The following is a 72,089-nucleotide window of genomic DNA, read 5'->3' as shown; positions in this document are numbered from 1 at the left end:
CAATCTGATTTCAGTATTGACCAACTGGTGATGTCCATGTGTAGGGTCTTCTCTTGTGTTGTTGAAAGAGGGTGTTTGCTGTGACCAGCGTGTCCTCTTGGCAAAGCTCTATTAGTCTTTGCCCTGCTTCATTCTGTACTCCAAGGCCAAATTTGCCTGTTACTCCAGGTATCTCTTGACTTCCTACTTTTGCATTCCAGTCGCCTACAATGAAAAGGACATTTTTGGGGGTGTTAGTTCTAGAAGGTCTTGTAGGTCTTCATAGAACTGTTCAACTTCAGCTTCTTCAGCACTACTGGTCAGGGCATAGACTTGGATTGCTGTGCTATTGAATGGTTTGCCTTGGAAATGAACAGAGATCATTCTGTCATTTTTGAGATTGCATCCAAGTACTGCATTTCAGACTCTTGTTGACTATGATGGCTACTCCATTTCTTCTAAGGGATTCTTGCCCATAGTAGTAGATATAATGATCATCTGAGTTAAATTCGCCCATTCCAGTCCATTTTAGTTCACTGGTTCCTAAAATGTTGATGTTCACTCTTGCCATCTCCTCTTTGACCACTTCCAATTTGCCTTGATTCATGGACCTAACATTCCAGGTTTCTATGCAATATTGCTCTTTACAGCAGCGGACATTACTTCCATCACCTGTCACATCTACAACTGATGCTAAACTCCTTAACTTGATACTTGATCTTTGATATTCAGACTGCCTGCTCCCTTTGTTGCAAACTTGTATAAAGCCTGAGTGCCCCTCCTGCCTCTTTGGAGCACTTTTCTCAGAGCTACTGAGATGCTGTCTCCCAGACTTGGAGTCCTAAATATTCCCATCAAATAAAATAACTCTACTTTCAGGTTGTGACTATATTTTTTAGTCAACAGATCCCTGGAGAAGGGAATGGCAATCCACTCCAATATTTTTGCTTGAAGAATTCCACGAACAGAGGAGCCTGATAGGCTACAGACCATGAGGCCACAAAGCGTTGGACAAGACTGAGCAAATAACTTACTTTAGTAACTAAAGCTAGTAACTAACTTTAGAGAAGTAAACTGTTGAGAGAAATCCTGGATAAGTCTCTTACGTTTCCCCATGTCCTAAAAGCAAAGACATTAATTATCCTTTGTGGTAGAGTGTATTTTCAAGGATGCTTGTGCATTAAGCAGCCTTGAAAGAGAGAGACAGTGTTTTCCTCCAAAGTAGAGGACAGGTTTACTTACTGTTCTTTATAAATGGTTCCTGGTTCCAAATTCCTTATTCTTCTGTAGCTCAGCCAACTATATGTGTGTGTATAGGGGAGGTGGGGTTGGTGGCCTCTCTGCATCATCCTGTGGGAATTGGCACTCAGGGACCATCACAAAAAACGCTGGTTACCTGGCCACAGGTATTGGCTGTGATAATAAACTGTGTGAGGTCTCTAACCCAGGGCACCTTATGCCTACCATCTATGAAACTAGGGGGTTAATGTGTTATGTTGCAACAAAGGTAGTCTCAAAACTTTCACAGTTTTTGACAAGCCCTTATATTTAGTCTAACCATATAGACACTTTAAGATAATGATTTGTGTGGGTTTCATGCCAAGTGAGGGCTCTGTCTCTTTTAAAAAAGAAAGAGATTTTGTTGACTATTTCTAAATGTTTATATCAGTTCTCACTCTAGGACATAAATTCAAACTTTTAAAAAGATACAATATATTTTTACCTTAATGGTATGAATTTCAGAGATATGAATTTTAGAGATTGTTTCATCATTGAGAAGTAATACATCAGTTTTACACACTGAGGCATTTCTATGAAGTTGAGGAAGAGTCACCCCCATTCCTAAATCACACACACACACAGAGGTACACAGATGCATGCACACACATATACACAAATGTATGCATCACATAAGCACATGTAGTCTATACAACTAGAATATATCCTGGGTTTAGTTATCCAAAGATATACAATCTGCTTAAAAAACAAGGTAGCCTGGAAGGGTAGCAGTAGATGTGGCATACCTCAGCAAAATTCCCTTACTGTGAGAAATCATAATAGGAAACACAAGCCAAGAGTCATAGTCATGCAAAGAATGATCTCATTGGATCCAGAAGACTTAATTCTTAATCTGCTACCACTCTAGCTTTTCTAACTCACATCACCGTTTTAGGAGCACTAGCAACAAAAACCGACGTTCTGAACTATGAAGGAAGTACTAACAAGCACAGGGCTTATGTGGGTCTTGAACCACCATGGAACTGAGCATCCTGACTTGAGGGTAGTGGGTCAGGAGGGTGTGGCAAGGAAGGGGGCCTGCCCAGCTTTAACTTTCCAGATAAACACATCCCCCCACAGTCAACCTTGAGTGTGGGAAATTAACCAAAAGACAACGGAGCGTTTCAGGCAAGTCCCCAATTCTCCTAAAACCTGAACCAAAAGTGGAAATGCTGTAATTTGTGACTCATTCATTTGTAGTAAGTATCGCCTGCTGCCTATGTTTTTATAAAATTGCCATAAATGTTTCCGTCTCCAAGAAAAATAGTCCAATAACTTTATACATGGGAGGTCTAGAGCAGCATGAGAGAACTGGATACCTGTGGTAGAAGGGAGGAAGATTAAAAATGCATGAATATAAAATGAAGAAAAGTAAGCACAGTGTACTGGAGACATTAGCTATCTATGAAATCAAAATTTCTCACGCCTTGCCTTTTCATTTGGTTTATTGTTTCCTTTGGTGACATTTGCAGAGATGTGGCTAGACCTAGAGAATGTCATACAGAGAGAAGTAAGTCAGAAAAACAAATATCATCTATCACTTATATGTGTAATCTAGAAAAATGGTACAGATGAACATTTTGCAAAGCAGGAACAGAGACACAAATGTTAAGAACAAACATGGATGTCAAAGTATGGAGGAGGGGACGGGATGATTTGGGAGAATGGGATTGACATATATACACAGTGTATAAAATAGATAACTAATGGGAACCTACTATATAGCTTAGGGAACTCTACTCAGGCCTCTGTGGCAACCTAAATGGGAAGAAAATCTTTTCAAAAGCAGTTGCATGTATACATATAACTGCTTCACTTTGCTCTACAGTAGAAACCAACACAAAATTGCAAGGCAACTATGTTCTTATTCAGTCTCTAAGTCGTGTCTGAGTCTGTGCAACCCCATCAACTGCAGCATGCCAGGCTTCCTTGTCCTTCACTGTCTCCCAGAATCTGCTCAAACTCATGTCCATTAAGTCAGTAAAACTAACACAACATTTTAAAGCAACTATACTCCCATAAAATTTTTTTAAAAAATGGCTCATGCTTCCTTCTTGTGCTTCAGGAGAGTCTAGTCAAGAAAGCAGCATGATGTAATGAAAATAGCAAAGGTTTTGGATCTAACGTTAGCAACATAGGATTTCAATCCTAGTTTCCTTCTTCTTAGCTATGTGACCTTAACAAAGATACTTAATGTATCTGAGCTTAAGTTTCTTGATCCACACACAAAAAAACCATCTTTTAAAAATACTTGCCGTAAAAGATTATTGAAAACATAGAAAGATAGAATATATCAGCAAGTGGAACTTGTTAACATTCTCTAAATGTCAGCTGATGTTATTAATTTTTAATTAGCATCATTAATCACTACACTGTATTGTCCAGAACATAATTAATAGACGTCAGTTTACCCAAGTTAAATCAGATTTTAGTGATGTGCTTGACTGCATAAACAGACAAATTCTTTACACTTGGATCTTGATTCTCAAATAATCAGAGTCAAGTAATAGTGAAGAAAGTTCCTGAGAGAAAAAGAATGTATATATTTTTACAAAAAGTATGATTAATATACCTACTGTTTCTACAACATAAATGATAGAAATTAGCGTATGACAAATTGTCTTGTAGGTCAACAGTCTGAAGAAGATAAAGGGACTGCAGAAATACAATAGCATGGGCTAAAAATGTGGCTTAGAGAACAAATATGAGCCTTGGAACTGGAAACCAGAGGCCCCTCATTCCCACCAACTTGATAAAGAAATGCAATTTCTTATTTTTTTTTCCTGTGCCAAATTTCCTTGTTTAACACAAACAATTAGTTCAGGTTATCCACTTATCAAACTTCAAGGATCTAATTTATTAGATCCAAGATAGTGTAAAATTTCCAGGTGGAAAGGTCACCTCCAGGCCCAACCCAATCAGAAAATTCTGGCTCACGTCTACCCACATGGATCCACTTTCCAGCCTACTTCATGGAAATTATCTGGACCAAAGGATTGCAATTTCTCTCTTGCCACAAATAAGCTTGACAGACTCTACAGGTTAATGAAAGACCAATGCTATAGATGTGAGGAATGGTGGTTGGCTTTTAAGCCAGGCTCTTCTAGCTGATTCACAAGTTGTAGCCCATTAAGTGTCTCAGCAAGGGGCTTCTTGGGAGAGGAGTATCTGTTTGTTCTTCTTTATGGAGTCTAAATGTTAGTATTCATAAAACAGATGTCTTCAAAGCAGTGCCAGTCAGCTTAAACACAAATATGATATTAGTCATTTGTAAAGCAGATACACATATTTCTCTAATGGGTTGCAAGACTCTGATTTTGAGTACTAATTCACGATTTAATATATTGCTAGTTGCTCTTGAGTTAAGCATTTCAGCCAAGCATTAGGGTCTATTTTGGGCTCACTGGACTATTAATTCTAAGCACCAAACAAAATCTTATGAGAGATGGGATTTTTTTTTTTAAATTGTCCTTTAAGTTACACAAAGAAGCAAAAATTCCCTCCAAGATATTAATACTCTAATTATAAACTTTCTGGTTGAGAAAGTCTTGAAAAGCTTTGTCTCTTCTACGAAGTCAAAAGTCTTTGGCTTGGCTTCACTTAATTTTTCCCATTCAGAACATATGGGAATATTCCCAAAACATCAGAGCAGCTGGTCCTTTTGAAATCAGAAAAAACTTTTCTTTCTAATGCTACTTACATTATAGAAAAAGGAATCCACACTGCTGGCAAAACAGCTGTTCTTATTTCTGAAGGATATTGCAATGGCTAAGGCAACATGTTTTCCTGCTTAAATTACAGTTTTGAAAATGAGAAAGATCAATCATTGTTTATAAATTGAGTTGTAATAATATCAGTTCCCTTCTTTCAACTTATTTAGAATGTTTCCAAATATGGGGCAGATTATCACACAGCCCAAATGGTCACATTTTTGACTGACTTTCTCAGTTTACATTGAACAGTTGATAGTTTATAGGAGGTACAGCTTTTCTGAAAGTTATGACATGGAATTTTTTTCTCCTAATATTTACAGTTGTACATGCAAGACATCAAGAAATTATTTGAAGGGAAAAGAGGCAATTGAACAAATCAAAAAAATATCTTCAGAAGTTTAAATAATATCCTAAGTTACAGATGCCCTCAGTAACAAAATAGACTTCTGCTCTCCTGGTCCAGTGGACACAAGACTATACCAAACCTCAAATGTTGTTTTGATAACTCTCATCTTTCTTACACAAAGGTGGCAAACTTACTTTGTAAACTGTTCACAGTTCAAAACTGAATCTATAGAAGTATTCACTCTTTATTGTTTGGATAGAAATTTATACTTCTTAGCAGAAATGAGTAAAGGTTGAAAGAAAAATTGTTTCCCTGGATTTAAAAAGAACAGCTTAAAAAATACTTGATTTAAAATTTTATTCAAGACCAGAGAAATCCCTTAACTAATATGATCTGCAGGGTAAAATAGTACTTGGTGCTGCTGCTAAGTCGCTTCAGTCCTGTCCGACTCTGTGCGACCCCATAGACGGCAGCCAACCAGGCTCATCCGTCCATGGGATTTTCCAGACAAGCGTACTGGAGTGGGGTGCCATTGCCTTCTCCATAGTGCTTGCTACCGATCAGCAAATTCTTAGGCCAGATTTCCTAGTTATTGCTTTAGCAACAAAATGGAAGCTATTTTCTTCATAAAACCACTTAATTCATGTTATCTTACAGGCAAAATAACAAACTACTTTTAAGTTCCAACTATATGCCAGAAATGGAGCTCAATGCTTTACAGACATGATTTACTTTAATCTTTGAATTATGCACGTGGTGTTGGTGAAATTAATCCATTTTATAGTAGGGCAAGTCAACTTAGGGAGTTTTATATTATCTCTCATTTATCTTAAAATTCTTTGGATTGGACAATGTGATATATATATATACATATACATATATATAGCTTTGATATATAGTCTTGTTTTATTCCCTACAGTGATTAGTGAACATCTGAAGTACCTAATTGGGAAGACACTGCAGGGTTACTTGGCACATCGCAAGACTAATTGAAAGCCATAATCTATAGACTGACACTCTAATTTTTTCATCTATCTTTGAAAAAACTTAACAGAGCTTTTGTTAATTGGCAATATGGAGGATATTAACATTTACCAAAGAACTGCAAGTAATCAAATTGGTTTAAATCAGTTCACAAGACTGGTTACACAATTTGCTCAGAATGGTATAGGTTGAGATTTGAACACAAGTCCTCCTCATTCAAAAATGAACCCTTGCTTTGAACCACAATGCGGAGTACCCTCCAATCTTACCTTCTGTCAACACAGGACAGAATATTAGTCTGGCTGAACTCTTGATTGGTAATTGAAGATACACAAGAAAATTAAGGACAGAAGGGGAAAGGCAAGAGTCCTCCTCCCAAGACTGGCACATAATTCTTATCTTGGTGAATCAAGATCGTAGGCCCTTTTTCTACTTTCCCATATTGGGCATCTGTTTTAGGTTGATAGGGCGTCCATGACAATATACCACAGACTGGATGGATTAAACAACAGAAATTTATTTTCTCACAGTTCTGGAAACTGAAAGTGCAAGATCAAGGTGTCAGCAAAGTTGGCTTCCCCTGAGACCCTTCTCCTTGGTTTGCAGATGGCCACCTTCTCTTTCTGTGCTCACGTGGCATTTTCTCTGTGTCTCTGGCATCTCTCATGTGTTCTAATCTCCTCTTCTTCTTGGGACACCACTCAGATTGGGTTAGGACCCACCATAATGGCTCTCATTTTAACTTGTCTCTTCAAAGATCTGATCTCTATATAGAGTCACATTCTGAGGTATCTGGGTTAGGGTTTCAACATAGTAAATTTTGAGAGGAACACAATTCAATCCATAATAGAGAAATAGTAGTTTCTTTCCAATGCATCTCATCAAATGGAGCATAATCTCACAGTATTATTATTTTAAAATGACACAGCAAGCCAAAACAAAAGCTTTAGGTTCTCAATGAATCCTACCTACATCAGATACGACTGCCCCACTATGTGGTTGATTTTCTAGGCTGCACTGATCAAGCTTAAAACCACCACCCAGCTTAAAACCCTGGATGTCTACCCATTGCCTGTGGTTCAAATTGAACTTTATGACAGGAGCATGCAAACTCTGTGTGCTTGTTCTCACCTCCCCTACCTACCCACTTACACTTGGGGTTTACCCAGCGCATGCAAGTCCCTGCATATGACCCGAAAGACATCCTTCCATATCTCTGCTCATGTCCTTCCACTGAACTTCTCTTCTTTTTCCCTTTCCAGACTCAAGTTTTTCTATTTAAAACTTAGAGCAGATATTGCTTGCTCTAGCCTCATTGCTTGACCTTTGCCTGCCTACCTCTCTTCAACAAAGTGGGATTTGCTTCCATTCCAAAGTGGTTCTCCATACATCCTTCTTTACTGGTGGTTTAGTCACTAAGTCATGGCCAACTCTTGTGACCCCATAGACAGAGGAGCCTGGCAGGCTACAGCCCACAGGATTCTCCAGGAAGAAATACTGGAGTGGGTTGCCATTTCCTTCTTGAGGGTATCTTCCCAACCCAGGAATTGAACCCAGGTCTCCTGCATTGTAGGTGGATTCTTTACCAACTGAGCTACAAGGGAAGCTCCCTTCTTTAATAGCAGCTGTCATTTTTTAATTAATTTTTATTGGAGTATATTTGCTTTACAATGCTGTGTTAACTTCTACCACATAGCAAAGTGAGTCAGCTATACATATACACATATCCCCTGACTTTTGGATTCCAACCCCATTTAGGTCCCCACAGTGCATTGAGTTCCCTGTGCTATACACTATGTTCCCATCAGTTCTCACCAGTCCCAATCTTCCCATTCCTCCTCTTTGCTCCTTGGTATCAATAGATTTGTTTTCTTTGTCAATAGCAGTTGTCACATAATTATGACTTCATTTATCTACCTTCCCCTCCAGATTGTGAATTCCCGGCAGCAGGATTTATCTTTGTTAATTGTCATATCCTGAGGGTCACATACAGAATCCAGCTCTAATAGGACCTTAAGAGATAACTATTAACTGAATGAAAGTTACCTATCAAGGGATAAAATATGAACCATAATAATTTATCCTATATTACAGCTTCTATAAAATTGTTCAGCTTCCACCACAAAGATAGGCAGTATGGATTTGAGACATGTTTGTTTGTTTTTTGTCATCTTATCATTTTTCAAGAAACTGAATAAACTATTAATTTTTGTGGATCTCAATACATGGATGATGGTTGCTCTGAGTCTGGGCTGACAGAATTTGATACCTGAAATATACCAAAGAATTTTTCATATGGTCTAGAAGATCCAATAAACCAGTTCCTGAACTTTTAAATCTAGCCATGTTACATATAAGTAAGTAACCTCACAAGGATTTTTACTTTGGTCTTTTAGTTATTTTTTTAAACTCCTGAGTGGAAAAAAAATAAGACTCCCTTTGGCACTGAATTGTCAGTGCCTTTGAAGACAAGTTTTACCCAGCAAGATCGTGTTAAGGACAGAGGCTTGTTTTGAGACATACTGCCTGTGGGATGGTTTATTTTAAGCCATGATACTGTGATATTAGCAAGTTGTTATTCATGGAGGCATTGATTAATATGCTTTTCCTCCTGACAGCATCAAAGCACCAGCCCATTCATTTCTCCCCACTGAGTCCTTGGCACATAATATATTACAAAGACCTAATGAAGGGTTCTTTCAGTCTCTGTAAGATTGTACTGAGCACAGGTCTTTTTACTCAGTGAAAGGACGACATATCACTACAAAATGTTTGTAAATTGTCTTAGTAGTTTATCCAGAGTGAAAAGAAGCTCTGAAGGCTATCAGTGTTAAAATTGAAAAGTAAAGCAAATTCTATTAGCAAACAGTTGATAAAGTCCAATGTCGCATCGGGGAAAAGGGCAGATTGGAGTGATGATCTCTTGAAAGATAGAGGGTCTGGTGTATTTCCCATAGAAACCACATTTCTCTGTTCATCAACCAAATACTCATCAACCTAACTGGCAACATTCAAAAATTAATAAATTTCACACAATCTTACTACCATATGAATAACAGAAAGCAAATATAATGATTTTATGAAATGAGCTACATTTTTAGTTAACTGTAAAGCCTAATCATCGAGGTACAATGAGAGGATTCCTTTAAAACAAGCTGCTCAGCACTATTTACAATAGCCAAGACATGGAAGCAACCTAAATATCCACTGACAGAGGAATGGATAAAGAAGATGTGGTACACATATACAATGGAATACTACTCGGCCATCAAAAGAAGGAAATAACGATGTTTGCAACAACATGGATGGACCCAGAGACTGTCATACTGAGCAAGTCAGAGAAGCAGAAATTTTGAATGGTATCCCTTATAGGTGAAATCTAAAAAGACATGATACACATGAACTTACTCACAAAACAGAAACAGACTCACAGGCTTAGAGAATGAACTTATGGCTGCTGGAGGGAAGGATGGGGAGAAGGGATAGTCAGGGAGTTTTGGATGGACAGGGACACACTGAGATACTTAAAACAGATAACTAACAAGGACCTACTGTATAGCACAGGGAAATCTGCTCAATGTTATTTGGCAGCCTGGATGGGAAGGGAGTTTGAGGGAGAATGGATACATATATAAATGTGACTGAGTCCCTGTGCTGTCCACTTGAAACTCTTACACCATTGTTAATCAGCTACACTCCAAAACAAAATGAAAAATTTAATTTAAAAAATGGAAAAAAATAGCTGCTCAAAGTAGGAATTTTTAAACATTAAGCATTCAGAGACAATAATATTGACATTCTCCAACCCAAGAACTGCACATAGAGGGTCTAAAGAATAGAAAACTTTTAGATAAGCTAAGTTACATACATAGACTATAATATCCAGTTACTAATGTTTTGAAGAGTGGTGGCTCAGATGGTAAAGAATCTTCCTGTAATGCAGGAGACCCAGTTTCAATCCCTGGATTGGGAAGATTCCCTTGGAGAAGAGAATGGCTACCCACTCCAGTGTTCTTGCCTGTAGAATCCCTTGAATAGAGGAGCCTGGCGGGTCACCGTTGATGGAGTCGCAAAGAGTCAGACATGACTAGCAACTAACACTAACCCAAAATGATCTCATCTCTAGATCCTTGTTTCAGTAACATCTACAAATACCCTATTCTGAAGTTCTGGATGGATGCACATTTTGCAGGGCCACCACCGAAACTACTCTATGACCCCAAAGTGTCACCTTGCTTTCAAAGCAAAAAAGCACCTTTCAGTATTCATTTGCATGGCTAGGTGGATGTATATATTACATTATCTAGCTTTAAACAAGTTAATCTTCACAAAGTGGCAAGTGGATCAAACTTTCAGTTTTAAAAAAACCAACAGACTGAGAATTATGCAAGCCCATTGAAAAAATCAAGAATATAGAAAGACATTTCTTCCATCCCTTGTATGAGTTCTTTATCAGCCACAGAAAACTACAGTAACATAATCATACCTAATACAACCAAAGTAGACCAAAATTTTTAAAATCACCAGGAAGTTAATGGATTGACATCTGCTACCATCAACAATAAATCTTTGAGACTTTCTTTAATTTTGGTATGATGTCATGACAATTAGTAATTTGTTTTAAAATTAAACACTCAACATAGAGACACAACTCCATAATTTTTTCAGTCATGTTTAAAAGTCATCTTAATTTTACATTACTCAGTCACACAATAGACATAAAATCACCTTTGGAAGTTTCTCACAATGAGAAAAAAATTTTAAAGCCATATATTATCTAAGAAATCTTGGTTCTTTTTCATGGTAAAAATTAGCAGAACATACACACACACACCACACAAAATGGAAACAAAATAATAAGCCTTTTCATGAGTAAATCATTTTGGAAGATGTATAGAACATGTTGGTGACCCAGATAGTAAAGAATCTGCCTGCAATTCAGGAGACCTGTGTTTGATCCCAGGACCAGGAAGATTCCCTGGAGAGGGAATGGCTACCCACTCCAGTATTCTTGCCTGGAGAATTCCATGGACAGAGGAGCCTGGTGGACTACAGTCCATGGGGTGGCAAAAAGTCGGACACAACAGAGCGTCTAATACTTTCACTTTTCACTTTTCATAGAACAGGCAACTGAAGACTAGAAGAAACAAGGAGTGGAATGACAATCTGCACATGATGATATGTTTTCCCTAAAGTTGGAAGAAAATATTGATATTTATCAATTAGAAATATCTATATTTCTAATATAACTCATTCTGCTTGCTAGATTCTGTTTCAAAAATAAGATATATCAAAACTAACTTTTTGTGCACGATGAAATTGAAGATGTATCATAAAAGACATACTGTTGGCAATGAGCTCTTTAATTTTTAAAAAATAGTGTCTTTTCCCGACAATATCTACATTAAAACATTAATGGAGCAATTATTTTGCCTAAAGACTAAAGAGAAGATTATAAGGAGAAATCACTGGGATGCGGCCACACTTTGAATTCTTTCACTTCATCGTTCATCAGCAAACTACAGCAGCAAAATAAATGACAGAAGTACACAGAGTACTTCAGGAAGTATGGATGCAATTCATTTTTTAAAAGACCTTGAAAATACAATAGCGTTCTTACAGAGCCTCAGGGTAATGAGGTGGGGAATAAGCAAGGGAAGCTGCTCCACAGGCCAGACATGTATTTGTTGTTGTTGTTGTCTGGTCATTAAGTCGTATCCAACTCATGGACTGTACTTCTTATCTTGCATCTAAATCTTTAGAAAGTTGTTTTACTGAAGATGAGCTGTACATTTTTCTGTTAAAAGAAGACAGATGTTCTATTTTTAATTTGTTAAGGAACTGCCACTGGAGAAGGAAATGGCAACCCACTCCGGTATTCTTGCCTGGGAAATCCCATGGAAATCCCGGTGGGCTACAGTCCATAGGGTCACGAGTCAGACGCGCCTTAGTGAGTAAACCACCACCACTGCCAAGGAACTTCCGTGCTGTTCTCCACAGTGGCTGTATCAATTTACCCTCCCATCAACAGTGCATGAAGCTTCCCTTCTCTCCACATTCTCTCCAGCATTTATTGCTTGTAGATTTTTTGATGATGGCCATTTGATCAATGTGAGATGATACCTCATTGTCATTTTGATTTGCATTTCTGCAAAGCAGAAACAGACACAGATGTAGCGAACACATGGATGGATACCAAGGCGGGAAGGAAGGGATTGGAGGAATTGGGAGTTTGTGATTTACAAATATACACTATTAATTGTTGTTTAGTCACTAAGTCATGTCCAACTCTTGTGTGACCTTATGGACTGTAGGCTGCCAGGTTCCTCTGTTCATGGGATTTCCCAGACAAGAATACTGGAGTAGGTTACCATTTCCTCCTTCAGGGGATCGTCCCAGCCCAGGGATAAGGCTTGGATCTCCTGCTCAGCAGGGAGATTCTTTAACACTGAGCCACCAGGGAAGCAGATATACTATTGGTACTGTGTATAAAATAGATAACTAATAACAACATACTGTATACCACAGGGAACTCTACTTCATGCACTGTGGTGATATGAATGGAAAGGAAATCCAGGAGGAAGAGGAGATACATATACAGATATAGATATATTGCTATTTCACTTTGCTTTACAGTAGAAACACATCACTGTAAGGCAACTGTACTCCAATAAAAATTAATTTTAAAAAAGTGTTTAAATGTGCCGACCTGGTCCATGGAACATGTAGCTCTTAGTAGTATAACCTCTAGCAGAAAATTTCAAAAAATAGTAATAACTGTGTATAACCTATTCATTCCACTTAAAGGTGACATTTCAATAATAAAAAATAAAAAGGTGTTTTTTAAGAGTGGTGAAGAGGGAGTTGTTAAAATCACTGTTCTTAAATATTTCTACATCTATATGTATTTGTTACCAAAAAAAAATATGATTTGTACCATCTAGAAAAACTCATATCTGCACACTTTTAAAATTGGGAACATTCTGTCAAATAACTGACCAGTCTTCCTCAAATCTGTCAAAGTCATCAAAAATGAGGAAGGTCTGAGAAAACAAGGAAAGTTAACTGTCACAGTCTGGAGAGCCTGAGGAGTCACATCCTATTCTGAAATAGAAAAAGGACATTCGGTAAAGACAAAGGAAATCAGAAAAAAGTCTGGATTATAGTTAATAGTAATGTATTAACATTGGTCCATTGGTTGTGACTAACGTACCTGGTACTGTAAGATGATAACAGTTAGGAAACCAGGGTTATGCTACAGAAGAACTCAATGTACTCTGCATCACTTCTGTAACTCAAAATATTCTAAAGTTAAAGTTTATTTTTAAAAAACATGTAATCAGAATTTTTTAACCCATTTATAAATCTTTCAAATGAAATATGGCAGTGGACTCATATACTAAATGTACAAGCTGCATCATCCTCCAAGTATTTAAAAGAAAACTTAATAATGAATATCAGGGAATTTACTAGCCAGAGACTTTAATAAAAACCTTTGCATGATTAGCATCTGGGACGAAAATGAAAGTCATGGTTTAGGAGGTATAGCTAACACTGTACTCCCTGCATTTGCATCTGGTTATCTTGGTGAGGTATCTCTAACCTGTGAAACAAGTTAAAAACAAATATTCAAATAAAGGGAACCAGATCTTCAAATCTCTGTATGAAAAACTGCGAGCCCAAAGTTTTCAAATAATACAATATTCAGTCACACTGTTAGTCACTCAGTCGTGTCCAACTCATTGTGACCCCATGGACTGTAGCCCACAAGGCTCCTCTGTCCATGGACTTCTCCAGGCAAGAACACTGGAGTGGATGGCCATTTCCTTCTCCAGTGGATCTTCCCCACCCAGGGATCGAACCCAGGTCTCCCACATTGCAGGCAGATTCTTTACCATCTGAGCCAGCAGGGAAGCTAAAGAAGGCCTGCAGGATGGTGATAATTCTCACCCCATTGCTATTAAGCTTAGTCAGATGACTTCCTTTGACCAATGAAATGGAAGTGGGAGTGGAATGCACCACTGTAGAAGAGAAGTTTTAAGAAAATCAAATGTTTCTAGAATGTCTTCTTCTGTCATGAGTGCAGTAATGCCCCCACCCCCAGGAAGAAGCAGTTCCAAATTAGCCCAGTACCCAGAGTAAGGAGTCAAAGGTGACCCACAGCATACATTTAAGTCAGAAACAAACTTTTATTGCATTCCCTACTGAGACTTTGAAACTGTTTGGTGTTATAGCACAACTAGGCAAAACTGGCTGCCATGGGCAATATTAAGGGCCCACTTAAAGGTACTTAAAGGTACCATCATGAATGTACAGTAAGACTTCTTGGCATGGCTATGGGTTTATTCCCAACCACATTCATCTGCATGGAGGCAGGCATGGCATGTGTGTAGAGCGAGATTTAAACAGGATTGTGAAGCATTAAACTGTGTATAAAGAAGAAATTAGCAAGTGCTTTTGAATGTTACAAAGAAGTACTTATCATAATTAATCATGACATCGAAGTAAGAAATAAGGTATTGAGGGCACCAAGGAAGAGTGAAAAAGTGTTAGGGAAACAGATTGAAAGTCTTGGTTGGGAGTCAAAGATTTTTGGAGTTGAATTGCTGGAGAGAGTGAAATGAAAAAATAAGAGGCTGTGGCCAGAGCATGGATGCTCCCTCTATGCAAGAATGGCTGTTTCTGGTGACAAGATCTACAGCAGAGCCCCTCAAAATGATATCAAAGTCAATCTGTGAGCTTCATATGAGTCCACAATAAGATAATTGCAGAAACCGGAAATAAAAAGTAGAAAATTTGACAACTTGACAGTGTCTTGACACCTTTGCATGACATTTGACTGTGGGTTTGCATCCTTTGCATCTACATACTTTTTAACAGTTTTTAAATTTCCCAAAAGCATCAGTTCATGATAAGTTAGACATTACAAAATAACAAAAACGAACTTTATATAGAATGAGGGTTTCAACTTCCTAGATAGTTTCACACAATACTTCTCAACTTTTTTATTTCTGGACCCCTTTACACTCTTACAAATTATTGATGGCCAAAGCATTTTATGTAGTTTATTTCAGTTACTACTCATTGTATTAAAAATTAAAATAGGAATTTTAAAAATATTTAATTCCATTAAGATATAATAAACCCATTAAATGTTAACATGTCTATTTTTTATAAAAAATAACTATGTTTTCCAAAACAAAAAATGGAAAGAGTGGTGTTGTTTTACATTTATGCAAGTCTCTCTAGTATCTCCCCAAATAGAAGACAGCTGGATTCTTGAATCTGCTTCTACATTTAACCTATTTTTACATTATAGGTCATGTAGCCTCTGGAAAACATACTATATTCATGACAGAATGAGAGAGAGTAACATCTTAGCAATATTATGAAAATAGTTCTTAACCCTTGGGCCCCCAGAAAGTGTCTTGGGCACCTCAGGGTACATTGGACCACACTTGGAGAACTCTGGTTTAGAGCGTAGACAATGGAATCTCCGAGGCAGGATGTAAGACAAAATGGTTGGAGGAAAGAAGCTGAAAAAGCTGAGAGGCCAAGAGTATTGGAAATCACTGATAATTATAGTAGGAATTGTGTTAAAGAGAATGGTTGTGTGTGGAAGAGCTAAAAATATACAAGGCCGGGGCGAGTGAAACAGAGAAGAGATAAGTTTCCTGGAGGACAGAACATATGAGTAGGGACTTGTAGAGTCTTCCTTTAGAAGTTACAAAATTTGAACAAAGTTGTTAAGAGAAAGTGTTCAGTTTAATAAAAATCAGGCAAGTTAGTTATTTCAGCTCTTCACAGAGCATTAAATATGATGAGGCCGTAAGAGATGTAGGGATTAAAATGCTTTTGTTCCTTTCCCTGGTGTGATTTCTGGTCATTTATATTTAATTGGTAGTTATTAATTGCAATGACTTTATTACCAGCAGGTCTGAATGATGCTAGCCAGCCACAGTTGTTATGTTTTGGCACTCTATAAATCTCCTCCTATGATACACCAGGCCAATAAAATAAGCATCACAATCCTTCAAGAAACAGTCAATAGTTTATAATATCTAGGCAATGATTGACATGTCTGGTCTTATTCTCTGCCAGCTATTAGTAGCAAAGGTCAAAACAGAACAATAAGTCAACTGAAACTTCAAATGAGCTTACATCTCTCTTTTTCAGACAAATGAGACCCATACCCCCAGGAATGTGCAGCTCAGAAATCAAAACGACATCTTTGGCTGAGCTACAGGAGAAAAGAATTGGGAATTTCAAGTAGACTTAAATGCCACATTTAGGAAGGTTTTAAAACAAATCACATCTAAATCCCAGACCCCAATTAAAAGGCTATTACTCTTGTTGAGTTTTGGCATTTCTAAAAAGATCTTAGGGCAGAGGAAGGAGGAATGAATAGAGGACTAGGACAAGAAAACACAGTCCAGGGACCTCCTAGGCTCACCAATGAAAACATTATTTAACAGAATAGGAATGATTTGTCACGGCGACATTCACATTCCCAGCGTAATTAATTTTCATTCCCATCATTGAGCATGAAGAATTAGAAAGTACATGAGGCAGAGAATTATAAATGTTCCCAGGTGAAAAATAAGAAGTACTTGACAGTATTGTTATTATTTAACGCTCCCTGAGCACCAGAAAGAGGCCAGCCTGGCATGGTCGTGAACAAGGCAGTAACATGCCATAAAGTCCGAGAATGGCTGTGATAAGCCAAAGCCCTTATGTTTCATCAGTGCTACTATCTGTCAATCTGGATTCAGTAGCAATTTAAATCCTGGCCATTGTTTGCGAATGCTTTGTTATACTCTTTTTTAGAACTACACCACTGTCATAAAGCCAACTCAGCAACTGCTTGACTAATTATGTTCCTATTTAAGATATCTTCACTTTGATTCATGATATCTGTATTCTGTGTACCCAGGAGGAGATGGGCTGAAGTCACAATTAGCAAATTTACAAGCAGTTTACCGCTTCTTCTCATCTGCCCAACCTACGGTACTCTGAAGAAGTGTAAAGCGTGTTTACTAAAAAAAAGTGGCAAAAAGAAAAGCAGATTCATAAATGTTTGTGGGGAAGAACTCAAAAGACGTTTACCTTTTTTGTACATATACCTCAAATGTTACTCTATTTTTTAATTTTTTATTGAAGTATTATTGATTTGGGGCTTCGCAGGTAGCTCAGCTGGTAAAGAATCTGCCTGCAATGCAGGAGACCCCAGTTCAATTCCTGGGTCAGAAAGTTCACCTGGAGAAGGGACAGGCTATCCACTCCAGTATTCTTGGGCTTCCCTGATGGCTCAGATGGTAAAGACTCTGCCTGCAATATGGGAGACCTGGGTTCGATCCAATCCCTAGGTGGGAAGATCCCCTGGAGGAGGGCATGGCAACCCATTCCAGTAATCTTGCCTGGAGAATCCGCATGGACAGAGGAGCCTGGCAGGCCCCAGTCTATGGGGTTGCAAAGAGCTGGACATGACTGAGCAGCTAAGCACACACATTACTGATTTACAATGCAGTGTGAGTTTCAGGTATATGGCAGCAAAATGATTCAGAAATATATTTTCTTCAGATTCTTTTCCATTATAGGCTATTGTAAGACACTGAATATAGTTCCCTGTGCTATATAATAGGGCCTTGTTGTTTATCTATTTTATACATAGGGGTATGTACCTGTTAATCCCAACTCCTAAATTATCCCACTTCTACCTTTTCCCCTTTGGTAACCATGTTTATTTTCTATGAAAAGACATTAACCTCTATCCAACACCCATTCCTTACATACTCATCTGTACACCAGATATGCCCTGCAATGTTGAGTCTTCTTCCCTGGCAAAATCAAGAAGAGCATGTAAGGCATGGCATGCTCTTTGTTTCTCCACGCAACATGAGTGTGTGCTAGCTAAATCACTTCAGTCATGTCTGACTCTTTGAAACCCTATAGACCACAGCCTGCCAGGCTCCTCTCTCCATGGGATTCTCCAGGCAAGAATACTGGAGTGGGTTGCCATTCTCTTCTCCAGGGGATCTTCCCAACCCAGGGATCGAACTTGAGTCTCCTGCACTGCAGGTGGATTCTTTACCACTAGGGCCACCTCAGAACTCAGCAAATGTGAGAGTGCTAATGCTAAGTCGCTTCAGTCATGTTAGACTCGGTGCAAACCTGTGAACTGTGTAGTCCACCAGGCTCCTCTGTCCATGGGATTCTCCAGGCAGGAATACTGGAGTGGATTGCCATTCCCTTCTCTGGGGATCTTCCATACCCACGGATCCAACTGGCATGTCCAACGTCTAACCTGCATTGGCAGGTGGGTTCTTTACCACGAGCACCTCCTGAGAGTAGCAACACATGATTTAGAGAACTTAGTACCAAAATGATCAAATGTTAGAGTACTAAGACCTTAAAGGAAATCATGGATTTAAGCATAACCGTAGCTAGTATCACAACTTTAAAGAAGGAAAAGAGTCATGATAACATGCTTGAGATTCCTTTCCAGAATTCCAGATAAACACAGAGAAGCCAGTTGTGTCACGTCTGTGTGAGCATGAAATCATCAAAAAGAATTTGGGAAGTATTCTTTCACTTGTACTACCTCTTTCCTCAGGACTAACATGTTGCTTCTACAACATAACTTATATCACTCTGGCCCGATCTAAACAGGCATGCCCCTTTTAAACAGTGTTTCAAAGGGAGCAAACTAAAAGCCTTTTATCCATTCTGCTCTTCTCAGCCTGTAATATTTTTTATTTTAATGTAGAATCCTAACAGCATTTCCAGTTTATCCCTCTTAACTCTTAAAATGAAGTTTTGCAACTGGATTGCTGACTAGAGATTCACTCTAAGAAGGTACCAAGCTGTTTTGGTAAATGGCCAACTATTGATAATAAGATTACATTATGTCCCTTTCATGTTACCTTTAGCATTGCTTTGGCAGGGATCTAACTATGGAAGCATTTTCATAGGTACATAGGTTTTCTGTAACATTTCATCCCATTTAATGCATTTGTATCTGTTAATGATTGTGCATGCCCAAAGTCACTGTGTTTATTTCATTTATGTCATGTTCAAAATGATACAGATTTAGTTCAGACTCTGATCATAAATTTTAGGTGATGCCACTAACTTAGGTGTTTCAGTGATACTACTAATTACAAGCCAGTCCAACTTTAATTTCTTCACAGATGTAGATAATATTCTATGCAAACTGGGTCAAAAAAAATGACAAGGGAACTAATCGAGTGTAAGAAAAGATTAACACCAAAGACAATAACATCAAGCAAATTTTCTCATCTAGATAACCTATCCTATATTTAAACAAGTGACATATTTCTAAACTGAGTTACTTGATGTTACAGTTACACAAAGGGATAAAGCAGGGAGTAATTCAGCTCCATAGTCAGCCAGAATGCTTTTGTGTCTAGAACTCTCTCAACATAGCAAAATAATGAGTTTTGTGGCTTTTTGAAAATTTTTTCAAAGAACATTCATTTCTATTATTTCATTCTCATCACCACCCTACAAAGACAGTACAACAGATACTTTCATTACATTTGACAGAAGACATTGAAGCAAAGATTTGCCCAGAGTCGAAGTTAAGTAAAAAGTCAAACATAAGAACTTAATTCTCCTGGTCCCTGGATGTGAGGAGTTGGGGTACAGTCATTTCCTTACCTTTGGCTTTGTGAGTAGATAAGATGCTCAGGAGTGTTCCAGGACAGGATCTGTCAACCTCAATACTAATCCTATTTTGGACAGGATTATTCTTTGTCTTGGGCTTCCCAGGTTGTTCAGTGGTAAAGAATCAGCCTTCCAATGTAGAAGATGCAGGTTTAATCCCTGGGTTGGGAAGATCCCCTGGAGAAGGAAATGGCAACCCACTCTATTATTCTTGCCTGGAGAATTCCATGGACAGAGGAGCCTGGGGGGCTATAGTCCAGGGGTTGCAAAAGAGTTGAACACGTACATTCTTTGTTGTGGGGAATGTTCTCTACATTGGAGGATGTTTAGAAACTCCATGTCCTCTACCTGGGCTTCCTGGTGGCTCAGATGGTAAAGATTCTGCCTGCATTGTGGGAGACCTGTGCTCGATCCGATCCCTGGGTTGGGAAGATCCACTTGAGGAGGGCATGGTGACCCACTCCAGTATTCTTGCCTAGAGAATCCCCATGGACAGAAGAGCCTGGCAGACCCCAGTCCATGGGGTTGCAAAGAGTCGGACACGGCTGAACGACTAAGCACACAGATGCCCTCTACCCACTAAATAGTAGTAACACCTCCTTTCTAGTTGTGACACCAAAAATGTTTCTAGACATGACCAAACGTTCCCTGAGGGGCAAAATTTCCCAATTTGAGAACCACTGGCCTAAAGATGACTTCAACGAAGTCATGTGACTCCCCTGCTCTCAGTAGCCAAGGGAAATAACTGATGTGGAGAGTTTCACCATTCAGAGCCACAAGAGAGGGTCTGCAAGAGATTGCTTTCAGCATAGCGCAGGGTTTTGGGAGCAGCAATCTTTCCTCCACCCTTTTTCCCTCATGTCAGAAGCAAGGAATTCAACATCACTTACTATAAGGTGGTTGGTACACTGATATGCTCGTGTGTCCAACTCTTTGCAACCCCATGGACTGTAGCCCACCAAGCTCCTCTGTCTATGGAATTTTCCAGGCAAGAATACTGGAGCCAGTTTCCTCCTCTAGGGTATCTTCCCAACCCAGGATTGAACATGTGTCTCCTGCATTGGCAGGTGGATTCTTCATAACTACCCCACCTGGGAAGCTCACTAACAGCCTTCACCTATAGTGACCTTGCTGGTGAGGGAAACCAGCTTGTATCTTGAGAGTGCTGAGCCACAGGGCTTGGGAGATGAACAACAGATCTCAGGACTTCCATGTGTGAGCATCAAGGCTGTGCCCTGCATAAGAACACCTAGTTAAGGTAGCAAACAAAACTGAAACACAAGCTGCAGGCCAAGGTCAAGCTGTGAGATTTGGTCTGGCACAGAGATACATCTCTCAAAGAAAGAGAAGCATAGTTTTATTTTTTCCAATTTAGTTGGAAAATTTTTTTTCCAACTCAGGTTTTTTTTTTCCCAATTCAGTTGGATTTTTTTTCCTAATTTAATTTTTTTATTTTGTTTACAATTCATTTAAAGGCACCATTTGAGTTAGTGGTTCTACTGGGACGTGGTCAAAGATGAGGAAAGAGAGAGAAAAATGAGGAATCCAGGAAGATGTCAATACTACCTCCAGTTGGCCATGAATCATGCCATGGATTCAATGGTCGCCTGGAGAAGTCAAGTTCAGACATAACCCTTATATGGGTCACAAGCTAGGCGCTGGGACTCCCACAGTAAGAGGCTATGTAATGAACTGATTGGGCCAAGGCACATAAATGAAAGTGGGCTATTATTCATTGAAGAGAATTATGAAGAGTGAACCCATCACCTTGGACCACTTGAAGAACTAACATACATTAGACAGAGATGCAATGTCTAAAAGACAGACATGAGAGAGAACCTTACCATCACTGACAGCCAACTCACCAGACCATCTTCTAGGAAATATTCTCTTCTATCTCCTGTGTGCCCCTAAGCTAAGGATCACACACAGAATAAGGAGAGGGTGTGAAAAGGCCCCACTATTCCAAGATGCTAGAACTAGAAGTCTACCTGTGCATGGACCAACAAGCACTGTGAATTAAATTTGAGATAGGAATTTGGAAATAAGCAGGACTATATTTCAAAACAAGCACAAGACTGGTGTAATAGTTAAGTGTAACCCATAGTTCAGTTGGTAAAGAATCTGCCTGCAGTGCAGAAGACCCTGGTTCGATTCCTTGCATGGATGTGAGAGTTGGACTATAAAGAAAGCTGAGCACTGAAGAATTAATGCTTTTGAACTGTGATGTTGGAGAAGACTCTTGAGAGTCCCTTGGACGGCAAGGAGATCCAACCAGTCCATCCTAAAGGAGATCAGTTCTGAATATTCATTGGAAGGACTGATGCTGAAGCTGAAACTCCAATACTTTGAACACCTAATAGGAAGAACTGACTCATTGGAAAAGACCCTGATGTTGGGAAAGATTGAAGGCAGGAGAAGGTGACAACAGAGGATGAGGTGGTTGGATGGCATCATCGCCTTGATGGACATGAGTTTGAGTAAGCTCCAGGAGTTGGTGATGGAGAGGGAAGCCTGGTGTGCTGCAGTCCATGGGGTTGCAAATAGTCGGACACGACTGAGTGGCTGAATTGAACTGAACTGAACTGAACTGAACTGAACAGCCAGCCAGTTTTGTAATTCTCAGGATTTTACTCTCCCTGCCTCTCCCTGCTGTCCCCACCCAGGCTGGTATTTTCCATACAGATATTAAGGTTTTTCTAATTTCAACAAAATCTTGACACATTTCCAAAAATTTTAGGAAATATAGAAATTAAGAATTTGTATATTCTTCTACCTCTTAGCTTATTTACCTATGTATCCAGAGACAAAGGTGTTTACTAAACTGAATGGAAGAAAACAGACAGGAGGAGCTTAGGGGTCTTATCAAAGGCTCAAAGACTGTGTGCTCAGTCATGTGTAACTCTTTGTGAACCCATGGACTGTAGCCCACCAGGCTCCTCTGTTTATGAGATTTCTCAGGCAAGAATATTGGAGGGGGCTGCCATTTCCTTCTCCAGGGGATCTTCTGGACCCAGGAATCTAATCCATGTCTCTTGTATCTCCTGCATTAGCAGGCAGATTCTTTTAACACTGTGACATCTGGGAAGTCCCAGTCAAAGGCTCTGAAAATATAAATAAAACAGTGGTCTCTGCAGTGGCACCAGAAACACAGTCTGCAAATTTCTCCCTCCTCATTCAGGGCTCCCAGATTGGAGTTTCTCTATAACCCAACCTCCTTCCAGTGTTCTTTCCCTTGCAAAAGCCCAGCTCTAGACAAATCTAAATATTCAGCTTTTCTATTCCATGTCCATGTTCTTAAGCACTAGTGAGGCCATAATTCTATGATGAGTCAACCTTTGAATCAGTTGTTGCTGCCTGGATGCCTAAGCACATATATTTTGTTTACTCACTCATTCCAACTCTATTGTTTTTGTTGTCCAACTCTGGTCATTATTAAGTTGATCTGATGTCCCTACCAGGACTGCCCTTGCACATTTAATCTCCATCTAGTCTTCCCAGTCTTAGGAGTCAGTGTAGTCCCCTCACCTTTGAGAAATTTTGCTGGGCTTCTTCAGCCATGATAGGTTATCTGCCTCTAGGTTTGCATGCAGACATTTAATGTAGTTATCACAACATTTTCCCTACTGTTCTATAATTGATGATTTACATTTCTGACTTCCACAATAGAAAGTGAAACCCTTAAAGGAAATGATCTTGTATTGCTAATACCTAGCATTATGTCTCGGAGAAGGCAATGGCACCCCACTCCAGTATTCTTGCCTGGAAAATCCCATGGACAAAGAAGCCTGGTAGGCTGCAGTCATGGGGTCACTAAGAGTTGGTCACGACTGAGCGGCTTCACTTCACTTTTCACTTTCATGCGCTGGAGAAGGAAATGGCAACCCACTCCAGTGTTCTTGCCTGGAGAATCCCAGGGACGGGGGAGCCTAGTGGGCTGCCGTCTATGGGGTCACACAGTTGGACACGACTGAAGTGACTTAGCAGCAGCAGCATTATGTCTAGCATATATATATTCAATAAGTGGCATTTTAAAAAGAGATGAAGAGAGGAAAGGAAGGAATAAGGGAAGAAGGAAGGCAAGGAGGGAGGGAGAAAAGGAGGAAAGAAAGAAGGAAGAAAGGGAGAAGGGAGAGATGGTGAAAGACATTATGAAGGCACCGGGAATTTTCTCAGAAGACAGATTCAGGCATCCATTTTTTTAAGCCTTCCCAAACACAACCCTCTACTTCTCAATTTGCTGCTGACCTTTCTATCCACACAAGCTCTGCCTGTCACGTTGCTGAAGTACATTCCTGTCACATTGTCAAGTTTCTCCTTTGCTATTCTCTAAAGAACAATTGTGGAAGGATGTGAATGTGAATGAAATATATAAAACCTAAGGCCTAGAAGCTTGTGTTCCATTTCTAACACACCTATCATGATACACCCCTTTCATTTGACCCTTCAATGTGCCCCACCATTCCACTAGGAATGTGCCTCTAGGAATCTGTCACGGATTCCCTGGGACAGAGCCAGAGGTTAATTTCAGTGATGCTCCATTGCTATGTCTAAAATCCTCTCTCCTCATTGATCCCCAGCTAGAATAGTCCCCTAAGCTTGACTGAGTTGACTCTTTCCTGTCAACATGCTCATCACACTGTTAGATTAAGGGCAGCTCTTAAAAAAAAAAAAAAAAGGGGGGGAAGCTCTTGTGATCTGATCACTTAGGGGTCTCAGTGTAGGGTCATGGAGGCAGCAACCGTTGGGCTCCAACATGTCCAGTCTTCTCTTTTCACACAATCAAAATGAAATCTTAATAACTAGGTCATCAGCTCCTCCGTAAGCTAGGACACAAGTGTTTTCAAGTTTACACTCTTGCCTTGTTGCTCTCATTCAATCAAGAACTTGGATGAGGCTGAAGTAGACAAACACTTCTATAAAGTTTTCCCTCATGAAGAGGTGCTTGAATATTTTTTATGTCGGAATAAAAAGGTGAAGGCTAAAACCTTCAAATTGTTATTGCTACAACTCTTCTCAGGGTATACAGTTCATTGTAATTTATATGAAAGAGACACAGAAACAAACTGAATTTGACTAACACTCAGTTGGCATGCACTTTGCATTTCCTTTTAGGAAAAAAAATTATTGATAGAAACAATATAAGCTAACGATTAGAATTAGTTTAGTAGCTATTCAATTAATAGTTGTCTTACTATGGAAAACTTGACTTTAATCATAATTCAAGCTCCATTTTGTTATGCTATTAACCATAACTTTATATTGACTTCTAGTTGAGTTTAAAATTATGGTGGACAAATGAAAATGTCCTATAAATAATGGAAAAGAAAAACTAGAATATAGTTAGGAGGCCATGATCAGAGAAATGGATTAAGAGGTTATTCATAGAGGTGATAACTGAGTAAAAGTATTGATTATAGGGGCTTCCCAGGTGGCGTTAATGGTAAAGAACCCACCTGCCAATGCAGGAGATATAAGAGACAAGGGTTTGATTCTTGGGTCAGGAAGATTCCCTGGAGGAGGGCATGGAAACCTACTCTCGTATTCTTGCCTTGAGACTCTCATGGACAGAGTAGCCTGGCAGACTACATTCCATAGGGTTGGAAAGAGTCAGACACCACTGAAGCAACTTGGCATGCATGCATGCATTGATTATTGAGAATAAGAGAACAGGGCCTTGAAAAAAGATTGCTATTCATAAACAAATCAAAAGAACGAAAAGCCATGAAAAGACAAATCTACCATGAGGAAGATTTTTGGCCTCACTATAGTTAAGGTAAAAAACTATCTGTCTTCTTTTTCAAGTATTCGGAGTGCCTGACACTGAGTTCTCTGTAAGTATTATAAGTGTGTGTATATGTACGTATGTGTGTACTAACATCTGTGTAAATATTTGATGACTAAATAAGTAACAGGGTGCTAAATCAGATACTAAAGCTGAAGTATATTCTACATTTAGGTGCTAACTACAGATAAAATTAAAAGTTAAAATGTTCCATCTTAAAAGGATTTTAAGATGAAATTGTATACACATGAAAAATTTGTGAAAGAATAATTTGGTCACTTTGAAGAAAAACTAGATGAAGAACTAGAGATCAGTGGTGACTGATGCTAAATTCATTGTGGCATATCATTTCACAATAGATACCTATTTGGGATGGACAGGTACACACTGCTATATATAAAATGAATAACTGACAGGGACCTACTGTATAGCACAAGGAACTCTGTTCAACGTTACACAGCAGCCTGGATGGGAGGGGAGTCTGGGGGAGAATGGATACATGTATATGTCCAGCTGAGTTCCTTTGCCGTCCGCCTGAAACTGCCACAACATTGTTAATCGGCAATGTGTGTATGTGTGCGTGTTCGGTCACTTTGGTCGTGTCCGACTCTGCCATCCTTTGGGCTGTAGCCCTCCAGGCTCCTCTGTCCATGAGATTCTCCAGGCAAGAATAATACTGGAGTAGGTGGTCAAGCCCTCCTCCAGGAAATCAGTACTCCAGTATAAAATCAAAAGGTTAAAAAAAAGTTATAATGTTCAAATTCAATAGAAGTTGACCTCTCTTTCATTTAAAATGCCAATTATGTATTCCTGGTCAGTTTTTTTCTTCCAAGTGCTGACTCAAGAATTCAGACTCACTGTGCCTCGTGGCTCTGCCATCTTCATAACCTGGCTTCCAATATGGGGAACACCTGACTATGCTCATCTACAGAAAGCTGCCTAAAGAAGAATTTGGCAGATTTCATTCCCCCTCATATTCCATTGGCAAGAACAAACGTTATGGACCTGCTTAGATGTAAGAGGACCGAGAAATATACCCTTAACTGGGCATGTCTCTCAGACAACTACAGCATAAGAGAAAGTACAACTTTTTCGCAGGATGATTAATCACCTCTGAAATGAATCAGGAGATTTGTTTTGCTTTGTTTGTACGATCATTACGTTTAGAAGAATTAACTTGATTTAAAGTGTCATCAGAGGAGACAAAAGGAGAGACACTATGGATTCAAATGAAGACTTAAATGATAACTACATTCTGGGACGAGCCATACCAATTAAATGGCATAAAATCAAATAAATTTTTAGTCTCATCTTGAGTGGAGTTAAAACTTCTGTCTCTTGACCCTAATACTACTAATAAAAATGAAATAAATGTTCATCTTTTGAAGTAGAGTTAGCAATTTCAGTTCATTGTAGCTATAAAGCTGCTAAAACTTGTTTTTCTCTTCCAGTTGGGTGGAGAGGTTTGCCCTGAGTGGAGGAGGGTAGGATAAGGAAGAGGCAGTTACAGGCCTATAATTAAAATGCTTTGTTATTCAGGCAGAAAGAAGTTGTGAGTGATAAATGGAGTACTACAGTGTAAATGCCTGACATTAAACTGTTGATTGCCAAGGCTTTCAATTCAAAAGACTCTCATATGAATAAACACATTGCCAGTTATAAAGACACAGCTACTAGAAAACTAAGTGGGTAAAGAACTAGGCTACTCACACCCACAAAGTTGCCCATTCAGAAAACCCTGGGCAACCTAGATAGTTTTTTTGAGTGACCCTGCCTCCACTCTCCTGCACCAAATAGCCAATAAGGAGATCAGTTCAGTTCAATCACTCAGTCGTGTCCGACTCTTTGCGACCCCATGGACTGTAGCATGCCAGGCTTCCCTGTCCATCACCAACTCCTGGAGCTTACTCAAACTCAATTCCATCAAGTCGGTGATGCCATCCAACCATCTCATCCTCTGTCATCTCCTTCTCCTCCCGCCTTCAATCTTTCCCAGCATCAGGGTCTTTTCCAGTGAGAGAGTTCTTCGCATCAGGTGGCCAAAGTCTTGGAGTTTAAGCTTCAGCATCAGTCCTTCCAGTGAATATTCAGGACTGATTTCCTTTAGTATTGACTGGTTGGATCTCCTTACAGCCCAAGGGACTCTCAAGAGTCTTCTCCAACACCACAGTTCAAAAGCCAATAAGGAATGACCCTGCAAAACCCTAGACACCCAACTCAGACCCTGATAAGAGCAGAGCATGAAGTCCTTTCTCTTATATACCTGTGACCATATTGCATGGCCCTCCAGCATGCCCCATACCCTCCAGGATATGAATATTTAATGTTCTTCAAAGTTCCCTGATGGCTTCTTGCTGAAGTGTGCCCTGAGGTCATAATTATTAGAAACACAAGCCCTGACTCAGCCACAACACTGGCCCCAGTGTTATGGGGCCCGTGGAGTCCATGGAGCTCAGTGGGAACAGCGCAGCCCAGGCAGTGCCTTAGGCATTTCTAGCTTCGAGCGCTGCTGTCAATCAGCAGGGACCAACGCAAGTACTGTGATGGAGACAGTACTGAACTACTTTTTTTCTAATAATAAAATAAACTTTGTATAACATGAACAAATAAAACGTGGGTTTCTTCCCCCTCTGTTTGGATTAAATTCAGCTGTGTGTGTTTGTGTTCAGTTGTGTCTGACTCTATGTGACCCTATGGACCACAGTCTACCAGGCTCCTTTGTCCATGGGATTTCCCAGGCAAGAATAATGGAATGGGTTGCCATTTCCTTCTCTAGGAGCACTTCCAGATCCAGGGATTGAACCCAGGTCTTCTGCATCTCCTGCACTGGCAGGTAGATTCTTTACCACTGAACCACCTGGAAAGCCCACATTTAGCTATAACATCTATCAAAGATTACTGATCAATCAAAAAAAATTGAGTAATTATATATTAATAAGGTGTCTATCCCAAAATCAAGGGAGAATAAACTTTTGGAACATTAGGCACTTTGTTCTGGGGACCAATATGATAAACTAATGAAAAAAAAGACAATTCTTCAACTAAATAAAAGAGATTTTTTTTAATAAAATGAGAAGCAGGGTACTTTAATAGCAGCTGTTTTTGGTTTTAATGATTTTATTGAAATTTAGTGAAAATTTGAAAATAAAATTTAGAAATTTGATACATTCAGAAATTAAATTCAGAAAAATTAAATAAAATACAGAGTTGAGTGTTCCTTGTCATCCAATGCCAAGTAACAAATTTCTATTTAAAAGAAAATTTGGTGGAACAGTATACATAGGAAGATGAAAGTAGTCTTTAGTCAATAATGCAGTGTTTACTCTGGGGAGAAAATTTTCCACTTGGTTATCGAAACCATGTGGTGGTGATGATGATAATGATGGTGGCAGTGATGATGAAATACTAGTGGAGGGACACATATGCCAAACTCATTTATGCAGTCCAGAAGTTTTGTATCTTTCAGTCTACTATTTTCCTCTTTTCAAACTAGGTCCTTCCCTAGACATTGTCACACTGAGTGAAGTCAGATAAAGACAAATAACATATGATATTGCTTATATGAAGAATTGAAAACAAAGGTTGCAAATGAACTTATTTACAAAACAGAAATAGAGTCACAGGTGTAGAAAACATATTTATGGTTGCTGGGGAAAGGGCAGGGAGGGATAAATTAAGAGATTGGGTTTGACATATACACACTACTATATAAAATAGATAACTAATCAGAGCCTACTGTATAGCGCAGGAAGCTCTACTCAGCACTCTGTAACGACCTATATGGGAAAGGAATCTAAGAAAGAGTGGATGTATGTATATGTGTACTATGTGTAACTGATTCACTTTATTGTACACCTGAAACTAACACAATGTATTAAATCAACTACACTCCAATAAATTGTTTTTAGAAAAATTAGGTCCTTTCAAACACTTCTAAAGAAACTCTACATTTAAAGTAATGTCCTCCAACAGATCACACAGGGATTAGCAGAGACAAAAAGCAATAGAAACGGCAAGCAAATTAATAACAAATAAAATTTTATTCTTTGTTTTATTGTGTCTTAGAAAGGTAATGACAACCACAAATCTGCCCTTTTATATGATGGTTGGACAAGGAAGCCTGGAGTGCTGCAGTCCATGGGGGTGCAAAGAATCAGACATGACTGAGCAACTGAACCGAACTGATATGATGGTTGTATGACTTGCATCAATAGCCAACTCAACAAGTTCAGTATTTTCAATCAGCAAAGAACTTGGCTCCACCACTCACTGACATTCTTGACAATTATTTAACCTCTTCTATGCCTCAGTTTATACATATGTATAATAGTAGTAGAGATGGCTACTACTATTACTATTATCCCCATTTTACAGTTCTTGCCTGGAAAATCCAGTGGACGGAGGAGCCTGATAGGCTACAGTCCATGGGGTCACAAAGAGTTGGACGCAACTGAGAGACTTCATTTCACTTCACTTCAGTAGCCATCTCAGAGAGTTTATAAAATATTTACATAAAATGAAATATATTATGCAATTAGTATCTTGCAAATACAGTAGTACAGAATAAATGGAGTATTATTTGCCCTTACTGCTACATTCATTGAGACCTGGGCACTGTGCTTCATAAATCTCAGGTTACCTAAAAGAATCACCTGACATTAGTCATTATAAGAACAAAAAAATATAAAGCCAAATAATTACTTACTTAGCATTGAGGGATATTTCCTGCCTGAGATGCGGCTTGATCTAGGGTGATACCATTACTAAACTCACTCAACTAAGGAGCCTTAACTGAACAATATATTGCTGAGTGATTTATCAGTAATAAGTTGCTTTACTTAGGAAGGTCTTGAAACTAAGTGACTGTTATCTGGATATGTAGGATAGCCTATAACAAGCACAAAAACAAGCAAACAAAAAAACAAGTAAAGAACTTTTACTTGGGACTTTGAAGTTCAGAATCACAGGCCCATACCAAATAAAAACCATAGATTCTTTAGCTCTTAGTTATGTCTAGTGGGTATATTCAGGTCTGTCACACAGGTTAATGCATAATGGAGTAAGTGAATCAAAAGCAATATAAAGACGACAGAATTCTCAGTAAAAGGTATACCCCCAATACATGCTGACTGATGAGCCAATGGTGACAGAGACAATACATGAGAATCTATTAATTGATTACTGTGAGGAGAGTGACTGTCAGCATCATGGTGATTTAGGTCGTTCCTTTTGTCTCTCGTCTTTGATCTACAACTAATCAAACATCCACAACTAGGGGGTCGGGGGTAAAGGGGAAAGAAACAGCCCTGTATACCAGGATGCCCAAGATATTCATTCCTCTGTCCAAAAGTAGGTAGATTGGCCCACACAGCAAATGGAGCCTGCAGCAAGAGAGGCTGCCAGAGGAGAGAAGGAGGTAGATTGCTACGCTAGCCAGCACAACCCTTCTGGCAGAGGAAGCTAAAGGTGAAGGCGGTGAGGAGGGGGCTGGCCACAAGTGCAATAGCCGGAGAGAGGGGACCAGTTACTCTCTCAAAAGGAGAACTGGAGTGACTGGGGGAAGGGAAAGGAAAGGGAAGAAGGCAGACACAGAGGGCTGATAGAAAGTGTCTCCTGCTGTCTGTCCTCTGGAGGCAACACGACTGCCCACAGTCCTCTGGGACCCCCTCACTTGAAGACCCCCCTATCAGGCCATGGGTACATCGAAAGTCCTAAGTGCTAAGTACACACCTCCCCACACCCCTCGCCCCACTCTGCTGTCACCCTTAGTTTCAGGTTCCCGACCTGTGTCAGCACCTACAAGAGAAACCAAAAATCTGTGCTATAGCGCCACCTTCTGGAAGACAGAAGGTTCCTAACTACTAACCTATTCAATTACTAGAATCGTAGTAAATAAAACCTTGTCTAAATAAGTATTCACTACTTCAAATGTGATGGTAGAGGCACTTTTCACTAAATTCCATGAAAAACCACAATAATAAGCTATCAGAGAAAGAAAAATGACAATTTTCTAGCAATAGAATCCAAAGACATGGAATATTGTGATCTAACTGATAAAGAATTTTAAGTGGCTATTATGAAGAAATTAAAAGAGCTATGAGAAAACTCAGGAAGGGAATGCAATACTCTTAGGGATGAAATTAATGAACAGAAGGAGTACTTTACTATAGAAATGAAATCCTAAAAAAGAACCAAATAGAAATTCTGCAGCTGGAACTCACAAAATGAGATGAAGAATGCATTAGAAGTAAAGCAGGTCACATGGAGAGGATATTATATATGTATTTATGGCTGATTCGCCTTGTTGCACAGTGGACACCAGTATAACATTGTACAGTAATTATCCTCCAATTAAAAATAAAAAATAATTTAAAAAAGAATAACTGAGAATTTTGAAACCTGTGGAGGCAACTGGATATTCAAGTCCATGAAGATAATAGAACACCCTATTATCTTAATGCAAAAAGACCTTCTCCAAGATATATTAAAACTGCCAAAAGTAAGTAATAAAGAAAGAATTTTAAAAGCAGTCAGAGGAAAAAAAAACAGTAACCTGCAAAGATAACCCTATTAGGTTATCAGAGATTTCTCAGCAAAAATTCTACAGGCCAGGAGAGAATAAAATGACATTCAAAGTATTGAAAGATAAAAACTGACCTCTAAGAATACTCTAAAGAGCCCAGAAATAAACTCTTCCATATATAGTCAACTAATCTTCAACAAGGGAACCAAGAACATTTCACTGGGAAAAGACAGTCTCAGCATATGATGCTGGGGAAACTGGACAAACACGTGCAGAACAATTAAATTGGATTCTGATCTCATACCACTCACAAAAATTAACTTAAAATGGATCAAAGATTTAAACATAAAACCTGAAACTATAAAACTCCTAGAAAAAAATTAATGAGGAATAACCTCATTCATATCCATCTCAGCAATAATTTTAGGTGCATGACACCAAAAGCAGAAACAATAAGAGGAAAAAAATCAACAAATGAGATTATACCAAACTCAAAAGCTTAAAAAGCAAAAGAAACAATTAGAAAAATGCTCATAATGGTAAAATTTTAATGGTATTGAAAGACTCTTGAGGGTCCCTTGGACACCAAGGATATTGAACCAGTCAATCCTAAAGGAAATCAGTCCTGAATATTTATTGGAAAGACTGATGCTGAAGCTGAAGCTCCAATACTTTGGACACCTAATGTGAAGAGCCAGCTCACTGGAGAAGACTCTGATGCTGGAAAACATTGGGAGCAGGAGGAGAAGGAGACAACAAAGGATAAGATGGTTGGATAGCATCACCAACTCAATGGACAGGAGTTTGAGCATACTCTGGGAGATGGTGAATGACAGGGAAACCTCGTGTGCTGCAGTCCATGGGGTCACAAAGAGTTGGACACAACTTAGTGACTGAACAGCTACAACAAACAATCCTTTAAACAGAAGCATGTAGATTACTTCTGTCAATAATGAGATGTAAACTTAAGTAGAAAAGAGCAGGGAGTTGGCAAGAATTCAGCCTCTTACCCAACCCTAGCAGGATCCCAAAAGTCCAGGAATGTCAGAAGCATTAAGAATCTAGAGTCAAGAGAAAAATCTTACTAAAAATAATGCCCTCATTTTTGCTCTGTGTAGCTATCTCATTTCATTTAGGTTCCATATCATTGGTAGGAATTAGAGACACAGAAAGAGATAGGGAGATAGATAGAAACACAGACAGATAGATATTGAGCAAGAAGTTCTGTCCTTGTCAATCTCCAGCCCAATCTGTACATAACACCTGAACTTCTTGGCAAGTCACTGAAGTCTAAACACATAGGAAGCATATTTTACCATTTAAGGATACAGGCATTCAGAACACAGGTGGACCCTTATTTCCAGCAGAAAATTTGATAATGTATAATTACATCATCTAATTAATAATAATCAGATCTGTGAACATTTGTTAATGCCACAGGTGCATAACTCTTCTACTTTAGCCTGAGGTCTAGAAAGACATAAAGCAAACACTGCAACATCTGTGTTCTGGTTTCTCTGCCCTGACAGTGAAATAAGAGCTATGTGGCTAAATGACCATGTATCTAGACCCCATATGTCCATTTTGAACTGAAAATAGTAGACAAAATATGATAACCATATTCAAATATGATGAGCAAATGTAATGTTCTTAGCACAAAGTCTCATGCAACCATTTTAACTATTCTTCTCAAGAGGAGGCAAACTGTATTTGGAGTTTAAGGTAGAGCTTGTGAAATGTGAAGTTTTTTAAATCTGCAGCAGTTTAAGACTTTGGTTTTGCAGTTCCTTTAGGGAACATTTATTTTAATGGCCCTTTCTAAATTTTTACCATAATAGGAATTGGAAGGGTATCATACAAAGAAGGGCTTCCCTTGTGGCTCAACTGGTAAAGAATCTGCCCGCACTGTGGGAGACCTGGGTTCGACCTCTAGGTTGGCAAGATCCCCTGGAGAAGGGGAAGGCTACCCACTCCAGTATTTGGGCCTGGAGAATTCCATGGGCTCTATAGTCCATGGGATCACAAAGAGTCAGACATGACTGAGTGACTTTCACTTCACATCCCTTCATACAAAGAAAAAATGAAATATGAAGACTCTATGTGGAACAAAATCGTTCATAAGAAAAACTTTTTGAGTCAAAGGAGATGAAAGGCAATGATGAACAGGAAGGAAATAGAGTTAAATCATGTTGCTGAGCTATGTACCAGATACTGAACTCAGTGCCTTATAAGGTATTTCATTTAATCCTCAAAAATACTAGTATTTGAGAGATACAGATACAGACACAAACATATGGACACCAAGGGGGGGAGGGGGGTGGGATGAGCTGGGAGATTGGGATTGACATATATACACTGTTATGTATAAAAATAGGTAACTACCGAGAACTTATTGTGCTACTGTATAGCACAGGGGAAAAGAAAAAGAAGGTACAATCTGTTTGATGTATTAAATTAACCCTAAAAATGCAGTCCAATATATATTAGGTGTAGAAAAATACTGTTTGATTCCACTTATACGAGGTACCTAGATTAGTCAAATTCATAGAGTCAGAAAGTACATTGGTGGATGTCAGGGGGTGGGGCTTGGGGAGGGGAGAGGGAATGGGGAGTTCATGTTTAATGGGGACAGAGTTTCAGTTTAGGAAGGTGAAAATTTTGGGAGATGGATGATTGTGAGAGTTGCACAATAATGTGAATGTACTTAGTACCACTGAGCTGTAGAGTTAAATATGGTTAAAATAGTATATTTCATATTACATGATTTTTACCACAATAAAAAACACATTTAAAAATGCTAAATAAGATGAAAAGGCAGCTTTCAGAGTGGGAGAAAATAATAGCAAATGAAGCAGCTGACAAATAATTAATCTCCAAAATATACAAGCAGCTCATGCAGCTCAATACCAGAAAAACAAAAAACCCAGTCAAAAAGTGGGCCAAAGAACTAAACAGGCATCTCTCCAAAGAAGACGTATAGATGTCTAATAAACACATGAAAAGATGCTCAACATCACTCATTATCAGAGAAATGCAAATCAAAACCACAGTGAGGTATCATCTCACAGCAGTCAAAATGGCCACCATCAAAAAGTCTACAAACAAATGCTGGAGAAGGTGTGGAGAAAAGGGAACCCTCTTACACTGTTGGTGGGAATGCAAACTGGTACAGCCACTATGGTGAACAGTGTGGAGATTCCTTAAAAAAATGGAAATGCAACTGCCATATGACCCAACAATCCCACTGCTAGGCAGACACACCCAGGAAACCAGAATTAAAAAAGACACATGTACCTCAATGTTCATTGCAGCACTGTTTGCAATAGCTGGGACATAGAAGCAACCTAGATGTCCATCTACAGGCGAATGGATAAGGAAGTTGTGGTACATATACACAGTGGAATATTACTCAGATATAAAAAAGAACACATTTGAGTCACTTCTAAAGAGGTAGATGAAACTGGAGCCTATTATACAGAGTGAAGTAAGTCAGAAAGAGAAACACCAATATGTATATTAATTAACACATATATATGGAGTTTAGAAAGACCGTAACAACAATCCTATATGCAAGGCAGCAAAACAGACACAGATGTAAATAACAGGATTTTGGACTGTGTGGAGAAGGCAAGGGTGGGATAATATGAGAGAACAGCATTGAAACATGTACATTACCATATGTAAAATAGATGACCAGTGCAAGTTCGATACATGAAGCAGAACACTCAAAGCCGGTGCTCTGGGACAACCCAGGGGGATGGGGTGGGGAGGGAGTTGGGTGGGAAGGAAGTTGGGAGGGGGGTTCAGAATGGGGGGGTGCATGTGTACCCGTGGCTGATTGCTATCGATGTGTGGCAGGGGCCACCACAGTATTGTGAAGTGATTGTCCTCCAATTAAAATAAGTAAATAAAATTTTTTTAAAGCTTGATGAAATAAATAAGCAATAAACAGCAAACTAAGGGTTTCAAGAAAAAACATGCTAGTATTTGGTCATTACTGTCCACCTTATCATAGATGAGGAAATGGATTCAAAGAGTTGAGGTCACTCATCCAAGTTCACACAGTTGGTAAGTGGTAGAGTGAGGTTTTGAACCCAAACGCTTTATAAAATGCATACTTGGCTTATTCCAGTTTACTTAGGAATTTGAGGGCCACTCACAATATCAATGACTTCCCTCCTGTGTCTTCTCCAAATTACTTTTATGGTACATCTGATGAACCACATTTCTGATGAACTTTGTTTTGATGTTCCCAGGCCCCAGTTTTCTCTTCCTTGTGTGAAATTCTAGATCATTCATTTATTCCACTCATACATCCTACATCACATGTTACCTGGTTTACTAGTCAACTTCTACACATGATTTATGTTCTTGATTATTCACCTGAAGGTGGAGACCATATCTCAAAGACCTTTGGGTCCCTCATTGTACAGAGCTGCAAAATACATTTCTTCTCTCCTACCAACTGTGAGCAATTAGTATTGCTGCCTAGAGTGTCATGTTGAACAACTTGTATAACCTGCTTCCTGTCTCAGCAAAAAGAACAATTTTTTGACTAATTCATGATGGTGTGGTGGGTATGATTGTGGAAGGATGAAAACAGAAGTTAGAGGAGGGGCAGAAAATGATAGGACTTATGTGTATGTGTGCTGAACCTGCCAGAGTACTTCAATAGAACTTTGCACATTTTAGAGTTCCATGTTCAATGAAAACAACTCATATAAATGAAAATAATTTGTCTAAAATTTACATCAAAACTACAAACTACTAATTACAGTGATTTTTTAATTCAGGTTAAACATGCAGAGGAAATGAAGACTTTTAATCTTGTTCTAGAAAATTCCTATCCTCAAAGAATCCTTGTGGTTGACCCTCTGCATGCATGTGTGTGCTCAGTCACATCCAATTCTTTGTGATCCCATGGATTGTAGCCCACCAATCTCATCTATATATGGGATTTTCCAGGCAAGAATACTGGAGGGGGTTGCCATTTCTTACCCCAGGGGATCTTTCTGACCCAGGGATCAAACCCGCATCTCTTGAGTCTCCTGCATTGGCAGGTGAATTCTTTTACCACTGAGCCACCTGGGAAACTCCTTTAGTTGACCCTGGGTTGACCCTCTAGTGAGGGCAAAAATTGATTAACTCTCCAATTCCGGTTAAATCTATAGATTAGGGATTAAATCGTATTTGGTTCATTTTCCGTGGATAAAATTTCTCAGTGTCTCTAATAGTCTCCTCTGCCCTCAAACTTCCTAAGTAGTGAAAGAAGGGAGGAATGTAGAGCACAGATGTCCTTGAGGGCATTGTGGGCCCCCCTCCCTCCAAGGCATAGATAGAAATGATGACATGCTAATTCTCAGATGTGCGCTCCCTGCTGTGCACTGTCCTAAAGGGCTATGATGGCCTTCATTCACCTTAACATTATGAGACGTGTGTGTGTGTGTGTGTGTGTGTGTGAGTCACTCGGACTCTGTGATCCCATGGTCTGTAGCCCGCCAGGCTCCTCTGTCCAAGGGATTCTCCAGGCAAGAGTACTACCTGCTTCTTTTGCTACAGTTTAGAGTTAGTAATTCATGATTCAGTGTTTTGACTCTAGAAGCTCTCATACAGAGCATCAGTCATTTGTTATTCAGTCTGTTTTGAGTCCTTGATGGCCGCACCCCCTAAGTCTAAAGCTTCTCCTTCCCCTGGCCCCAGGCAGAATGGTTCGCTCTATCTTGTGCTATTGGGATCATCTTGCCTCCTGAAATGGTCCTGATTCTTAGCCCAGAGTTTGTAAACTTTAAAGTATCCATCTGATCAATAGTGTTCCCCAACTTTAATGTGCGTAGCCTCATTCTGGAAACCCAGATAAGTACTAGTTCAAGAGCCCTAACTTTCTTGAGCTCCCCAATCTTAGCGATCCCCTGAGTTAACTACAACCAAAGCCCCAAAAAGAAACTGAGACATACACAGCTGAATGCTTTAGCATCTTCTTTTCTTTCCAATCTTCATTATACAAATACCTGGGCCAATCTTAACGGGAAAGAGATTTCTCCTATTTCCCTTATATCTTCCTTCTATCAAGAAGGCCTGTCGTAGAAGGATAGAGTGTATTCTTTACACTTAGAGAAAACTGTGAAGAGAGTCCTTGAAACTTAATTTGCTAAAGCAGGGAATAAAGGAATTTGGAAAAACTCATTTTCAAGGCTACGGCAAGATCTGAAAGGCTAACATGTGGTATGCTTTTTATTTTGCATATCAAAAGATGAATATCAACTAAATCTTTCTCCTTGTATTCTACACCAACAGGTCCTAAAATAGTCCCGGGCAATGTCTACCCCTGGGGAACTAGGGCAAAAGTCTTATATTCAAAAAGGTAAGAGAAAAAAGCACAGTAGTCATTTTCAAACTACATTCTCATTTTACCTCTATGTCAGTAATACATAAAATAACTAGTGGTTGGTATACTCTGTTATCAGAGACTTAAGTCAACTGTCTGACTTCCTGAAAGTCCACTTTGCTTCAGGAGTTTATGGTTAAGTGCTAAACTCTAACTTCATTCTATAACTGCTTATTACTAGTCATAAAAGGAAATAGACAATTTGGTATGAATAAGTAGTATAAATTTCACCATAATTCAAAATCATGATTGAAAAATATATATGCCCTCATGATATATTTATCATATGCCTTAATCATTAGTTTCATTTTTATAATATTTCATTGACTCAATTGAGATGTTAATATTCTGAGCCCACAAAATAATGTGGCAGTGTTCCACTTTCACAGCATACTGATCTCAGTTCTCCCTACTCCTAACTGAGGCCTACTGTTAAAATTATATAAAATTGTGTTGCATAAATCCAATCAGTTGAAGAATTTTCCTGGGTCTTTATTCATGTACTATTTATGAAGTTGTAGAGGCAGGAAGTCAAGACCCTCTTAATGAGGATGAAAGAGGAGAGTGAAAAAGTTGGCTTAAAACTCAGCATTCAAAAAACTAAGATCATGGCATCTGATCGTGTCATCAGTTCATGGCAAATAAATGGGGAAAAAGTGGAAACAGTGGCAGATTTCTTTTTTTGGGCTCCAAAATCACTGAGGATGGCGACTGCAGCCACAAAATTAAAAGATACTTCCTCCTTGGAAGGAAAGCTATGACAAATCTAGACAGCATATTAAAAAGCAGAGACATCATTTTGCCTACAGAGGCCCATATAGTCAAAGCTATGGTTTTTCCAGTAGTCATGAGGATGTGAGATTTGGATCATAAAGAAGGCTGAGCACTGAAGATTTGATGTTCTCGAACTGTAGTGCTGTAGAAGACTCCTGAAAGCCTCTTGGACAGCAAGGAGATCATACCAGTCAATCCTTAAGGAAATGAACCCTGAGTACTCATTGGAAGGACTGATACTGATGCTGAAGTTGAAGCTCCAATACTTTGGCCACCTGACACAAAGAGCCAATTCATTGGAAGAGACCCTAATGCTGGGAAAGATTGAGGGCAGGAGAAGAGGGCAACAGAAGATGAGATGGTTGGATAGCATCAGCAACTCAATGGAATCGAATCTGAACAAACTCCAGGAGATGGTAAAGGACAGGGAAGCCTGGCATGCTGAAGTCCATGGGATTGCAAAGGTCAGACACGACTTAGCAACTGAACAACAGCAATTTATGAAGGTGGAAACAAATGATGTTCAAATAAATCTAAAGCTCAGTCATGTCTGACTCTTCGCAACTCCATGAACTGCCCAGCAGGCTCCTCTGTCTATGGGGTTTCCCAAGCAAGAGTACTGGAGTGGGTTGCTGTTTCCTTCTCCAGGGGATCTTCCTGACCCAGGGATCGAACCCAGGTCTCCCGCATTGTGGGCAGATTCTTAACTTCTGAGCCAACAGGGAAGTCCTAAATAAATCTAATTAGATTTTAAATCTATATATGAGTCAAAACTCATAAAAAATGCCTGGATCTTTAAGTAAATAGCCAGTTCTTAAGGGATCTCAGTCATGTTTCTAAGCCTTGCCATTTGACCAAACTGGTTTTGGATTCAGTAACTGTCCAATTGATGAATGGATGTCTATTATTGGCCTCTTTCAAATAAGAAGGCACATATTGCTGCTCAGCTAGAAAAACTACCCAGTGCTTTATTCATTCACGCTGTGTTTCACTTACTTCATCCAAAGAGGGCTGGATCAGACACTGTGCTTCACTCAGTTGGTGTTAAACAACAAAAGTAAGGCACTGGATTTCTGCCCCTCATCATGACAGAGTAGAAGGAAATGGACATAGGCCCTCACAAGTGAATAACTAGAAAACTGGACAAAAAAAAGTTCAAAAAGTATGTTCAGACATTAGACAGCAGGCAACAGGGGATCCTGATCCCTCAACAAAAGGAAACAAATGAGGTGGTCCCCACAACTTTCTCGGCTTTCTACCTGGAGACACTATTCAGGCCATGGTGCAGGGAGAAGGATCTGGATCAAAATAAAGACATGTCACTGAGTTGATAACATAGACATGTGAGTCAGTGAGCTTGGAATTTGAAGGGCAGAGTTTTAGAGAGGAAAGTCTGAGAGACTCAGCGCTCCAGAAATACACACAGTGGTCCCCTCCACTCTTGCTGAATATAAAGTCATGATGCATAGTTTAGAAACCCACAAGTCAGGATAAAAAGCAAAGTGTGGGGCTGAGCTCTGAAGAAGAGCTTATACGGGCCTGGGAGACATTTGCATTCATACTGGCTGAAGAGTAGAGTCCTTCTTGAACACCTGGGCATTCAAGAGAAACTCTAGAAGGAAAATGCCTCAGTAGTATGTCTAAACTAGGCATAGATTAAAAGCTGTTGTAAATGCAAGGGCCAGTATATTACTACAATAACAAAATAAAAGATATAAGAAAACTTCAGATCATTAGTTCTCATAACACAGATGAAAATATCTTTTAAAAGTATATGTATACCTATGGCTGATTCATGTTGAGGCTTGACAGAAAACAGCAAAATTTTGTGATGCAATTATCCTTCAATAAATAATAAATTAATTTTTAAAAGTATATGTGAATAAAATTAAAAATAATTAAAAAGGATAAAATCATAACTAAATGGATTTAATCCCAGGAGTGTAAGTATGGGTTAATATTGGAAAATCAACAGATGTATTTCAGTATATAAGCAGGAATATATATATAAATACTTATATATATATATGTAAAGATAAACTACCTAACTGAAAAGCAGGCAAATATAAATGATCAGTAAACATTCGAAAATATGCTCAAAATTATTTGCCTTCAGAGAAATGCAGATTTAAAAACACAATAATATATCACTACATATAGAATAACTAAAATTTTGCTAATTTCACCAAATTTTTACCAACTAAATATTTTAAATTTTAATATTTTAAATAAATTTTACCAACTAAAATATTGGTAATTTCAAATATTGTGAAGAAGGTGGAGCAACTTGAACTTTCACACATTTCTGGAAGCATAAAATGGTACAGTTATACAATTACTTTAGATAATAATAAACAGTTTTTCATAAGATTAAACACCAGGTATTTACTCAAGACAAATAAAACCTTGTGTCCACACAAAGAATTATATAGGCATATGATATAGGAGGTTTATTTGCAATAGTAAACTTGAAGTTACCCAAATATCCATCAATATTAATTAGTGAGTAAGTTAACAAATTTCGGTATAGCCATAAAATTGAATACCACTCAACAATAAACAGGAAGAAGCTATTGATTCATACATGGATGATTCTCAAAAAATAGGCCAAGAAAAAGAAGCTGGACACAAAACAGTTTGCATTCTATAGTTCCATTTAAAGAGAATTCTACAAAAGGTAAATTTAATCTATAGTGATTGGTTACAGTGGTTGACTAGAGCAAAAAGCAGAAATATAACTGAAAACGTTCATGAAAGAAAGAGATGATGTAAATGTTCTCTGGACTGATTTTGGTGGTGGTCGCACCAGTGTATGCATTTTTCACTCATCTAGTCATGAACTTAAAATCAGTGGATTTTATCATGTATATAAATTATATCTTTAGAAAGTTGATTTTTTAAAAATCAAAGCGAAAAAGTAATTCACTACCTTTTTTGTGCTTTTTCTGAGTCATATTGTACATTCAAATCATTAGATATTTGCTCAACCTTGAATATGATACCCTGATAGTCTATAATTAATAGAAATCTACACATAACACTACTATTCCTTTAAATCATTGCCCTGTAACTCTAGATATTCAGGTGATATCTTCTAATAGGATCACGAGCTTCTAGATTGTTTTGAAACTGCCTTAAAATGATGACATTAGCACTGTCAAATGAGAGCCACAGGCAAATCAGAAAAAGACCTGAAATTAGCTATGAGCTCTATTGCATAGCTATGGGGAGTTACTTAGGATACTATAAAAGATTCAATAATGGATTTGCCACTTTTTACTTGTGGTTTGCTGTAAGCAAAACTCAGGAAAATGGAGACAGGATAAAAACATAACTGTAACTCCCTAACTACTTACTCCCGAAATGAATAAAAATTTATAACTTCATCTTGGCAAAGCAGTTTGTAGGATTCCTCTTGACTGTGCGTTACTAAAAACAAGTAAAGCAAGTGGCAGTGTCAGGGTGTTAGCACGACAGTCAGGAGCAAGGAGATGAATTATCATTTTTCTTGTATTAGAGTTCTAAGAGATTGGGCAAACCATACTTTCTTCTTCCAGAAAAAAAAAAAGTGAATGTTTTAAAGTTAAAAATTTTTTAAATTCCCTTGAATATATTTGAACTTATTAAATTAACATATTTAATTAGAAACTATCAACATCATTTTCTTAGTACTGAGATTAAAAAAAAAAACTATATTTACACATGTGTAAAATTATCTTAAATGATCTTTTCAAACACAGCCTGCAAAAAGCACCCTATCATTCTCTTTGACAGTTTAAATATGAAAAATATTTTTCTGAAACAAGCATGACTACCTTAAACGTCTGAGAGGTATTACAGGAAAAATTTCAGTTAATTCTCTACAATTTGAATTTTCTTTCTACCACATAAATTATTATGTGATAAGATACTTCAATGGCCTTCCCACTGCCTCTAGAGTAAGTTTTAAATTTTTGCTATGGCAGTACATGACCATTTATACTCCAACTCTATCCTAATTTTTTGTCATTGTTGTTAATCATCAAGTTGTGTCCAACTCTTTCTGACCCCATGGACTGTAGCCTGCCAGGCTCCTCTCTCCTTGGGATTTCCCAGGCAGGAATACTGGAGTAGGTTGCCATTTCCTTCTCCAGGGAATCTTCCAAAATCAGGAATCGAACCAGCAACTCCTGCTTTGGCAGGCGTGTTCTTTATCACTGAGCCACCAGGGAAACTCATCCTACTTTACCATCCACATATTTCATTACCCAACCAGCCTCTGCTTTCCCTAAAAACTGAGCCAACCCTCATTCACAAAAATCCAGTGTGCTCTGCCTCTCTATCCTTTGTACACATTATTCCCTTCTTGTATCTGTTCTTGGTAGGTGTCATTCTGCAAGGCTAAGCTCAAATATTGCCTCCCAGAAAGCCTAACTTGGTTCTCTGTGGTTCTCCAGGTCCCTGGTAAGTAACTTTATTACAGAAGGTATCACAAGACACTCTTAATTTTGTGTGCTTGCCTCCTTGATTGCACTGGAAAAAACTTTTCAGAGCCAGAACTATAGTCTATTAATTCTTGTTACTTTGTTTCTTAATTATTACATACTCTATTCCTTGTATGGTCACTGTGAAGAGTAGAAACACAATAAAACCTAAAGAATTTAACTTTACTGGTCTTTTGTTTATGCTTGTTTTGTTTTTGCTATAAGTGAAGTTATTTTGTTGTGTTTCTTTTTTCTGTTTTTCCTCTCTCACCTCACTCATTTCTCTTTAGTGCTATGGGATATTTTTTGCTTGTTTTGTTTTACTTTCTTTAATTTAAAAAAAATTTTTATGAAAGTATAGTTGATTTATAATATTGTGCCAATCTGTCCTGTACATAAAAATAACTCAGTTATACACATATATATTTCATTTTTTATATTCTTTTCTATTATGATTTATCACAGGAGACTGGATATAGTTCCCTGTGCTATATAGTAGGACCTTGTTATTTATCCATCCTACATATAATAGTTTACATCTGCTAACTCCAAACTCCCAGTCATTTCTTCCTCTACCCCCTCTCCTTGTTTTTTTTCAAGCCTGATAAAATATGCTTAATTTTAAAAGTAAGGGTTTTAAGACCTTCTGAGAAAGAAAAAATAAAAAGTCCTTACTTGCAAAGCAGTGATAAAGAGGCTTAGATAATTACTACTATGGGAAATTCCTCAAAGGGCATGTACCTTGGGAAAGGGTCAACATAATTAAAGGGCAATGTTCTATGTATAAAATGCTAAGTATGCAAAATCTCCAATAGTTTTTCCTCATGCCTCAGACTTACAGCACATGTTTCCCCCCAGATTTAAGAAGTTTCCACCGATTTTACAAGGTTGCTACATCCTTACATAAGTGTCTTTTGACATTCAGTCTTCTCGATATTTTGTACATAGAGTAACATAAGATTACACTGATAATTGCAATCACATAAAATTTTCCCAAACACCTTGATTCTCTAAAGTGAAGTTGAAAGTCACTCAGTCATGTCTGACTCTTTGTGACCCCACAGACTATCCAGTCCATGGAATTCTCCAGGTCAGAATATTGGAGTGGGTAGCCTTTCCCTTCTCTAAGGGACCTTGCCAACCCAGGGATTGAACCCATGTCTCCCACATTGCAGGTGGATTCTTTACCAGCTGAGCCACAAGGGAAGCCCAGTTTTGTCTGCAGCCACACCACGGTGAACATGCCCGATCTCATCTGATTCTCTAAGTTCCATTTCAATTCATAGGTGTTTGAGCTATTGCTGACCTCTACTTCTGATGCAAATGAGCTCCTCCTTTTGAATATTAGCATATAAATTATTCAACAAATCCCCATGCCTTACATGAATTATTTAACTTTAAAAAGTTGTTAGGAGCTAAAATTTCCTTCAAAAACCACCTGTTTTAAAGATGAGCACCAGTTGCAGTCTTATGAAATCCATAGATATCTGAAAATTGTAAGTGGCTTTAGTACAACAAAATGGGAGCAGTGGGTAGAGAAGAGGAGATCTGACCTGTATTTGACAGGCTGGACTTTCTTGAAACAACTAATAATTATTGCCTGAGCCTCCAGGAACTGAATTGCCCACATGAGTAGAAGGATCTGCCAACAGAGGTGATAATGGTGTTGGGTCCTGCCAGTCTTCAAATATCAAAAGAGGATCTCACGAGTCAAGATGCCTCTCAGGATTGAGGAGGAGGTTAACAGTTTGATTTCTGGGAGCTATCAGAGAAGAAGGGCCTTTAGGAGAATTTCTATTCCAGACTCCTATAACTACGCCTTCACTCTCAGCAGTGGGTGAGAACAAGTATACATCTATGTCCTCCTAATTACTGAGAAGGGTCAAAAGAGAAAAGAGAAGACTAATTACCTAAAAATGATATCATTTGGCAAATAGCATGCAGGGCTGAAAGTGCACATAAATACAAACACTCAGGATGAATTTTATATGTATGTATAAATATTGGAGGAAATATGTGAACTCAAATGTGCATGGACAGCACTAGACACTCTTGGAAATAATGATGGCTGTTCTCATTGATGAAGGGCTATTACTGGGAAGTGAATTAAACCAGTTCTGTGTAGTTCCAAGGGCTTCTCAGGTTGCTCAGTGGTAAAGAAATCTCCTGCAATGCCAGAGACGTGGGTTTGATCCCTGGGTCAGGAATATCCCCTGGAGAAGGAAATGGCAACTCACTCCATTATTCTTGCTTGAGAAATCCCATGGACAGAGGAGCCTGGCATACTACAGGCCATGGGATTGCAAAAGAGTCAGACACAATTTAGTGACTAAACAACAACAAAAATGTAGAGCTGAAGAGTAGAGATAGGATCAAGAGTGAGAATTAAAGGGAAATTAATCTCAATCCTGTGAAAAGAATAACCTTGTAAAATATTAAGTAAATTCCCTTTCCTATATTTTTCTCTGAGAACCTTCCATCATCTCTGCTACAGTTTAGTTTCCCTTTTTATGACACATCTCTTAACCTCCTTGTTATTTCCTGATGCTTGAACTTTTTAGAAATTAATTTGGCAATGCAAAAAATTTTTTTCAGGTTCTATAGCAATGCAAGTATATATTAAATCATTAAGATGGATAGCTGGTTAAAACAAAGATCTGATTAATTTTATGATGTTTTTTATAATGGGTATAATTTTACATTATTTAGTGGATAGTCATCTTTTCCTTTGAGGAAGTATAAAACAATATGTGTCACAAGTATTCAACACGTGTTCTCAGTAAATAATTATGCCCTTGATTTTTTGGCAGTCCACGACGAATGTAAAATTTTTGTAAATAATCAAGAACAATGCCTCCAACTGGTCCCTTGAGAAAATAAATATCATAGCTGCCAACAACCACCCTTTCTAACCACTGACTTATATTAGAGGATACATCACTGACTCAATGGACATGAACTTGGGCAAACTTCAGGAGATAGTGAGAGACAGGGAGGCCTGACATGCCGTAGTCCACGGAGCTGCAAAGAGTCAGACATGACTTAGCAGCTGAACAAGAACAACAGTAATAGGGACTTATGTGTGCTCACATCAAAATATGTACAACTGCACCATTCCAGAGAACCAAAAAGAGGTAAAACTATTACTAAATGATAAAAAATTCTCTTGTTAACAGACGGCACCCTTGATCTCTCCTAACTGCATAGGATGAAAATCCCTACTACTATGTGGGAAAACATGGTTGTAAAACCACTGATTAACATCTGTCTCACCTTAGGTAGAGCTATGGTTCTTTCCCAGTTAATATGTGAAAAAGAATATGAAGAAAATACACAGAGAGTCTCTGTATCTCATCAAGAAGCCCCAGGCCCTTGAGACCAGATCTAGTTCATCTCAGTGAGCCCACATTCCCTTGTGATGCAAAAGGGTTACAGTAGCCTTTACACCCATTTCTCTCCATCTCATATCTTTGTCTGAGATGAAGCAGAGAGTATCAAAATTATTGTTTGCCATCTGAATTTCGATAGACTCTGAAAAAGATTCCATGTCAGAAACAAGGATTTGCCAACCCCATGACACAGGGGTCTGGCTGATACCAAACCAGAGAATCTGACCGATTCGGTTTCATGTAATTCACTGATGTTCGTTGGGGCTGGCATTAGACATGGGTGCATAGTTTGGTGGAGAAAATGTAAACAGCATTGAGAACAGTGCTCATACATGATTTGAGCATAAACCAATTTTGCCCCTCGGCACCTGCTTTAACATCTCACAGAATATGCTTCATGAAATGCTTCATGAAAAACAGTTCAGAAACACTGGTTCAGTCATTAGAGGCACACATGCATACACACTTAGACACATGCACACTCATATCTCTAAATAGTACCAAGGAACGGCCTAATATATGGGAGTCTAATGACATTTTATGGATACACAAATCTTTCTAATAACAAATACTAAATCACAAGGGCAAGTTAGAAAGATGAAATAAATGTGTGTCAAGCCTGAATAATAAATATTTGCAAAAAGACCTAAAATATTTATACTCCTTGAACCAATTAGTCTGAAATCTGACTCAAGGAAAAAATAGAAAATGCAGGCAAATGTTTATGTCCTCCAATTTTTTACTTGCAATGTTATTTATAACAATAAAAAAACAAACTAGGAGTAACATAAATATCCAACAATAGGGGAATCAAATACATTTATGATAACTCCATTTACCCAGAATATTACTCAGTGATTAAAAATTATCTTTCCTTTCCTATAATGTGGAAAGAAGTTTCTGATATAATGTTTGGGGGAAAATCAACAGGATTCAGTATGGTACAGATGGTATAAAGGCATAGGCACGCAGAAAAGGGCTGAGCAGAAATACATCAAAATGATAATGTATTTCTAATGACTGAGATAATGCATACGTGCTCTTTTCTTCTTTATATATTCTGGTATTGGTAAAAAAAAATTTCCACAGTTGGAAAATCTTGATTTTATTGGCAGGAAACAAAAACAAACTTTACTTCCTTATAAAGTTGTCAGTAACTGATTCCTGGAGAAGTCACTCTCTGGGCTTTTTATCTTGAAGCAATGCTGCTTCTCTAATGACATTTCCCCAAATTTAATTAGTGATTGTGGAAATGAGAGAAAAACCAGTTAAACTGAAGAATATGATCTCCTCAAACATCTTTTATTTAAAAGGAGTTTTGATTGTCATGACACCTCTGGGGTAACTTGACCATTCAGGAGAAGAAATTTTCCTCCCAGAGCAGTGAAAGACAATCCCAGGCTTTACCTCTTGGGATCCTTGGCTTCCTCTCACCTCCTTCAAGATGTCAATCAAGCTCCTGATGGTCTTGGTAACAGTGAATCTAAAGCAGACCATTATTAGTTTGTCTTGCCAGCCCTGAGAATGTTAGGCTCTCTGGGAATTAAAGAGCAATGTGGTTGCTAGGCACTGCTGGTCTCAGATGTACGACTTCATTAACTCCACATTACACAAGACTTAGAAACAGCCTGGAAAGCCGGAATAGGCATCTGAGTTACAATGTCTTCAGCCAGTGTGAAAGGATTTCTCCTAAACTGAATGGAAGAAAAGAAGCTTCTAAGCAGCAACTTGGAGAAATATGTATCTAAAAATAGTACAACAATTAGAAAACATGTTGATGTCTCCCCAACTGCCACTGTTTCTTCCATCCAGCCTTCTCGTGAGTCCTGACACAACTGTTGTGTGATTGTGTGTCTCTGTCTGAAATCAACGGTTCAGAGAAATGTATGTGAAATCTAATTTTTGGCTTTATCAGTTTCAAAAAGTGTTTATTTCATAAACTATTTGAGGATCTATTTTGTGGACAACACTGGATTGTAGGTGAAACCAAGGAAATAGAAAATAGATCAAAGAACCATGGTTCACATGCACAGTCAGGGAGAACAGTACAACAAAAGTGTCACTTCTAAATGCATGTGTCTCTCAGCATACTTTTCCTCCACCATACCTTTCTTCATTATTTTTTCAAAAGATAACTGGTCTCATCAAAAATAAGTAATAAACAGAAATGAATTATTCTAGGAGCTATATACAAAAGCTACAAAAATGATTGAGAAGAGAGAGATGAAAAATCCATATAGAGATGAAGAGTTTAGGCAAGTTATTCAATCATTTAAAAAATAGTTTTAAAGTAACTTAAAAATAATTTTAAAATAAAGCATAAGATCTATTTTAGGATGAACAATTGAGCTGATGGTGCTCAAAAAATAGAGGAAGAAAACTAGGGACAAAGAACTAAGCATAAAAAAAATCAAAAATAAAATAGAAATTATCAAGAATATGTTAGATAGGAAAGGAAATAAAGTTCTCCGTTATATACCTAGTGTTCATAATGCAGAAAACAGAACAAGTGGAACAGGGGAAATATTCAAATATATCATAGAGGAAAATGTTACTGAGGTAAAAATTAAAACTGAAGACTGAAATGGCTCTTCATGTACCAGGGGAAAAAAGCAGATAGTTATCAAAATTAGGATGAGTCCTTGGGAAATCTGACAAAAATATTTTATGCAAAATGAGCAACATCAAGATATATTTAGAGAAAGGCACACAATTACAAGGATTAAAAACAAATCATAAGGGACTTAGAGGGGGAAACAGGCAAGGTACATGTAAACCAAGCAAGGAAGTAGGAGAAAGCGTGAACTTGACAATTAATTTCTTCACTTTTTACAGTGCTGTCTAAAATGGAACCATGCAGTTAAATATAAATAAAGACAAAAATGAGAACTCTAACTTTTTTTTTCCTTTAGTTTTAGGGAGATTTTTAAAGACCTAATCAATCTAGGTTGTGGTAGAGAAACATTTATTTGAAGTCTTTTCCTTCAGATGACTTTGCAAAGCCTTTTTATTTCAGAGGATTGTACTTTTGTTAAATGTAATCAAAATTAAATTTAATGCTTAAAAATTGAAGGTAGTCTACTTTTGGACTTCCCAGTTGGTGCTAGTGGTAAAGAACTCACCTGCCAATGCAGGACACATAAGAAACGCAGGTTCAATCCCTGGATTGGGACAATCCCCTGGAGGAAGGCATGGCAACCCATTCCAGAATTTTTGCCTGGAGAATTCCATCGACAGAGGAACCTGGCAGGCTCTGGTCCGTAGGGTTGCAGAGTCAGCCACGACTGAAGCAACTTGGTATGTACAGTCTACTGCTCTCCATTATTTTCCTAAAATTACCTTTAAAAAACATCTCTCTCCACATACGGGTTGAAAGGTGTCTGAAATGATGCTATCATATTTGGTTATTTCTGGGTTGTGAAATTTGAAAATGTTCTTTTTAACTTTACTTTCCCCCCTAGACTTTTCTATACTGTTTGAATCTGCATCAAAATACGAAAACAGCAGTTGTGTGTTAACAGATACAGTAATTTGAAATGCTTTCTTGAGGAAAAATAAACAATTTGTATATATTTAATGTGTCCATCAGTGTCTGCTGACAGGTGTCATGACTGCAGACAATAACTAAACTGGGGGCCCTATACGAAAAACATCATTCTAAGAACCACATCACATGAAAGGCAACACAGGAAATTCATGTGTGCACTCTCTATACCTATCAAAGTGAGGATTAAAAATATTTGCTACATCAATGCTTCTTAGTCAGTCACTTATACAATACTCTGAAGTACACTGGATCATTTTTCTTTCTTTAGCTACTTTTTTATTCAGGGAACTGAAGCTTCCATAGAAATAGTCACACTTTGACATTAATCTACACTTACAAAAAAAGATTCGGCACAGAGGTTAAAAACTCACAATGAGTTTTTTGATGAGCGCTATTATCTTTTAGTTCCATTGTAGATGCCCAAATAGGCATACTTTTCTTAATCTTTAAGCAATTTTCTTGCTTGAGACTCTCAGAATTCTAAGATTGGGATGAACCTCCACAATGACCTTCCTGTTCTTCACCTCTGTTCTTTTCCTCAAACCCCATTCCTATTCATGATCTATGGTGTATGCCATTCAGAATGATCTTTCTAAAAGTCAAATCAGTTTTTCTAACTCTATTATTAAAATTCTTTAATAAAGACCCAATGACGTCCTATAACATCAAACCCTGTCATGTCATAGAAGGTTTGTTTTATCCTTCTCTTATAAATAAATTTTAGCAGAGAAAAATGTCTCCCCCATAGGAATCTTTATTCTTTTCCATCATGGTTTATCACAGGATATTGAAAGAGTTCCCTGTGTTATACACTAGGACTTTGTCGTTTATTCATTCTATATGTAACAGTTTGCATCGGCTAATCCCAAATTCCCAATTTTTCCCTCCTGCTGCAGGAATTGAGAAACACTTTACTTTGGGACACGTCTGTCATAAATGATGCCTCTATTTGACATATTCAGGATGGTAAGAACTGCTTGTTGCATTTTTTATACTTTTAGTCATTACATGATCTAATTTCCGTGGTGTGAGTTTTCATTGAGGACAGATTGTTCCTTTGCACAAGGAATAAGCGTGGCCTCTCTCCACCTTCGGTTAAATCCACCCCTGAGGAGATGGAGATGGATCTGTTTGATAAATTCGGGGAAAACAAACTGGAGTATGCAATGGTGAGCATCATCCCTCTTTCCCCAGGCTCTAGGCAGTAAGCTGCTCATGGGAAACATGATCTGTTCCTCTTCTGAGTCTCTGTGTCTTAGTACTGGTTCTTTGATTGGGCAAAGAAATCTAATCCATCAAAACTTCAGAATTAATGAACTTATTTGGCTACCAAAACCAAAGTCACATGCTCATCTTAGCCACTATCAGAAAAAAAAATAGGAGAGAGAAATTATGCCCCTTTGCACCTTTTCCCCTCCTCAACCTTTTCAGAATCCTGATGGGAAGAAGGGTTCTTGCTGTTTTTTTTAATCACTAAGTCACATCTAACTCTTTTGGACACCATGGACTATAGCCCACCAGGCTCCTCTGTCCATGGGATTTCCCAGGCAAGAGTACTAAAAGGGATTGCCATTTCCTTCTCCAGGGCATCTTTCCAACCCAGGGATCGAAGCCGCATCTCCTGCATTGGCAGGTGGCTTCTTTACCACTGAGCCACCTGGCATTGCTGTTCGGTCACTGAGTCGTATATGACGCTTTGTAACCCCATGGGCTGCAGCACGCTAGGCCTCCCTGTCTCTCACTATCTCCTGGGGTTTGCCCAAGTTCATGTCCATTGAATTGGTGATGTCACCCAAACATCTCATCTCTGTCTCCCTCTTCTCCTTCTGCCTTCAATCTTTCCCACCATCAGACATTTTTCCAATGAACTGACTGTTCACGTGGGATTTTCTGGGTAAGAATACTGCAGCGGGTTGCCATTTCCTTCTCCGGGGAATCTTCCCCACCCAAGGATCGAACCCCAGTCTCTTGCATTGGCAGGCACTGGTAGGCAGATTCTTTACTGCTGAGCCACCTAGAAGGGTGCTGTCTACTGAATGTTTCCCCAGTGACCTCAATAAAGCTCATTTAGGCATTGAATAAAAGGTCATGGAGGCATTACACTTTACCAAGTATCGTTGATGAGTGCTGTGATATGGATTATGTCCTTTGGTCTTACAACCATTTACCTCTCCATAGCCTTAGTCACTCAGCCTTTGGCTCCACAAACCCCTTCACTACCCTGGATCCTCAACATTCATGTGTATCCACTGAGCTTGGTAGGGAAGGGAAGAGTCCCTACTCCAATTTGTAAAATAATAACGAAATGGAAATTTCAGGATAATCAAGAGACAGAACTGGTAAAGTGTTTTGCATATGCTGACTTTCCTATGGAATGTAGCACTCAAACAATTTTGAGTTATCACATTTACACACTCATTTGAACTTTCCATCCAAACATAGGAAACATTAGTGATGCAAACGGTTCTGGGACCTGAAACTGAAGTTTCTAGCTTGGTAACTAAGGATAGATGACAGAAAGGGGGCTTCCTAACTATAGCTGAGCTATTCTGGAGAATTTTTAACCAACAGTTCCTGCTTGGGAACAAAAGAATATGTTGAATATTTTTATTTTCCCTGGCATATGATTCAGGGGCCTTGTTAAAAATGATTTACATTTACTTCACCATGATAAAAATCCCACTAGAATTTGATCCATAGAAGAATAACATTACATTCTTGTTTTGAATTGTTTTACAAAGAACCCACTCTCTCCCTAAAAAAATTAGAGAAACATACTTATCAAAAGGGTAAGCCAGTGGGATTATTAAAAGAGGAGTTTCCAAAAAAAGGAGTCTCATAAAAGGATTTACTTGTTATTTCTTATCCCTTAATATATATTTGGAGATGTATCATAGGAAAGGGAAGAGTTACAGTGGCCTTGTGCATGCTTAATTACTCAGTTGTGTCCAACTCTTTGCAACTCTATAAACTGAAGCCAGTCAGGCTCCCCTGTCCATGGGGTTCTCCAGGCAAGAATATGGGAGTGGGCTGCCGTGCCCTCCTCTAGGGGATCTTCCCAACCCAGGGATTCCGACCCTCATCTCCCATATCTCCTGCACTGACAGGCAGATTCTTTAAAACTAATGCCATTTGTGAAGCTTCATGATGGCCTACCTTGCTTAATAATAAGTTGAGATTTTTAAGAACCTCAAGTTGAGATTTTTAAGAACCTCATTTTTAATTTGTAATAAAAGTTTACAGCTTGATTTTTTCAAAAAAAAAAGTCAACAAACTGCAAGCACCTGTTAATAAAGGTCTTAAATAATTGTCAAAAAAAAAAAATAATAATTGTCACATATTATTATCCTTTGTTTCTATAAAAAGGGATGCCACTGAATCACCATATTGCCTGAAGCTTCTGTCCATGGAGAGCATTCTCCAAAAATCTAATATCATATTGCTTTCTTTTCTGATTCTTAGTACCACATTTTTTTAGGTTTTATTTTCAATACAGGATTAGTGACAAAAATTGACTCTTATTAGTTCTTAGAAATGAATAATGCCATTAATAATATATTTACAAAGCAATAAACACAGATCCAAGTAAGAATAATTCATTTTTTGCACTTTTCACATTTTGAAATAATATTGAGTATTAAGATAAATGATAACATAATAAACAAATAAGGGAAGAATAAGAGGAAACTACATGCACATATTTTCAAAATATTAAAAATGTAATTGCATTAATATTAAAATTTAGATACATGTCAGTTTTTAATTTTATGTTTTATAGTAGTAAAAACCTCAAGTAAAAGACATGTTTAATGGTTCTATTAAAGTATATCACAAACTTGAAATTTAGCATTCTTATTTGATTCATTCTTCTAAAACATCAGAGAGGAAATTTATAGGTGAAGCCAGACAAATAACTTCCAATTTATAATAAATGAAACAAACCTCTTCCAAGGAAATACAGTTCAAAATCAAATCAATACCCCATTTTAGTTAAATTTTCCCATTAAAAGTGAAATTAGTAGTGAGTGTCAGCCAGCATACCAATATTTCAACTTAATCTGAAAGTGCTACTTTCTGAAAGCATAATGTCTGCCAGTAGAACGGACTGAGAAATTTTTGGTAGGTTAGTAAAGTCAGAGTTTGAAGAGATCTTTTATTTCTTCCAGAAGAAATTATATTTCTCAAGTGATAGTACAATTAACCAATAAGCATCTAACAAAAGTAACCAGATGCATCTTTCTCAGCCTTAATCGCATTTCTGAGAAATTAAATACATAAAACCTAAATTTAAGGCACCCCACACACCAGTATTTTTGCCCAGAGAATCCCACGGACAAAGGAGCCTGGCAGGCTACAGTCCATAGGGTTGCAAAGAATCGGACACGACTGAGCACCTGAGCACATATGTACACAAGTGTGTTTTTGCAGAAATGTGCTTCTATACTAGACAGAAATAATAGGTTTGAAATGTGACAAAATCCATTACCTAAGTCACCTCAATAGAAATAGCAGCAAATTCAGAATTGCAGAGCTATTAGTCTCCATGTGGCTGAATAAGTGTCAAATAGACCACAACCCAAGCTAAGCAAATCCATGACGTTTAGGTCAGTGATATACTCAGTGACTGTGTGAAATCCTTGATGATGACTACGCCAATGCTTCACCTATTTGGTATGAACTATAATTTGCATAAAATAATGTATGAGATTGTGTTGAAAACAGCACATCTACATGACGAATCTAAATTTCTGGAGTTAGACTGAAAAACTTGAGGTTTCTTTTCATTCTCATTATTGATCTGTCAACCTCCCGAGTTTCAGGTTTATTTTCTGCCAATATGTCGCCAAATACTGGGCAGGTTAGAAGACGAAATTTTTCAAACATCGAGCTTCATGGAGAAAATGGGTCTATAAAATTACCAATAAAGTGTTACTATTCATAATGTATCATAACAGAAGGGAAATAATACGCACTGAAATCTAAATTTAATAGCAGAAAATGGTTTTCCATGGATTAACCAATAAGCACTTGAATCTTTCTGAATATATTGCAGCAAATGCTCCATAAACAATACAAAAAAATTAAAAGATAGTAAGTTACTCTTCCAAGTAAAGATTTACTTTATTTTACTTGGCTTCATAGGCTGGGAATTTATGTTCAGCTTTTAATTCTCAAGGATTTGAAGGGAAAAGAAACTAATTGCCCCTTTTTTTTTTCACTTCCTGCCTCCATTTTCTAGTTTGAGTAAGAACGTCTTCTGCGAGGCTTCTCCGGTGGTTCAGTGGTAAAGAATCTGCCTGCCAATGCAGGAAATACAGGGAACGCAGGTTCAATCCTTGATCCGAAAGATCCCACGTGACTTGGAGCAACTAAGCCTGTGAGCCACAACTACTGAGCCTAGACTCTAGAGCTCATAATTTACAAGTAGAGAAGATAGCACAATGAGAAGCCAGTGCATCACAACTAGAGTAGGCCCCACTCGCCACAACTAGGAAAGGCCTGTGCAGTAAGGAAAGGCCAGCACAGCCAAAAAGAAATAAATTAAATTATTTTTTTCAAAAAGAACCTCTTCTGCTTAAGCATTAAATACAAGTATTTGTATTTTTATGATATGCTGTCTAAATCTTTTAATTCGCTAATGCTGCTGCTGCTAAGTCGCTTCAGTCCTGTCCAACTCTGTGTGACCCCATAGACGGCAGCCCACCAGGCTCCGCCATCCCTCGTATTCTCCAGGCAAGAACACTGGAGTGGGTTGCCATTTCCTTCTCCAATGCATGAAAGTGAAAAGTGAAAGTGAAGTCGCTCAGTCGTGTCCGACTATTAGCGACCCCGTGGACTGCAGCCTACCAGGCTCCTCCGTCCATGGGATTTGCCAGGCAAGAGTACTGGAGTGGGTTGCCATTGCCTTCTCCATAATTTGCTAACATATTCAAACAAAAAGCAATTTTTTTATCAGGTACCTGGTCTGTGCCAAAGAATGTTCTGATACCTATAAGGTGTGTTTTAGAAGTTGCCACACAATCAGGTCCAGTATATAATTTGTGGGTGTAGTGAAAATTGAAGAATGTAAAGTCCTCTGTACAAAATTTGTTAAGAATTTTAGAAGCACTAACCAGGGGTAAGACACACTGCATGGTCATGAAACCAGCCCCACATGGGACATTAGCACTGAAACTTCATTACTTTTCTCAGGGTGGAAAAAAATGATTAATGTGCATTTAGAATGCTTAAGGAACTATGAAATAATAGGAAAAGGCAACCAAGCCCTTCACTGGCAGCTTGTGAGTTTGCATTTTTTGCACATTTCTTTATTGAATTCATACGCATGAGTTTCTAGGAAGAGTCAGTGATGTATTTTGATAATGTTATTATCCAAATACTTCATTTTTCTGCTTACAGAACAGAATACTTCAGAGATTAAGAAGTGTGAGTGGAATGAAAAGATGCTCAACATCACTCATTATCAGAGAAATGCAAATCAAAACCACAATGAGGTACCATTACACGCCAGTCAGGATGGCTGCTATCCAAAAGTCTACAAGCAATAAATGTTGGAGAGGGTGTGGAGAAAACGGAACCCTCTTACACTGTTGGTAGGAATGCAAACTAGTACAGCCGCTATGGAAAACAGTGTGGAGATTTCTTTAAAAAATGGAAATAGAACTGCCATATGACCCAGCAATCCCACTTCTGGGCATACACACTGAGGAAACCAGATCTGAAAGAGACACGTGCACCCCGATGTTCATCACAGCACTGTTTATAATAGCCAGGACATGGAAACAACCTAGATGCCCATCTGCAGACGAACGGATAAGGAAGCTGTGGTACATATACACCATGGAATATTACTCAGCCATTAAAAAGAATTCATTTGAATCAGTTCTAATGAGATGGATGAAACTGGAGCCCATTATACAGAGTGAAGTAAGCCAGAAAGATAAAGACCATTACAGTATACTAACACATATATATGGAATTTAGAAAGATGGTAATGATAACCCTATATACAAAACAGAAAAAGAGACACAGATGTACAGAACAAACTTTTGGACTCTGTGGGAGAAGGTGAGGGTGGGATGTTTCGAGAGATCAGCATCGAAACATGTATATTACCTAGGATGAAACAGATCACCAGCCCAGGTTGGATGCATGAGACAAGTGCTCGGGCCTGGTGCACTGGGAAAACCCAGAAGGATCGGGTAGAGAGGGAGGTGGGAGGGGGGAGGGGGGATCGGGATGGGAAATACATGTAAATCCATGGCTGATTCACGTCAATGTATGACAAAAACCACTACAATATTGTAAAGTAATTAGCCTCCAACTAATAAAAATAAATGGAAAAAAAATTAAAAGAAAAAAGAAGTGTGAGTGGTAGCCTCTGTAATATGATTGTAGAACCCACTCCATGTTAAGAATAACACCTTACTCTGAAATGGGTAAATAGTTAATAAAACTGAGACTGTCTCCAAGAGCTTGAGTGTCAAATACAGAAGTATGGGCAGCTATAAGCACAGAAGGGGAAGGCTTTTGCTGCTAGAAAACAAAACAGAGGCAGAATAAGATTAAAATAAACTGCCTTCGATCAGGTCAACAAATATTGAATTGAACACCTCCAATGTATCAGGTGTTTCCCAGGTGGCTCAGTGGTAAAGAATCCACTTGCCAATGCAGGAAACTCAGGAGATGCAGGTTTGATCCCTGGATGGAGAAGATCCCCTGGAAAAGGAAATGGCAACCCACTCCAGTATTCTTGCCTGGGATATCCCACGGACAGAAGAGCCTGGCAGGCTAGAGTCCATGGGGTCGCAAAGAGTGGGACACAACTGAGAGACTGAGCATGCACCCACAATACATCGGGTACTCTTCCAGAGGTCGGGCATACCAGCTGTGACCAGAACAGACAAAGGCCTCCATCCTCATGCAGCTCACAGTCTAACAAGACGGCATATGAGAAAGCTGACACACACATGAACGTGTGTATCTTTCTTTGCAACTTATATCAAAAGAATTTTCTCTCGATAGGCAAGTACCTTTAATTTTTATTTGGTTTTTTTTGCTTATTCATTCAACAAAAGCTTACCAAATAGCCTTTAAGATCCAGGCACTATGCTAGGATTTCTAGGCTTCCCTGGTAGCTCAGCTGATAAAGAATCCACCTGCAATGGAGGAGACTCCAATTCGATTCCTGGGTCAGGAAGATCTGCTGGAGAAGGGATAGGCTACCCACTCCAGTATTCTTGGGCTTCCCTGGTGATTCCGCTGTTAAAGAATCTGCCTGCAGTGCATGAGACCTGGGTTTGATCCCTGGGTTGGGAACATCCCCTGGAAAAAGGAACAGCTACCCACTCCGGTATCCTGGTCTGGAGAATTCCATGGACTGTATAGTCCATGGAGGTTGCAAAGAGTTGGACACTACTGAGTGACTTCCACTTTTATGCTAGGATTTAGAGTTGAATCTATAACTATTTAGTTGTAGTTTTAAATTATGTCATTATTATAAGAAAAGTAACTTAGACTGCAGCAGAGCTTAATCTCCATTCTCTGTGCCTTCAAAAGGCTTCATTGTCCCACTCAGTGATTTCAAATATATGGCACCCATACTACTATTCTCTCTTTTGACTGAGACAAAAATCACTAGTGAATTTGGGCTCTGTTTTCCACTAAACTTATACATAACCTCAAAATTCTGCTAAGGTTTACCCTTCAAGCTTTCCACAGTCAAATCCATAATTGTCTAATGAGGTGAAAACATTTGCCACTTTTGCCTGACCATGGACTTCAAAACTCACAGTTGATTTCTAAATGGTAGGTATAATATTTAGGAAGAATGATAAATCTACTAATAAGATGTATTGCTCAAGGTAAGCTAATTATTGTTTTAAAAGGGTTTCAAAATCTTTTTGACTCAATACTATAAAAATTAATTTTTATTCACTTCATAGTCCTAAGAAAAATGGCCAACGGGCTCTAGGGCTTCATCCTCCTATTCCCATTCAGGGAATTAGTTGTTTTTTTCAATCTAGTCTCTCAACCTTTTCCTGTAGCCTTGAAATCATCTACTGAATCCTCCTTCAAGGGCCATTTTAATGGGGAAAGAAAGGGTGTGAAGAAAGATAGAATTTTATGTGTATGGCCTGTTTGTGCCATATTATATTTTTGTCCACATTCCATTGGTCAGAACTCAATCATGTGACCATGCTTCCCAGCTGCAAGAGAGAGTAGAAAGAGTAGGCTACCTATGTGCCTAAGAGAGAAATGAAATGAGATGTGGGGAATATGGGCCCACCAGGCTCCTCTGTCCATGGGGATTCTCCAGGTAAGACTACTGGAGTGGGTTGCCATGCCCTCCTTCAGGGGATCTTCCCAACCTAGGGATCGAACCCAGGTCTCCTGCATTGCAGGTGGATTTTTTACCGTCTGAGCCATGGCAGAAGCCTAAGAATACTGGAGTGGGTAGCCTATCCCTTCTCCAGGGGAACTTCCCAACTCAGGAATCAAACCAGGCTCTCCTAAATTGTAGGCGAATCTTTACCAGATGAGCTACCCAGGAAGCCCACATTATAGTCTATTAAAGGCAATACTTTGGCCACCTGATGTAAAGAACTGACTCATTGGGAAAGACCCTGATGCTGGGAAAGATTGAAGGCAGGAGGAAAAGGGGACAACAGAGGATGAGATGGTTGGATGGCATCACTGACTTGAAGGACATGAGTTTGAGTAAGCTTTGGGAGTTGGTGATGGACAGGAAAGCCTGGCATGCTGCAGTCCATGGGGTCACAAAGAGTTGGACACAACTGAGTGACTGAACTGAACTGAAAGTTGTGTCTAAAAAAAAAAGTAAAAATGTTAATTTAAAAATACTTTATTGGTAAAAAATGCCAACCATCATCTGAGTCTTCAGCAAATTGTAGTAGTAACATCAAAGATCATCATGGTGACCAGAAATTATCATAACAAATATAATAATTATTGAAAAAGCTTGAAATATTGCATGCCATACCAAAAATGGGACTCATACATGAAGTGAGCAAATGCTATTGGAAAAATGGAACCTATCAACTTGCTCAATACAGGGTTGCCACAAACCATCAATATATTAAAAATGCATTATCTGTGACTTGCAGTAAGCAAAGTGCAATAAGATGAGGTACACCTGTATACAACATGTCTGTACCACATCAGCCTCACAGAGGGTGAGATGGTGATGCATTCTGAAAATGTGAACTTAATTTACTACCAATAAATAACTCTCAGCTTATAGAACTCAGATATTTAATAATACTTTGAATTAGGTGTTAGTGACCAGTACCTCCAAATACTGCTACATCTGTGTAAGATTGTCCATTGTCATGAAAATACTATTATTGTTTGGACCAATAGTTACTATTAGAGAAGTTTGTTTGTAGTTATATTATAGTTGTGAAATTTGTGTATATGTCTTAATTTTTCTATACGAAAAAATTATAAATGTAGGTCTAAGTTCTAAGGAAGTTGCATTCTTTTTAGGTCAACTTATGTCTCTAAATTCAATTAGGGCTGGAAGTCTGGTTTGACATTCTATTTCTGGAACTAGTTAGTCTTGTCAACCAGTAATAGACTTCTTGAAAGCACTAAAATAATATTTTCCAATTTTCTCAAAAAACATAGAACTTTTCAGAACCATTAAGATAGTAACCAGTGAGAGTGAATTTCAGGGTAAAATTATTCCCATAGGTTTATTTCACAGGATTTTGGTGAAAATAAAGGGCCTGCATCTAAAAAAAAAAAAAAAAAAAAACAGTAAAAACCCTGCCACTGGTATTTCACAATGAAATAAGATATTTTCAAGCTGGAAGGAATCCTAGAGATGATAAAGTGCATTAATGTGCTTCTGGGATTCACAAACCGCATCTGTCCCTTCTTACTCTTTTGGTTGGTTCAGGAAGGAGGCCCGGACAGCGCCAAATTCTACTTACTGTTTTCCAACCCTTAGAAATCTTTGTTGGTCAGTTTTTGCAGCTCTACTCCTTAGGTCTGACTATTAGGGAAAAACAAGTTAATTGAAATTGCTGGGCAAGCAATGTAAGAAATGATCTACTCGGTGTGGTATACAGGAGGAAAGGAACAGCAGGTGGCAATGTGTGTGTGACAGGCTGTTTTCTAAATAAAACACAAAATACATCTCTGGCCACTGCCAAGAGGAGAAAAGTGGCTGATGAAAATCATCTGTTCCAACATAAAAGGCCTAGGGAATAATGTTTTTAAGATTAACAACATCACTGATTTTTCCCATTTGCACTGGGAAAATCTTGTTTTGAAGAATACAATATTGAGAGCCACTATGTGATAAACCACATTTTCAGTTAAGTTGTTTAGAAGACTAGAAAGGAGGCAAAACACACCAGTTTCAAACACAAATTGTCATTTAGGCTCAACATTCCATCATGATCATGCTTTATTGCATTTTCTGAAATTTAATTCAAAAAGGAAACTCTTTATTCACGGAGAAAGAATAAATCTTACATATAGTTTCAGCTGGCTTCAGTGGTGGCTCAGACTGTAAAGAATCTGCCTGCGATGCAGGAGACCTGGGCTCAGTCCCTGAGTCAAGGAAGATCCCCTGAAGAAGGGAAATGGCTACCCATGCCAATATTCTTGACTGGAGAATTCCATGGACAGAGGAACCTGGTAGGCTACAGTCCATAGGGTTGCAAAGAGTTAGACATGACTGAGAGACAACGATTGTATTTTCTGATAAAAAAAAAAACTAATAAAATTTCTATTTTGTTTCAAAGGATAATTTTTCCTGTATTAATATGCACGCAAAATAGCGAGCCCACAATTGATCCAATCCAATGCCCACCATAAAGGCAAGAAAACAGGTATCTTGGCAGTAAAGCAGCAGGACACCGTGGGGTCTTCCCGGCACAGACCCCTCCCCCATTTCCTCGCAGTAGCTCCTCTCTGACAACTTGATGATAGTATTTGATGCACATTTCTTCAGTTACTTTACAGATGCTAGTGAAGAAGTGAAGTGTAGTGAAGCCGCTCAGTTGTGTCCGACTCTTTGCGACCCCATGGACTGTAGCCTACCATGCTCCTCCATCCATGGAATTTTCCAGGCAAGAGTACTGGGGTGGGTTGCCACTGCCTTCTCCAGAGGATCTTCCTGACCCAGGGATCGAACCCAGGTCTCCCACACTTTCACCGTCTGAGCCACGGATGCCAGAACTCCCAACAAATGGAAGAAATTAACTACTTGATGACCATGAATGCTTAGCCCCCAGACCTACTGGTTAAGGATTGATAATGTTAAACCCTGTGACACCACCCTGTTATCTCACAATCAACCAATCAGAGGACTGTACACAAGCTGATCATATACCCTGGGATGTCCCACCTCACCTGGCCTTTAAAAATGCTTTGCTGAAAAAAAAAATAAAATAAATAAAATAAAATAATAAAAATGCTTTGCTGAAACTCATTGGGAACTTTGGTCTTTCTTGAGCACTAGCAGTCCTAGACTCCTTGCTTGGCCCTGTGAAAAACACTACACTTTCCTTCACCACAACCCAGGGTCAGTAGGTTGGTTTTACTTCATGTAAGTGGACCCAACCTGATTCATTAGTTGTTGTTGTTGTTCAGTCGCTAAGTTACGTCCGCCTCTGTGAGACCCCATGGACTGTAGCACACCAGGCTCCCCTGGCTTTCACCATTTCCAGGAGTCTGCTCAAACTCATGTTCATGGAGTCAGGGATGCCACCCAACCGTCTCATCCTCTGTCACTCCCTTCTCCTCTTGCCCCCAGTCTTTCTCAGCACTGGGGTCTTTTCCAGTGAGTCAATTCTTCGCATAAGGTGTCCAAAGTATTGGAGCTTCAGAATCAGTGCTCCCAATGAATATTCAGGATTGATTCCCTTTAGGAATGACTGATTTGATCTCCCTGCTGTCCAAGGGACTCTCAAGAGTTTTCTCTGGCACCACAACTTAAAGGCATTAAATATTCTGGTACTCAGTTGGGAAAGGAGTAGTTCAAGGCTGTACATTAGCACCCTGTTTATTTTTGGTTCAGTAAGAGAAGTTAAACCACAAAATGAATGTATTCAATTGCCATTATTAAGTGAGTCTTTAGAATGTGAATCCACAGTTCTTATACTGAAATTAATAAGCTCAAAGGAGATTTTTTTGAATGTTGCTTTGTATCTATACATAGTAGATGATGGCTACTAATTATAATTTTTACATATTCTAATTTGTACATTATTTTCTTTAATCTACATTTTAGCTATGAACTGTAAGTCCAAATAAACAAGATAAAATGTCCACCAATTCACTAGATCTCCAGTACTGTTTTAAATATAATTGCCTGGACATATCTGAACATATGGAATAGATATTTTTAAAACAAGAAAAAGTGTGATGATACTAAACAGTTTACTGATAGGTTTAGAGATAGGTTTACTGATGCTGATGCTGGGAAAGATTGAAGGCAGGAGAAGGGGATGACAGAGGATAACATGGTTGGATGCCATCACTGACTCAACGGACATAAGTTTGAGCAAGCTCTTGGGGACAGTGAAGAACAGGGAAGCCTGGCATGCTGCAGTCCAAGGGGTGGCAAAGAGTCGGACACGATTGAGTGACTGAACAACAACAAAATGAGATAGGTTACCCACTTAACAGAATCCAGAGATATGATTCTCAGGGGCTTGCACAATGAGACTCAATATAAATAGCTATGTTATAGTCAGGGTTAAAGGGGAAAAAATAATATACCAGTTCCTAAGACTAGGGAAACAAATATTAGCCTTATAAAGTAAATCACCTCTGTAGCACAGAAATGAATTATTATATTAGTCTGGTACACAATTTTCAGGGATAAAATTGTGCAGGATGCATGAATAGAAAAAGAGTTTCCTCTAGTGTAGCAATAACTAATGAGAAATGGAGAGAACTTACAATTTATCTTGAGTAAACCTATATGCACTTAAATCCATTCCCTTTGTTTGTAAAAACATGCTCCTTATGCTTGAGGCATTCATGGTCTAGCTGGGGAGACAGATATATAAAACTGTCTAGCTGGGAGACAGAAATAAAAACTGATACTTTTTCCCCTTTTCCATTATTTCTGACTCTCCTCTTTATTTGTATAATAATCTGATGTTGTAGCATACACCCTCAAAAAAGACTGTTCACCATAGGATATAGAAGTATTTTTTTAAGTTTCAAAAGTCTACCCTCTAAGGAGACTTATGGCAAAGAAAGAACCGATGAGTTAAAACTAAATTTCCTGCCCTTAAGATAGAATAAAAGTTCCCCAGTGTAGAAAGAGGAGAAATTAAGCAAACAGGAAGGGAGGAAGGGGTTATAAGAGGTGATATTTTGATAGAGCTTAAGATAGTAAGAGATCCTGCTGCAGTGAGAAAAATTAGTAGGCAGAGGCCACTCTGCCCTCAGCTGAGTTTCCATTTAAATCATCATTCTGTAACCTACCTGGTAGCCCCAAAGGGCAGCTGCATGCCCTTCTAATGGTTGTAAACTCCACTGGTCTGGGATGTTAGTACTCACATAGACACTGATAAGAATGGCTCTATCTGGGGTTGTGTCACTACGTGCAACAACTCTAGAAGCCTCATGGAGCCAAAGAAGCCCTTGAAAATTGCCCAGTCCTTATCCATGGTACAAGAAGTCATAATATGTATTCTTCTTACTAGTATCTGGTAAACTTCTTCTTTGATGGTTGTCAGCAGCATTTCACCCACTGCCCATCAAGCAGGGTGTCTGTACCCTACAACTTTATTTGGCCCACCATCCAACCTACCTTCTACTCATTATTCAAGGACACATACAGTTAGAAAATTCTATTATAGAAGGAAGAAAAAAAGGGGTGGGAAAAACCTGTGTTGATGATAAAGGATCGGGACTTTTTTTTTTTTACATTTATTTTTATTAGTTGAAGGTTAATTACTTTACAGTATTGTAGCGGTTTTTGTCATACATTGACATGAATCAGCCATGGAGTTACATGTATTCCCCATCCCGATCCCCCCCTCCCACCTCCCTCTCCACCCGATCCCTCTGGGTCTTCCCAGTGCACCAGGCCCAAGCACTTGTCTCATGCATCCAACCTGGGCTGATGATCTGTTTCACCCTAGATAATATACATGTTTCTATGATGATCTCTCGAAACATCCCACCCTCGCCTTCTCCCACAGAGTCCAAAAGTCTGTTCTGTACATCTGTGTCTCTCATACAGAGTGAAGTAAGCCAGAAAGATAAAGACCAACACAGTATACTAACACATATATATGGAATTTAGAAAGACGCTAACAATAGCCCTATATGCAAAACGGGACAGTTTTTAAGCAGAGTCGTAATATGAGTTTTCTATCATGAAGAAGTGTTGTAGCTTGTCAATAGTTTACCACACTGATAACAACTGTGAAAACATTCTAATATCCTTTTATCCACCAAGCATTTGTCTAAATGCTTTAGAAAAGATTAGTATGGGCCAGTGATTTCCCATTTAAAATAAGGACACAAGTATTGATTAAAAGTCAATTTGTATCCTTGATTTGTATCCTGGTAGCCACTTCTTAATTGCTCAAATCTTGGATAAATTTCTTGTCTACTCTGTGTCTCCATTTCCTTATCTGTAAAATGCAGTGGCATGGGAGATATTAAAAATATACAAATCAAGCTTCCAGTTTGATTGTGTAGGGTAATGAAAACACAATGTGTAGAGTTAAAAAAAATACACTAGTATGAGACAGTGAATTTGACATTACAGAATAAAAGGTTAGTGAACTTGAAGACATAGTAAATAGAAAACTAGCAAAAAGAAAATCAGAGAGAAAAAGAGACTGAAAACAAATTCACAGAAACAATTCTAACTCTCCTCTCTGTTTGTATAATAATCTGATGTAACATACAAACTTCAAGAACTTATAAAAAAATATGTTTTTTTTTAAGTTTCAAAAGTTTCATATTCCTCCTTCTAAGGAGAATTAGGGCAAAGAAAAAATCAATCAGAACTAAATTTCCTACCCTCAAAGTAGAATAAAAGCTCCCCAGGGTAGAAGGAAGAAAGTTAGTGAGCTGTAAGACAACTGATGAAGTATACACATGTAATTGTAATGAGAGTCTTTGAAGAAGAAGGATGGGGTAAGAAAAATATTCGATGACCTAATGACTCAAATATATCCAAGTTTAATGAAAATGAAAAGCCTATAAATCCAAGGAGCTCTTTTAATCCCAAACACACAATTACTAGTGAGGCACACCAAAATCAAATTGCTTAAAATAGTGATAAAGAAAAATCTTAAAAGCAGCCAGAGAAAAAAGATGAAATAGGTAGAGAAAAACAAAGATAGAAATGACTATAGGTTAGCTCCATAGCAAGTCAGAAGATGGTGGAATGACTTGTTTAAAACACTGCCAAACTAAAATGAAAATATCATTACAGCTGAAAAAAATTAGATAAAATGAATACTTTTCCCCTCAGACCAGGAACAGGCAAGCGTCACTATTCTCAGCATTTCAAATGAAATTCACATTAGAGATTCTAAGTTTGTTTAGGAAACAAGAAAAATAAATAAATGGTATACAGTTTATAAATGGAAGAAGTAAACTATAATTTCAGACTGTATAATGACTGTACAGAAAATCCTATGGAATGTAAAAGAAAGCTACTAGTAAGGCTGAAGGATACAAGAAATATACAAATACAAATTATATTTCTATATACTAGCAAAGGATAATCAATATTGAACTTTTAATGCCATTTACAATAATACTAAAAATAAAGAATCCTTAGGGGTAAATCTGTCAAATGGCATAACAGACCTGTATGGTGACAATGAGCAAAGATTGAGACCTAAGCAAACGGGGGAATTTCTATGTGCATGGAATGAAATATGTCAGTTCCTCCAGATTGATTTATAGTTTCAATGTAATTCCAATAAAATCATAGCATGCTTTTATAGAGATTCAGAAATTGATTCTAATGTTCTCATACAAATAAGATCTAAGGTAGATAAAACAATTTTGAAAAAGAAAAACAAATTTGCCTTAGATCTGGGGTTTCAATAATTGTTATAAAGCCACAGTAACCAAGACTGGGCAGTATTTGGGGGCAAAGTAATAAACTTTGCTCAATACTTCAATCCATGTATAAAAATTAATTAAAAAGACATTATAGAACTACATTTAAATCCTAAAATTATAAAACTTCTAGAGATAACATTTGTGACCTTGAACTATACAGAGTTCTAAGATATGGCATGAGCAACACAATCCATAACATTTCATTAAATTGATAAATTGCATTTCATCAAAATTAAGAATGCTTGCTCTGCAGAATACATTATAAACAAAATGAAAAAAAAGTTACAGAATGAGACAATACTTTCCCAGAGAAAATATTTGCTAATCACAGATCTGATTAAAGATTTGTATCTGGAATATCTAAAGACCTCTCAAAACGTAGCAATAAAAAAACTGAATTAATTAATTAAAATGATCGATTGAACTGACATTTCATCAAAGAAAGAATTACAAATGGTAAACAAGTACATAAAAGGATGGTCAACATCAACTCTCATTAGAAAATACAAATTTTTTTTAAATGAGATATAATTATTTTGGGGGGCTCCAAAATCACTGCAGATGGTGAGTAGCGGCCTTGAAATTAAAAGACATTTGTACCTTGGAAGAAAAGATATGACCAACCTAGACAGCATATTTAAAAGCAGAGACATTACTTTGCCAAGAAAAGTCTGTCTAGTCAAAGCTATGGTTTTTCCAGTAGTCATTTATGGATGTGAGAGTTGGACTATAAAGAAAGCTGAGCGCCGAAGAACTGATGCTTTTGAACTGTGGTGTTGGAGAAGACTCTTGAGAGTCCCCTGGACTGCAAGGAGATCCAACCAATCAATCCTAAAGGAAATCAACCCTGAATGAATATTCATTGAAAGAACTGATGCTGAAGTTGAAACTACAATACTTTGGCCACCTGATGCAAGGAGCTGACTCATTTGAAAAGACCCTGATGCTGGGAAAGATTGAAGGCAGGAGGAGAAGGGGACGACAGAAGATGAGATGACTGGGTGGCATCACTGACTCAATGGACATGAGTTTGAGCAAGCTCCAGGAGTTGGTGATGGACAGGGAAGCCTGGCATGCTGCAGTCCATGGGGTCACAAAGAGTCAACACAACTGAGTGACTGAAATGAACTGAACTGAACTGTGGTTTGTCATAGGTTTCTTCCAAGAAGCAAGCGTCTTTTAATTTCATGGCTACAGTCACTGCCCACAGTGATTTTGGAGCCCAAGAAAATAAAGCCTGTCATTGTTTTCATTTTCTCTGCATTTGCCATGAAGTAATGGGACCGGATGCCATAATCCTAGTTATGGATACCATGATCTTAGTATTTTGAATGTTGAGTTTTAAGCCAGTTTTTTCACTCTCCTCCTTCATCTTCATCAAGAAGCTCTTTATTTCCTCTTCTCTTTCCGCCATTAGGGTGGTGCAATTTGCATATCTGAGGTTATTGATATTTCTCCTGGCAATCTTGATTTCAGCTTAAACTTCATCCAGCCCAGCATTTCACATGATGTACTCTGCATACAAGTTAAATAAGCAGGGTGACAATAAACAGCCTTGACATACTCCTTTCCCAATTTGGAACCAGTCTGTTGTTTCATGTCCCATTCTAACTGTTGCTTCTTGACCTGCATACAGATTTCTCGGGAGGTAGATAAGGTGGTCTGGTATTACCATCTCTTTGAGAATTTTCCACAGTTTGTTGTAATCCACACAGTCAAAGGCTTTACCATAGTAAATGAAGCAGAAGTAGATGTTTTTGTGAAATTCCCTTTGCTTTTTCTGTGATCCAACAAATGTTGGCAGTTTGATCTCTGGTACCTCTGCCTTTTCTAAATCCAGCTTATACATCTGGAAGTTTTTGGTTCATGTACTATTGAAGCCTAGCTTGAAGGATTTTGAGCATGACCTTGCTAGCATGTGAAATGAATATAATTGTGCAGTATATTGAACATTCTTCGGCATTGCCCTTCTTTGGGATTGGAATGAAAACTGACCTTTTCCTGTCCTGTAGCCACTGCTGAATTTTCCAAATATGCTGGCATATTGAGTATAGCACTTTCACAGCATCATCTTAAGATTTAAAATAGGTCGTTTGGAATTCCATCAACTCCACTAGCTTTATTTGTAGTGATACTTCCCAAGGCCCACCTGACTTCACACTCCAGGATGTTTGGCTCTAGGTGAGTGATCACACCATTGTGGTTATCCAAGTCATTAAGATCTTTTTGTATATTTCTTCTGAGTATTCTTGCCACCTCTCTTAATATCTTCTGTTTCTATTAGGTTCATACTGTTTCTGTCCTTTATTGTGCCCATCTTTGCATGAAATTTTCCCTTGTTATTTCTAGTTTTCTTGGCGAGATCTCTAGTCTTTCCCATTCTATCGTTTTCCTCTATTTCCTTGCACTGATCACTGAGGGAGGCTTTCTTATCTCTCCTTGCTATTATTTGGAACTCTGCACTCAAATGGGTATATCTTTCATTTTCTCCTTTGCCTTTCACTTCTCTTTTCTCAACTATTTGTAAGATCTCCTCAGACAAGCATTTTGCCTTTTTGCATTTCTTCTTTTGGGGGATGGTCTTGATCACTGCCTCCTGTACAATGTCATGAACCTCCATCCATAGTTCATCAGGCACTCTGTCTATCAGATCTAATCCCTTGAATCTATTTGTCATTTCCACTATATAATCATAAGAGATTTGATTTAGGTCATACCTGAATGGTCTAGTGGCATCCCTACTTTCTTCAATTTAAGTCTGAATTTGGCAATAAGGAGTTCATGTTCTAAGCCACAGTCAGCTCCCAGTCTTGTTTTTGCTGACTGTATAGAGCTTCTCCATCTTTGGCTGCAAAGAATAAAATCAATTTGATTTAGGCATTGACCATCTAGCGATGTCCATGTGTAGAGTCATCTCTTGTGTTGTTGGAACAAGACATTTGTGTTGTTGGAACAGTGCACTCTCTTGGCAAAACTCCTGTTAGCCTTTGCCCTACTTCATTTTGTACACTAAGGCCAAACTTGCCTATTATTCCAGGCATCTCCTGAATTTCTACTTTTACATTCCAGTCCCCTGTGATGAAAAAGACATCTTTTTTGGTTTATGTCTAGAATGTCTTGTAGGTCTTCATCGCACCATTCAACTTCACCTTCTTCAACATTAGTGGTTGGGACATAGACTAGGATTACTGTGATAGTGAATGATTTACCTTGGAAATGAACTGAGATCATTCTGTCGTTTTTGAGCTTATGCCAAATACTGCCTTGGACTCTTTTGTTGACTATGAGGACTACTCCATTTCTAAGGGATTCTTGCCCACAGTAGTAGATATAATGGTCATCTGAATTAAATACACCCATTCTGGTCCATTTTAGTTCACTGATTCCTAAAATGTTGATATTCACTCTTGCCATTCCTGTTTGACCATTTTCAATTTACCTTGACTCATGGACCTAACATTCCAGGTTCCTATGCAATATTGTTCATTACAGCATCAGATTTTCCTTTTACCACCAGACATATCCACAACTGGGCACTGTTTCTGATTTGGCTCAGCCTCTTCATTCCTTCTGGAGCTATTTCTGTGCTCTTCAGTAGCATAATGGATCATACCAACCTGGGAGTTCATCTTTTAGTGACATATCTTTTTGCCTTTTCATACTGTTTGTGGGGTTTTCAAGGTAAGAATGCTGAAGTGGTTTGCCATTCTCTTCTCCAGTGGACCACGTTTTGTCAGAACTCTCCACCATGACCCTTCCATCTTGGATGGCCCTCCATGGTGTGGCTCATAGTCTCACTGAGTTACACAAAGCTGGGACCCATGTGATTATTTTGGTTATTTTTCTGTGATTTTGGCTTTCATTCTGTCTGCCTTCTGATGGATGAGGATAAGAGGCTTGTGGAAGCTTCCTGATGGGAGGGACTGGCTGGGGGAAAAACTGGGTCTTGCTCTGGTGGGCAGGGCCATACTCAGTAAATCTTTCATCCAATTTTCTGCTGATGGGTGGAGCTGTGCTCCCTCCCTCTAGTTTGGCCTGAGGCCAAACTATGGTAGAACAATGGCATAATGGTGACCTCCCCCAAAAGTACTTACGCCAGCATGCTGTTGGCAGTGCCCCGACCCTGCTGCAGGCCACTCTCAATCCACA

The 72,089-nt window shown here is 38.5% G+C and overlaps 1 long non-coding RNA gene across 1 annotated transcript; it reads right to left on the bottom strand.

Moving 5' to 3' along the window:
- Window positions 1-22,794: 22,794 nt before the first annotated feature.
- On the bottom strand, window positions 22,795-54,161 carry LOC122428438. The gene is made up of 3 exons (XR_006265713.1): window positions 54,042-54,161; window positions 30,055-30,070; window positions 22,795-22,805 (listed from the first exon to the last, which is right to left on the bottom strand). It is a non-coding gene; the product is annotated as an uncharacterized LOC122428438 (long non-coding RNA).
- Window positions 54,162-72,089: the final 17,928 nt, after the last annotated feature.

This window comes from Cervus canadensis, chromosome 26, assembly GCF_019320065.1.
Source record: "Cervus canadensis isolate Bull #8, Minnesota chromosome 26, ASM1932006v1, whole genome shotgun sequence".
Taxonomy (NCBI): domain Eukaryota; kingdom Metazoa; phylum Chordata; class Mammalia; order Artiodactyla; family Cervidae; genus Cervus; species Cervus canadensis.
The sequence above is the reverse complement of the archived record's forward strand: the minus strand, read 5'-3'. Positions and strand labels throughout refer to the sequence as shown.